A 57,793-nucleotide genomic window follows, 5' to 3' on the forward strand; every position below is an offset into this window, starting at 1 on the left:
TGTGCAGCGTGTAGTGACCAGAGGCCAGCCCCGGCTTGACTCTTCGCCCAGCTGCTGAAATGGAAACCGATCCGCGTGTCCACGTGTTTGTGTCATTTCCATGTAATTTGCATATGTAAACTGGCCTCGCCTATTGCTCCGCGGCTGCACCGAATGGACGAGGCGATTCGTCGGCAGGGGCCAGGCGCAGCGGCGAATGGGAGAGCCGCAGCGCGCCGGTCCCGCCCTCTCAGACACGTTGCTTCGGGAGAAGCAACACGGGGTTGATCACTGGCTGTGGCTCCTGCCTCACCGCTCACACGCCGCACACGTCCCTCACATCAGCTGCTCCTCTCTGCCCGACGCTCCTGCCGGATTCACAGCTTGAACAAAGGAGGAGAGGGGACACGACCGGCCGCCGCATCCCGGGAAGGTAGGTAGACCTCCACGTCTCACGCCTCGCCGGTCAGATTATCTCCGTATGAGCCGGCGAAACGCTCCTGTTGCCTGTTTTTAGAGAAAAAAAAATCGTCTGGAGGAATTTAACAGATATAATCACAAGAAATAAAGATCTACCTATTCGAGCTGAAAGTGGATTTTTGTTAATAGATTGATCAGTGTTGCTAATGCTCTTTTCTGATTGTGCCTTTATGTAATCTAACAGGGTGCTGCCAAATTTACTATGACCGATGAAGTCTATTGTGTCTCCTGATCTGATAGGCGGACAGCCCTGATCATTCACTTTATCTGATTTTTCTCCCCTTATGGTCAATGATTACAATGTTGTATCTCCTCTCGGTAATATTCTTACATAATGCGACTGTATGTCGGTAACTAATGAGCACCGTCTGTATGTATACATGTAGGGGCCCCATACCTGCCCAGGTGTGCACCATAATGGCTGTCTGATATTTCACATCTTTGACAAATTATACATTCTATCGTTTCTTAATCAAAATAAAAGAATTGCAGCCCTGGGTCGTGTTGAAGTGTTTTCAGAGGCCCAGGGTTAATCGATCTTTGTTAAAAGCCCGGCATGTTGTTTCATTACATAAGTAAATCAAGTCTGTGGTTTAACAAGTCCAGCTTGATGCTATAGTTTTTTGTTTGTTTTTTTTTTTAGACGTATCAAATGCTCAAGTCATTTGTTTTATGAAAGTAAAGTATAATTCCCTGATGAGACTTCATATCACATAAAGTATGGGATCTCTTAGTCAGCCCATGTTATAAAACAGAAGATTTTTATAGTGGACTCTATAAAGATTAGATAAAAAGATTTATACTAATCTGTTTGAACTGCCTTATGGGTTATTATATGTCACTTGCTTGCTATTATAATTTTATAACCACAGTCTGCTTTCTGTAATCTTTGATGCTCCTTTTTCAATCCGTGAAACAGATGCATGCAGCATTTTTTATTTTTTTTATTTTTTTTAGGCCTGTGTCGGGTTGTGTGAATGAGTGAACCCCCTCTGCTCCACCCTCGCTCTTTGACTATAAGACCAGAATCCTAAAACAAAGAAAGAGTGAGCCATTGCTCCTTCTAACCCTCAAATTTCACAGGAAACCCGAGACATGCCAGGCGTTAACAATCCAACCACTAAAGATAACCCTGTGCTGTTCTCACTTCCTTTTATCGCCAAGGAAACGCACTGAAGCCCATGCGAGCAATTAGGCGTCCGCGAGAAGCGCTTTGAGTTTGTTTGGGGGTTTTTTTTGTCCACGAGACATCCTTTAATAGCGAACCAGCAGAGAGCTGATGTTTTACAACGTCCCGGCCCTGGTCCCCTTTCTGAAGGAAGCTAACAATGTCCATGGATGAATGTAGCAACTGTTGGGGGGGAGGGAGGGGGGGCAGAATCAGATTTTACACAATGTTATGTAATCAATCTTATTTAAAAGAAATTAAAAGCCAGCAGTATATTTTTAATTTGAGTTTAGCAAAAATGAATATGTTTATTGCTCTTAATGTTGTACCTTTATGCTGCTTGCCTCTGTCTAGAGAAACACAGGTCTAACATGCTAATATTAGCAGACAGCCCATTTTTTTATTAGTTGGGCTGTCTGTCTTGTAACCAGCCTGCAGCCTGCTGCTTTACAAACTGCCAACGTTTTTTTTAAAACAGCTTTATCTCTGTAAGAGAGATTGAGGGATGCTTCTTCATTTTTAACACAATGACCTTATTATGCGTTTTTGAGACCTGAAGTATTACCGAACAGAGAGTGGGAAAAGTGTTAGCCTTTTTAGCCTGTTTTTAGCTAGCTGGTTGGAAATGTGGGTAAATAACTTGATTATCTATTCAGCAGATCAGTCTCGCTTTCTCAGGGAGTGCATTAAAAAAAAAAGAAAAAAAGATTTTCAGCCGTAGGAAAAATTTGACGAAACTGGTACCTGGCCCATGACTAATCTGTGCACAGCCTGGCATGTGTGAGAACTTCCTTTGTAAAGGTTTACAGTGACAAGAGTTTGGACACGTGTAGATCTGAGGCCTGCAGGGAGGTTTTCGTGTTTGATGGTGCTCGGTCTGTGTTTACTAGCTCAGGTGTTGCATCTGCAAAACAAACAGGTCATTGTGGTCTCACTGCCACCGTCTGCTCTGGCGCCGCTTTGTCCTTACTCACGTCTACTCACTTGGAGATGCTGTGTTTTCGGCAGACTGTTTATTACTGTTATTATTCCACCAAATCCTCGGTGCTCAGACAAGGACGCCCCAGTGGTTATTTTGACTCCAGCCTTGATTTGTTGATATTTTGGTCATGTGTCTCATCTCCACCCATGGCTGTCCTTAACGTGTTTGTTTTCCCTCACGAATCCCTGTCTCACCCCAGGTCAGTGATGGTCAGTGCTGGTTAGAGCCTGCAGCTGAGGATGTCTGCTACCGATTCGGACAACTCCATCGACTGGCTGGCCAGTGACACAGAAGGAAATGAGAGCGAGCAAGAGCCGGACTGCACCGCCAGGCACAGCCAGAGAGAGGCTCCCCTGTCTGAGAGCAGCAGCGAGCCGAGCGAGGACAACTGGTGCGAGGTCTCTGGTAGCAGGGGATCTCCTGGTGGCACTGCGAGATCGGACAGAGACTCCGGCAATGGACTGTGCAAATCGCAGCACGGAGAAAAGGCGAACGGCAAGAACACTCAACCGGTGAAAAGACCTCACAGCTCCACAGGAGAGCAGTGCAAGGAGCGGCAGCTAATATCCAACGCATTGGAGAAAGATCAAGTTTTTATCAACAAGGTGAGCACCTCTGTGACTGTTGTGTTTTGTTTCTCACTGGAGGTGGTTGACAGCGTCAACAAAACTAGGACATGCCCTATCACCCAGATCCACCCCCACACACCAACACACACACATACCCCCACCCCCCAACCCCCCACTGCTGCTTTTACTGACATTTCCAGTAAGGCTGTCCCTCCTCTGTAACTGCTTAAGGAGTGTTTGGCGTTTTGGTCTCAGAGAACTGTGTCATTTGATAAGAAAGCAAGCACGGCGAGTGAGTTATTTGACTTGTGCTACTCGATATGTATTTCAGATGTTTTAGCTCATGTTTAATCACCTGACTGTAAATCAATCTGTTATCATTCCCAGTGCATGGAGCTACAATGCTACATCCATCCGCTGTCATCAATCTTGAATGGCCTTCGTTCAGGGAGATACAAAGAAAGTAAGTCAGCCTTCCTGCGCATTTGTCCTGAACAAGTTTGCGTAATTAACTTGAATAGGACGAGCGCTGATGTTGCAACTGGAGATGCACCAATGAGGCTTTTCCTGGTTTAGGCTGACTATGACAGGCCCTGTTGTTCTTGTTTTATTCTGAGAACTGTGACACATGAAAGAGAAAAATGCAGATATTTTTAAATACAGTAAAACGAGGCAATTATTAGTGACTTGAAAGTGTCACTAATGGGGATGCATCACTGAGGATAAAAACTTATTGATGCATATATATATATATATATAACTTTTTTATGCTTTTCCATTCTATAATGGGAAAAAAGTGCTTTTTCAGTATTTGACCTGATGCACCAATCAGTGCTGATAAAGGAAAAACCGGCCACGTGGTTGGTACATCTATAATTGCAGCATTCCACATCTCACAAACCCGCATTTTCTCTGGCCTCAGCAGTAAATTGAAGCAGGGCTTGTTTGTGTGGAAACTAACTGACTAACCGGTGAAAAGGAGCATTTGGGTCCGTCAACATTTCTCCCAGAAAAAACAATGGAGGGAACAGACAACACGCAGACCTTTGTGGAAAAAACGTGTCCCTGAGATTTGAGAGTGTGATGTCTGAAAACATGTATTGTTGTTGGACTATCCAATAGCCACAAATATTCACGAACCCATCTCCGTGTGTTACGTAACAAAGATCATCTCGGGTGAAGGCTCGCTTAGCGACTCCGCCATTTCAACAGATAAAGAAAGCACTCAGTGATATTATTTAGCCTACCAACAGTAAGAAACTTTCTACGCTTCTTTGTGAACTTGGCAGAAGTGAGTGGGAACATACTGTACCATAGCTTTACCAGAGAAGCAGCTGCTGTTTGTGTTTTGGTCAGAGCAGCATTACATGTGCTTTACTGCAGATAATGGCCGTGTCCAGACAAGCTTAGATTTCGGGATCTTGGTCAGACCCGAACCTTATGTGACCCAGTGCTTGCTGCTCACAGAAGCAGGGGAGGCTGTTCCCTTGTACAAACATTTCACAGAGCCCATCTGCTGCACAGACTCCGGGCCTGCTGTTGATGTGCTTCACGCTGCAGCTTTTCTTTCTTTTCCAGGGCTCAGCAGTTTCCAGGAGAGTGTGGCTATGGACAGGATTCAAAGGATCATGGGTGTTCTGCAGAACCCCTTCATGGGGTGAGTTTGACCTACATACCTTGATCTTTGTTTCCCTTTAAATGCTGTATAAAGTGCCTTGAAAAACCTCTTGACTGCTTCAGATTTTGTCGCATTACAGCCACAAACTTCAGCGTATCTTGATTTTGTGTTCGAGATCAACACAACAGAACACTTAGTTGTGAAGTAGAAGACAAATGGTAGTTTTCAGGGGTTGTAAAAGCACTTCCTCGAAACCACCTGATGGTATTCAACCTCCTTTACTCTGATACCCGTCATTATAAACGATAAATCTTTTGCTTTAAGTAACCACCCGCCCCAGAGATCTACAGCTTAGTTGGCATGTGGTGTTGGATAATATTAGTTGTACAATCCACAAATCTGGCCTTGACGGGAGAGTGGCAAGGTTAGCCATTTTTAAAAGAAAGGCTAGCCGCTCTTTTAAAAATGTCTAAAAGAATGGCTCGTTTAATCTCTGCCACTAGCCTCTACTCAGATGAAATCAAAGACACAGTGTCTGGTGTTAAATTTGCGCCGCATAACACCCTGAACACACCGTCCCTACATTAAAACGTGCCTTGGAGATGGCTATTATCAGCTGGGGTCTGAAAAGCTGGTCAGAGATGATGGGAAGATGGATGGAGCTAAATACAATGAAAATCTGGATGAAAACCTTTTAGAAACTCTCAAAGACTTAAGACTTGGGCAGAGATTTCCCTTACAGCAGGACAGCAACCCTAAACATAAAGCCAGAGCTACGATGGATTGTTTTCAAATCGCCCAGTCAAAAGTCCAGACCTTTGTTCAAATTCAAATTCTGAATTCAAAGTTGTTTTTACAGAAGAAAAACAACCAAACCAACTGAAATTGAGCTGCAGTATTTTGTGAAAAGGGAATTTGTAAACTTTTCTCTTTCTAGACGTTCGGAGCGGTTAGAGACGGAGCCCAAATGATTTGCCACTGTGATATCTGTGGAAATACTCTGTAAAAGATTTAAAAATAAATAAATGAACCTGTAACTCTTGCATCACTTTACAACAAAGCTTTACTTTGTTTATCTGATCAAATAAAACCCTAATGTAACACGATGGAGTTTGTTGCTTTCAGCATGTCGTAATTTAAAAAGCTCCTGGCTGTACGAATACTTTTACAGAGCACTGTATGTACCTTCCTGCATTTTATCCTCTTTTTTTTTTTTTTTGTCTTTTGAACACACTGCAGCCTGGAAACCTGCACTGCCTAAATGTGTTTTTCCGCTGTAGCTTAAATCTGGTCGGGGATCTGAAGTGAAGCACATCCGGCTGCACGGAAATACTGTTTGCTTTCTAAGTGGTCTCCATTATGTCTGTGACACATGGCTCACAGCAGGTCGCTGCTACCCCCACACGCATTCGGGATAAATTTACTGCAGAGACGGCTGAGTCGCTCTTTAGCCGGCCGTCTCGTTAAAAATGTATCATGCTCCTCGGTGGGAGAGGGACGCTTGTGTCTGCTTGATTAGCTCTCCACCGACCATACAGGGTAATGGAGTATGATATTACCCCCATCTCCTCTGTAGAAAGGAGAAAGTCTGAGTCCTTGTAATATGATCATCTTTCATCTAATGAAACTGAAGCTTTGTTGAATTATGCCGGTAAAAATAAACATATAATTGTTTGGGGTTTTTTGGGCGGGGGGGCTCTCGGTTTTAAAAGCGACCTATTTTTTTTTCCGGGCAGTTCGCCGAAAACAAAAGCGGATTAATAATAAATGCACCCTTGATATTTAAGCACGGTTTCTATTGGGTGTATCAAGGTATGCTGCTGAGTCTGGCACAGACTAATCGAAGAGACCTCCCAGCAGCTGCTGCCTTCATATTTGAGACAAAGAGTGGGTGTGGCCGCCTCCCGCAGACAGCCTGGAAGGTGGGCTTAGCCCCTCCCACTATCCTTCAGTTTGCCCGCCCCTGCTTTCTGCTCTGTGCTACCAGCTGGCAGCCCCTCCAGCTCCACAAAAGCAGATAGGATCAAAGTGACCTTTTTTTTTTTTTTTGTTTAGCTAGCGGATAATCTTCCACATGAATTTTACATGTTTCGAAAATGAATATAACAAGAAGGTCCCGATCGTGTGACGGCGGTTAATCCCCTGCCCACCATCTGGTTTTGTCAGGACTCTTCTGAGCGCGCTCCCCTCCTTCCTCCTCCCACGACATCATCTAGTTTATTTCCACAATGACGCTGTTGGACACCGTTGTGGCTTTGGTGTTTATATTTAGACACAAGCAGAGCTATTACACGTCAAGCCACGTGTGAGCTCTAAACATGTGAGAAATGTACTCAAGACTGTTCCTCCACACGCACACATGCTTGCTCTTCAAGGCTGCATATTTCCTAGGTACGTCTGATTGGGGAGATAACAGTTCTCCGAAGCAGTTGGCGAGACTGTTTGTAGATCAAGATTCATGCACGATAGCAAAAGTAAACACTGTGTTTCTTCCTCTGTTTTCTCTCCTCCACCTCTGCTTCCGTTCCCTTCCTTTTTTCCCCAGAGAGAAATATGTTGATATCATTCTGAAAATGGAGGCGATGCTGAAGAGCTGGTTCCCTCATGTGAAACTCCAAGAACAACTCGCCGCCACACAGACAGAGGGACTTGTGCCCAGTAAAAGACTTAAGGTAAAGGTACAAAAAAAAAAAAAAAAAAAGCAACCCTGTTGTGTAAGAGCTCCTCAAGACGACACGAGCCTCTGCCAAGAGTGACAGCGTTGCGACGGGGGAGACAAAAATACCCATTGTTATTTAATCACAGCTCTGTGACAAGAAAAGAAGGATTTAAAGCTTTTTTTTTTTTTTTTTTTTACTGAGTCTCAGGTTCGCTTAGAACAATGACACAAGAGCAAAGATAAAACCGGAGGAGTGTCCCTCTCGGGCTTAGAAAGATCTGAATATACCTGGAAGAATCCTTTGCATTTAACTGGTGTGTATTTATCCCTGACGTTAATCTAATCCTCCCCCCAAAAAAACCAAAAAAAACAAAGACAGAGGTATCATGTTGCAGGTTTTTCTTGTCATTGCAAAGATGAAATGTTATTACAAGTTCACCTCACAAGCTGTCAGCATTGTTGTTTCAGCGACTACATTGAAAAAAGAAGAAGATAATCTGTTCTGTAAAAGACTTTGAGACTAGAGCAGAGATTCACCTTCCAGCAAACATACAGTACAGTCACAATAATGCAGTACTGATCTGGTGCATGTGGATCCTGATCTCAGCGCTGCTATGCTCACTTCTGGTTTGAACCTTAAAGCATGTGGCCGTACCTGTCCTTTCTTTTGTTTTTCTTTCACATCGGGCAATAAATTTAGATTTTAAATTGCTAATCCTCCCTTCTAAAGAAAAAGCATGGAGCATGTAATTATGATGTTGAAAGTTGTGTGACTCATTTCTAAATGGGCGACTTTTGAAAATTACACAATTATAGGTAATGACCTGTTTACAAGGTCAAAGTAGCACAAGACACGGAAGTTTATATATAGTCATGTTGCAAAATGTCCTGCAGTAATTTAAGTCTACCGTCATTTATCACCACAGGCTGGCCGAGATAGTATTATTACCAAAAAGCCCCAGTGATAAATGTGTTAGCCCCTTCTCCTGATCATTCCTTCCCTAAAGGTGTTGCTATTAATAGCAAACCGTCCCACAAATGATAAGGCTGAACAAGACTGTAATCATCCGATCATCTTTTATCTTCTAGTTATCCATAATTTACATGTTTCCAACAGGAGACCAATTAGAGTTATTTTTGCTTTGATCTCGGATTGTATTGTATCCTATTTCATAAGAGCTAACTGGCCTAAACAGGATTCAAACCCACAGTCAGTGGAAATGTTGTGTAATAGAAAACCCTCAGAAAGCAACAAACAGCTAGACTGGTTTACACATGAGATTTGAGAACGTTATATTTATCCATCTCCATAATTCCTTGAAATACTTGCCTACCTAGAAAAATAAACTCACACGTTATTTTTCGGGACATAGATACGGAATACTGTATTTTGCTGCTTTAACTTTCAAATGTTAAGACAGAAACGTCCCCCTGTCATATTTCTCTTTCGTTTTTAAAGATGAGCTCTGAAAACCATTCATTACCCGCAAGCTAATTTTTCCCATGTGTGGGCAAAGCTCTCTTTTACAGCAACGTATAATTACCGACCGCTGCGTCTCACATGCAGTCTCTTGAGTGTCATCCGCAGAAACAGACGAAACCTTCCGTGTGCTACCTGTTTGCAAAAAAAAAAAAAGAAGAAGCTTAAATCTCTTTTCAGCAACTGTGTTGGCTCACGTCTATTGTCGGGCAGAGTATTAGACTTACCTGAGCCAAAATGTCAACCGCCGATGCCAACTAACTTGGAGCAAGCAAGTTTCTCGAAGAGTCGTGTCAGTTGATTTGTGTTTCAGGTTAGACCGCCTGCCAGATTTACTGGCACAGCTGGTAAAGCCATGCAATAAGTCTTAAATAATAGGGTATTCACTGCAATGACATGATTTCATACATGTATATAAATTTCATCCCATGTTGATGCAACAATTATTGTCAACCCTTTCAATTCCTAAAAAAAAAAAAAAATACATACACAAGTAAAGTGCACATCAAAAAAACAAACATATATACTTTGAAGTTGATCAGAGAGTTATTAATCCATGACTCTTTTTTTTTTTTTTTTTGCTGGGGTGCAAAAAATTATGGGATAGATTTCCTTCAGCTGTACTGCAAAATGGAAAATAGAAGAGAACTATTATTTCAAAAAGGAAAACACGTGTCAGTCTTAATAAGTCATGCCTTATGTTATCCATCTGTACAGTTGCAGCAATAATTATAGTTTATTTGAAAAATTACTTTTTATAGGAGTTTTTACACATCTCGCATTTAGAGGTCTAAAGTAACAGTTTGTAGAACAACTTTACTTACAATGTTAATCTCCTTTTTTTTAAGTTAAGCAAACAAAATGATAATATAAACTATTAAAATATATTTGTATTCATTTGAATGCTTTCTGATTATGTCGTTGAAGAACTGAAGGTCTCCATGTTCCCTTACAGTTATCTCCAATGACGACATCTGCAGCTGGGAGCTCCGTCTTTCGCAGCGATCCTCCAACCGGCACCAAAGCTCTAAGGGTCACGGACCTGACTCCGCCCGAGGCCTACTCCGCCAACAACCTGAAGTGGCTCCACACGTCGCCTATCTGCTCCCCCACAGCCGAGGAGGCCCAGGCTGGTCCCAGGCACCCGCTGTTGCCCAGAGACAAAGACCTTACGCAAGACAGTGCTGTTTCCTCCAGCACAGACGGCCATGCTAAGACAGACTTTGTGCCCCGAGGCCCACCGCCAGGCAAAATCAACGCGCCCTGCCTGGAACGGCTCCTTAAATCCACAGACAGCATCATCACACGCAAGGAGACTGGGGGTTTGATGGGCAGCAGCTGGTCCTAGTCCAAACACAAGGGGGGCTGGGGCGTCTGGCCGCAACGTGGCGTTCGACCTAGCCTCGCCTTGCCCCCATCCTGCTCAGAGCCAGTCAGCCAGCTTCGCTCATTCCAACCTTCAGGATTGCGTTCAAAACAACAAACAAAAAAAAAGGGACGTCGCAGATTCCTCTTCAGCACGGAGCGGGTGTCGACGAACACGCTGCTGTCTCTGACACGACGAGCGTCCGCCTTCATTTCCCGTTTTCTGTTGACTTATCCTCGTTTCTCTAGTTTGCATTCTCGAGTTGTGTGTGTGTGTGTGTGTGTGTGTGGGTGCGCGCGCGCGTGTGTGTGTGTGTGTGTGTGAGCGTCCAAAGGCTAGTCGACACGTGCGCTGATAACCGAAGCAAGTATTGTCAGAACTGGAGTCTTCCCGCCGGCTCCCGGGTTCAGTGATACAGGTTTACACCAATCTGCTGTTTTGCTTGGAAGGGAAGATACGTCTTAGCTGGTAGGAAGGATTTTCACATATTCATACGTGGTCTACATATTGTGCTGAAAATGTGGCTGAAATGTGATGGTAGAGACCCCTCTTAGCCCCCTCCCGCCTCCCGCCCCGCCTCCCAGTGACTCCACTCTTAGGTTTATTGATGTGACTGTTACTCATTTCTACTCTTCATCGAGAAATCCTTTTTGGTACAACTGTTCTACCTCATCGAGCACCACGTCACGGCTAGTGAGTTGGGATGTGACCACTTTGCTCAGAGTCTGGACCCCCTGATCAGATCTGCGGTGAGCCAAACGGCCTCCGACGGCGAGGCCGTGCAGTACAAACAGAGGATGCTCTCTCTCTCCCTCTCTCTTTCTCTGGCTCTTTCTCTCCCTGTGGCCTGACTGGTGCCATTGTAAAGAATGTCAACTGAAGAGTTGTTTTTTCTGAGTCTCCCAGAAGAAGGCAAACAGTGCCTGCAAAGTCAAGCTGTGCCTGTGAGCTGGTTTGATTAAAAAAGAAAAAAAAGGAAAAGACGAATAGAGAAGCGTTTATATTACCTGCACCTCTGTGGGATGTGTGGAATCAGGAATTGTCACTCTCCTGCCATTTTCCTGTACGAGTAAATTATTGCCAACTACTAGCTGTGGTGGAGTAGAACAACTATCATTTTGTTTTGCCACAGAACTAGACGGTGTGTTAGACCACCTGAGAGGGACAAGCGACGTGTCTGTGTAAATCTTACTGCGAAGGTTGTCGATTTACCCTGAAAAGTGGCCTTTATAGTGTGAAATTTTATACTTTCTAAATAAATGTGGTTATATTTGTTTGATGCAAACTGCTTAAGATTATTATTTTTTCCCCCTGTGAATATTTTGTTGGATTTTTACTGTTTGATTTAATTGAAGAAACTTTACGGTTTTTGCCAGTCTACAAGTTTTCACTTCTTTTTTTTTTTTTTTGTTCAGCTGTCCTTAAATACTCGTCTCAAATTTTAAAACAAAGCCTCCTGCTTTGGCCTAAATTACCCTAATCCTACTTACTCTGTTCCGGCCCATATGGATTGACCCAGTGGGTTGGTTTAACACAACAGGGTTGAGTTGTGGCTTTCATCCACCTGAAACTGGTTTTAATGTGAATAATCTCTTAACATTGAAGATACCAAAGAGTGGGTTGGAAAACATAACTCACACCATGGATTACTAAACAACTAATTAAAAATATATATATAGTTTCACTGAAATTCTGCAATAAAAGATGGACAACATAATGTCTGACATTAACACTTTTACTGAGAAAGAAAGAAACTCGGATAACAAAATCAAATGCTGGGTGTTTAACATCATGTGGAATATTGCTCATCTCATCTTGACTTTACAAAAACATCGGTTGCTCAAAGTGAGAAAGTTTAATATAGCTAATAGCACATTACTTAGCAGGTAAACGACTTATTTGCATTTGGGTCGATGAGAACAGCATTATACCTAAGGGTCAGAGCATCCTAACTGCAAGGTGAGTTGTCTAATTGATGTGATATCTACCCACTTTTAGCAATACATGTAAGTAATAATGCATTTCTCCAATTCTATTTGATAAAACACAGACGAAACATGTTTATAAGTATGCCTTTTATGCTTGGATGGGAGCAATATCATAAAAAGTTATTTCATGTTTTAAAGTACAGAGCTACTACTAAACTATAATAATAATAAACCATACGCTATTTAATTATTTTTTTAATTACATTTGGCCATTTAAAAGAAGTATGGCCTTTTAAACCTCTTTCAGATATTTTATTCATTTGAGAAAACTACTTACATCTTAATAATGATGTAAATGTGGATCTTTTTTTTTTATTCAATCAGATAAAATCAAGGCTTAGCACACAGCCATCAGACATCACCTGATTAGAAAATAAACTGTTGTGTAATTTAGTATCAGTATATAATAGATAATAAATACAACTGCTAAATGATGACTTCAGACCACCCAGCATGACGAAGACCAAGGGACACCTGCAAGTATGTCGGGGCTAACGCTGTGGAGAAGTTTTAAGCGGCTTGTATCACGAGAATGTGAAAAAGTTAAGGCATATTAATGCTTTTTCAAGGCTCTGTTTGATATACAAGCACACATTTTCATATACAACAGTATCCAGTTCACTGATTATCTGAAGGAACAATATCTGAAGGAAGGAGTGGTGTGTGTGTGTGTGCGTGTGTGTTTGTTTTCAGACTTGAACTAGACTACAGACTGCACTTGACTGTAAAGAAAGGAAAGCTAAATATTAGCAATGAGGATTACAAAGACAACAAAAATGACAAACAGCAATGATTGTAAATCTGAATAACATTTCCAATCTTTGAAAAACGGATAGAAATTCAGCAGAGCCCTCCAACCTTGGGACTTTGTGCTACATCTGCTTTTTCTCACCCCAGCTCAATCGCATTAAAACATGGTGTATTTACAAAGTCATCAAAGCAGATTTATTTATTTTTTTTTTTTAAGGTACGGCGCTCATATCCCTTTGAGCTCCGCATAGTCATGTGTCACTTTTTCTAGCCTGAAAGGGGGTGATTGGATTGATTAACCACCCTGCATTGTTTTCAGCGACACTGTCCCAGATCCCGTCAACCAGGGCAAGGCTAATGGTCCGGACTCACGTGCATAGATGACCTGATAGTGTCCATGGCCAACCACAGCGGGCAAGGACTGTCTGGAAAAACTGAAGTATTAATGACCGGAGGCGCTGCATCAACAGAAAGGGCACCTTTCTAACTGCGTGGCAAAAAAGGGGGAACGCCAACAGACATCTTGTGATGCCCTCCAGAAATAAAACATTAGAAATATGAAGGGACACAGCTTTAGATGTTACACAAAATGTAGTGTAAATATTAATCTTCTTGTGTATACTGCAAAGTGTATACAGGAAGCTCTTTTAAAATGTTCATACAATAACAACCACAAACTTCAATAACCGAAACATACTTACATTATTCTGTCCTACTGTTGGCTTTTTGAAATTTGAAAGACAAAATCAGCAATAAAAACCCAAGTCATCGTTACTTTGCTCCTCGGTTTTTTTTTCCACGAGTGTTCGACAGCACAACGGCAGATTTTAATATGCAATATTCTCAGCCAGGATGTGAAATTGTATTGCTTTCCATTTTAAAGCTGCAGCATGTGTTTTTTTTTTTTTTTTTCCTTTAGAAAACCAATTGATGTCTGAGTTTCTTTTGTCCAGGCCACATTTTACGGGCAGAACTACAAAGACTGATCATTACTAGAGCAGCGCAAATGAGAGCCTTTTGTTAAAAACGTTCAAAAGGAGAGTGGGAGAGGGAAAAAAAAAAGGTTATGAGGACTGGTTCAAGGTTCCAGGTGCAAAAGGGTAGATGGAATATTAAATAGGGCCTCATTCACTCAAGCTGCTTTTTGCTAATTGGCCTTCACTTTGAGAGTAAAATGGGAACGGCATTATCTTGAATTACAGCCAGCATGATGGTGCCTCGCTATGCTACAGTTATTTAAGGCACTGCATCGCAGAAACGTGCAGACACTGTGTGAGTTCGCTCTCCTACACATACCCGATAATATAACTAATGGAGAGGTCTGTTGTGCAGCTTTTGTCCTATACAATAGATCCTATTTTTGGAAATAATTGCACCACTTTGTGCTGTTCACTTTTTTAAAAGTTGTCGGTAAAGTGCAGGTCAAATACTCCGGTCTATGTGCTCTGCTTTGCCAGTTTGTACCATGTTACAGTAACGCCAATAATGACAGAATTTTATATAAATCATCCCGAATGCCAATTTTGTTCACCGTCAGACTGTAACCCATGAGTCACAGCGACATGCGATGCAGCAGTGAGCAGAAGAATCCTCGCTGATTTCCTCTGTAATCTGTGAATTGTTAGAACGGTGGAATCTCTGCTCAAATCATTTTCCATGAGACCTCCACATGCTGGAATCCCATTCCCGCAAAGCAACGAATAGACTCATTATGTCATTACGAGCTGCAAGTGATTCATTCGCACTCCACGGAGATAATGGTCTCATCTGTCAGAGAACCAAGCACCTTTAATTAAGAGATGTGTGAACTGAAAATATCCCCCCTGCTCAATTATCAGAAAAGCAGGTTATACAAATAATTAAACAGTAGCAATAATCCAGAGCTGCTTCTGACTGTGGGGTCTTCAATTCGCCAGTCCCAGTCTGGTTTGAATAAACTGGTTAACGTCGTCTGGTTCTGTGTGGATGACTAAAAGCGGCGCTCTGGAAATCTTCTGAGCTCCAAGTGGCAAAAAAGCACCAAGTGCATCTGTGACTCAGGTAGGAAAGGGCCTCTGGCATTCAGAGAAGTGCAATCGATTTTGCTGGCTCCAATAGGTTACCCTTTTAAAGTGACAGAACAGGGCTGAAAGGGCCGCAACATCTTACAGCGAAGGCTTGCTAGGTTTTTGTCTTTTTTGAAAGTAGGTAAAAGACTTGTGTGTGCACAAGAAACTGAAAAACACGTCTTAGTGTTCAAATATTTTTCTCTTGTAAGATCTTTTTCCTGACGTGGTTGAGACTTTTTGATTCAATCTCTAAGCCGTGTTTGTCAATCTTCTTCAAATTTCAGACGTTCAGGGGATTATAACATTTTATCTCTTGGAGCTATATGTACTTATGTATAAATACACATAAATACCGTCACATCTATGCTTCATAGATGTGACTGGGTTTATTCATGCACAAAAGACGCTTGATTTGTTCACATTTAGACCTCGGTAAAAACATGTCTTTTGGCTTTGTCAACAGCTTTACATTTCTAATTTAGCTGCAATTGATGCACTGAATAAGCAGTCACTTAACTACCAAACCAAACATTCAGACCCACATGTAAACAACAGGTAACCCGGGGCAACAATTAACCAGTTGTTGTAATTTCTGCATAATATGTTTGGGAATGAGTCTCTCTGTTTCCAGGATATTTAATAGTTTAGAGACCACGGTAAAACAAATATGCTTGTATGGGGTGATTTTAAACAAGAATGACTGTTTTTTTTGTTTGTTTGTTTGTTTGCACCCAAATATGTGCTCTTACAAACAAACGCTGGTGTCAGCCATGTCTTCATTCACCAACTGGATGTTTTTCTCTGAAAACACACAGGGAATATGGTGCACTGACAGTTGTCCTTGTTGCCACAGATTCACAGCTTCAACTAGTGGCCCATCTCTCAAGTCACATATTTTGTCCTGAAAGGGAGCAGTAGTCACCCTCCATACAGTAATGAGCAATCCTTGTCACCTCCCTCGAGTCTAATTGCGCAGGTACCAGCGAGCCAGATCATAGGAGATGAAGCGCAGTGGGAAATGAGATCACTACCACAGAAATGCCACTCAGCGTTCAAGAGAACAGAAGACACTTCTTGCCCTCCCCTTCATTCGCCCACTCCCATTTTGTCTTATTTCCAAGAATAAGTAGGCAGACTGTGCTCTCGTAGGTATGAATAATGGAAGCAGCCTGCAGCAGGAGCTCATTTCCAGTGAGTGATCATCACACCGATGTAAGACCTAATGATCACACAGATAAAGAGAGAGGCTGGCATGCATGATTAACATGGTCAGGTCTGCCTCCAGAGCCACGTGGCCGCTGCTGTCGGATCCTCTGACCGCTCTGAGTGTACAGCATCAAAAGCATCCGGGAAAGTATGACTGATTGTGAATCACTGGACTCAGCACCCAGGGAGCAAATAACACAATCATTAACTCTAAATAAAATGTTATGAAATATTTACATTATCCAATATCTTTACAGGTAATTTACATAGATATGATCTGTACTGTTTTCTCTTTCTTGTGAATATGTCAAAAGAAAAGAATGATTTAGATTTTTTGCATGCATTTATTAAAATTTAATTTAAATAATACACAAAAATTGTTTATTTACTAAGTTGTGACACATTCGGCTCTTGGTCACTAGATGGCACTGTTGTACAAAAAAAAGAAAGCATCTAGAGAACGCTCCCTCTTCCTCATAATAAAGTCAAGCTAACGTTAAAGATACACGTCTCTCAAAAATAAATATGAAAACAGATATTTAAATTTATTTAAGGAGGTTCTGACAAAAATATTCACTGGTATATTTTCTCTCTTTTTTTGGCTCATTCTGAATTAGAGTCTCACGTTCACAGCGCCATTCTAACAGAGCGTAGAGTAGGTTTGACTCATGCTGAAAATAGGAGATAACGCAATCTGAGCCGATGACACAGCCGAGTCAAACTCTGCTCTAAAGACATCCTGAAGGACGTGGTTTTGAGTTGCACTGAGGTTTTTGATAGCACGCTTTATTTGTCTGCCGGAATAAGCCGTGCTTCCAGTCAGTCATATTGACATAAGTCTGCTGGAATCCCACAGAAGTGATCCCAGCACGCCAGCTGTGACTCCTGTTACCATGAGTTGCCTCGGACTGAACCGTAGCGGGGCTGACTGGAAGGCACGTCATCTGAATCTGACCCAGTGACAAAGACCTGAGCTCATGTATCACCGGGAGGAGAATGAAACATTTACATTAAGCTGTCTACTTCATCAGACCAGACTGGGGTACAGATGATAGGCCTGAGCATGCAACAAATGTTCTCTCTTATCTCATCTCATGCCAGTAAATTGCCGGCTGTCATTACAAAGTACCAGAACCTGCTAACAAACCAACACTATATCCAAGGCAGTCATTACAGAAAGGCTTTGGCTGCTTTTCATTTGGCACTGCAGGCGGATTCTTAAATCTACCCAAGAAACCAAATTAATACTTAGTTGTTTTATTCAGTTGGTAATAAATATTTAAACTAAAGCATAAAAATGTAAAAAAAAAAGTGTCGCTTTTTATGGTGAAATTTGTGCTAAAATAATTTCAAGGTTAATGGTTTCTTAAATGGTACCCATGGTTCTTTTGGATACTCAGCAGAATTTTATTTGGGACCTCATTAGTATATGATCCATTCCTAAATCATTCTGTGCTCTGCATTTAACACGTGTCTCAAAGTTGTGAGTCAACAATGAATTAAATTGGACAATGTTTTTTTTTATTATTATTAATAATAATTACTTTGAAAAGCCTTGATTTATTTGCGTTATAGACTAAAGCCTTTGTATACGTCGTCCCTGCCTCCTTGTCCACCATGTCACACGCAACAGGCTAAACAGATTCCATGTACTTCTCTGTACGGTGTATTGATTTCTTCACTGTCAGATCAAAGTGCCAGATTAAAAGTTTGTTTTGCTTTTTTTCCTTTTGAGAGAACCACAGCAGTAAAATCCGCTATAGAAACTCCTACAACAGAGAGTATGGAAAAAGCAAACAGGGGAAAAGATCAAGGCTAATTCTGAGCTCTGTGCAGAAATCCACAGGTGCTCTTGTGTAGAACTGCTTCAGTAAGTTTGTCGCAGTTAGTAAAGTGTCTGCTTTGAAGTATTACATGAAAAAAAAAATCATGTGACATATGAAAACAATGCCGTTTTTTATTTGCCTTTTCAGCCTGTTGTGATGAAGTTATATCTTCTTTCACTCAAGCCAGCTTGTTCAAATAAAACTCCTTCAACGCTTGGAGAAACTTCACCTCTCACAAATGCCAGAGATGAATTTATGATACTTGGAAAACTGGAAAAGGGAATCTTATATTTATGCCAGACTTCACAGATTTATGTTCACCTCTTTTTTTTAATCTTTCTTTAGCTTCTTGCTCATGCAGGCACATGCACGCATGCATGGGCTGTTGTCAGTAGCATTTCCTGCTGTTTTTCACTAGGTAAACATACGACTCCATAATATGTCTGAGTAGACCAACAATGCAGCAAGATTCTGAACAATTTCACAGTAAAACGACATGAAAGACTAATGAAGCCAAAACTGGCCACAGACTCTCAAGCTGACCCACTTGTTGGTTTCTCACTATTTGTACAAACTGGCCTACATTACGCCATCGCCAACTTGTATTTAGTTCAGGTCAATTTATCCGTTCAATCTCCTTCAACCCAGCTGAGCCCAAACACCCTCACTGATGTGACAATAAATAGTAGCTGGGAGAAAGTAAAAAAATAAATAAAGTAAAAAAAAGCAGGAGATATCATAAATAGGCAAATATTGCAGTGCTTTTGACCACACTTTTATGTAACGTCAAGAATGAAAGTATTCTTCAGTTTTATTACACAAAATATCAGTTCGTACAGGTATAGCATAAAATGTGTGTTTAAAACTACAAAAGCCCAGATGAAAGTTAAAGTAAACTTAAGACATTTGTTGGAGCTACAGAGCTTCTATTTACACCATAAATACATCACATTATGACCATAATTAAAACAGCAAAATTAGCTTCACATATTAAAGATTTATATGGCATCTTTATGTACACATAAGTAAAGAAAAGCGGATTTTATATGATCATTTACAAGTATACAGTAAACAGGTGGTTCTGTATACAGGCTCATGAGAATTATTGCCGAGCTTGCAAAATGTACAGGACAACAGTAAACACTATTTGCGCAGACGGGGCTGCATCTCTAAGCAGAAGAGCATGTAAACATTTGGTTACAAATTACAAAGATCTGCTATCGATTTGTGATGCTCTGGGGGGGCTAAAACTTTTAAATTCCAAATACTTCGGACAGCAGCACCAACATGTAACCAGTGAAAGAAAACAGCAAGAAAAAAAACAAAAACATGTGACTATCAATAGACAACAGCTGAAGCACTTTTTGAGGCTGCAGTCATGAGAGGAACCCCTCTGCATTATTGTGCAAGTGTGAATATTCACTAAGAGTTCCTGTCAACAGTATAGCTGATGCTGCTGCATATGTTCTTCTGCCAGAAAGCCGCTTCAGTTAAAAAGCGGCAGCAGTCCGTGTCACACGCAGCAGAATGTGTGCTCACTTTGTCAAAAACTAACCCAGACGTTGCCTTAAACAGCCGTAACTTGAACACATGCGGTTGCTGCACAACTGCTGTGTGCTTCAAAAAAAAAAAAAAAAAAAAAAGGTGCAGAGTCACTGTTTTACACCCGAAATAGGGTTTAACCAATACTCCTTCAGGAAGTACTGCTTCTCTTTCTGGTCTTGGGCCTCCTCTTGAGAATTTCCTCCTCTTGGTCACTTTCACAATCCCTCTGATTCAAATAAAAAGGAAAAAAAAAAGTTTGAGTCATTGATATTGTGACAGCAGCAGAGTGTAGAAATAAAAAATATGATCTTTTTAAAGTAAAATCCAGAGCTACAACTTGAACTATTGTATTCTAGTCCATCTCACAATGTTTCTGCATTACTGCTGCACATATATGCACATTTGAACCACAAAAAATATGTGGAATGTCCTAAGGTTTTTCCAAAGAAACATCTATAGTACATCTATAGGCACGTATATACTCGGATATAGACTAGTAAAGACGCATGTAAAGGAAGGAATTTCACCATCTGCTCCTAAGCATAACAAAATCTATCAAAGTACGTCTAATGTATCTGAAAAATATATTTTTCAAAAGTAAACTTTTCACAATTAAACAAACGTACAAAAGCTGTTGGGTATTTTTTTTATCCACTCCAGTTTAGTACCATTTCTCAAAATACAAATTCTTGCTCAAATATTTGTTTGTTTATATCTAATTATATACAAGCCACGTTTATCGGCAAGTGCCGATTTTTTGAGGTGGCAAGATAAATATGCTTGCTGCTTTAGTTTAAAACAAACATGTATTATCCAGAGTAGATTTTTTGGTTTTGTTTTGTTTAGTGTGAGATTCCACATCTTTATCACTACTGCAGACAAATTTGTCCTTGCCTAAATACAAAATCATAATTATGGATTGCTGATGTTAAATTAAAAGGGAAGGTGCTTCTAGACACATGTATGCAAGGTTAGGTAAACCACGCAACTCTGCTTCCGGTCTCTGTCAGAAGCAAAGCCCTTGCGGACGACTGGCTGTGAAATAGCAGCTCATATATGAGAGCAGCGGCAGTCTAAACTTGCATCAGCAAAGTCTGGAGGCAGTTGTCCTAAATTATTCCACCGCTTCAACTGCTGAATCCTGGCAACGTTCTCCTCACCTGATCCTCTGCAGGCAGCTTCTGACCCTTCTTCATGATCCTCGTTAAGTGGTTGCACAAAGCCACGATTCGAAAGGACAACTGAAAACGTCATAAAAAAAAAAGATATGCAATCACAAAATTAACCAAGTGCAACATTTTCCACAGACGATCTGAGTTGAATCCTCATCCTGCAATTTACCTTCCAGCGTCGTCTTGCATACTGCTTTTTAAAGTTCTCCAAGTTGACCACTGAGAGCCTCTTCACCATCGCCTGCCTGGAGTTAAGAGGCTAAGGACACACAACATGGGATGACATGATAAAGAAAATATGTGAATGTTAAATGTTTTATTCTCCTAGCATCACACTGCTCAGATTTTGACAACAAGCCTAAGACAGGTCAAGGTTCTTGCTAAAATTGCAGTTTAAAAAGTGAGTTAATAGTAAAAAAAACAAAAAAAAAAACATTTTATTTCACAGTTAGAAAAAAGAAGACACAAAATGTGAGGAAAAAAAAGATTTATTTGGAAAAGCAAATTAAAGTAGAATTAAAGAAATGTATTTATACACCAGAGGTCTTATAATGGGTGATGGATCTTTGTCATCTTCATGAAAGAAATACAAAACGTAAACAGTTTTAACACTGAGTAAAAGTGAAAATTTAAATAAATCAAAAGCAAAAATAACATCTTTTAACAAATCTTTAAGAAACAATAACTACCATCAAGTAAAATAAATAAATAAATAAAATAATAAAGAGAAAATTTAAATACTAACTTTCTGACATTGTTAAATTAAGAAAAGTGCTTGATTTTGTGCTCAGTGTGAAATACTTTCATTTTTAAAGAACCAACATAATTACAAAGTTTAAAAGTATTTCAGAAACAAACTGTAAATATAGTTTCATGATCTATAAGTAGACAGTAATTTTTTAAAAATGTCTGAGTTCAACCTGGAACCATTAGGAAATTAGATAAGTTTATTTTTGGACAGGCAGCTGAGCCTGTTAGTAGTTGGTGTGGGTTAGTGCCTGATGTGAGACAGACGAGCTTAGACAAGGAGTGATAACGAACTGAACCCATCAGTGAACAGAGAGAGAAAACCAAGCTACTTCTTCAACTGATAAATCAGTTTCCTAAACCTCACTTAACTTTGTATAAATACTCTATTTCTAACATTTTATGTTGTTACAAACATGAGATGAGCTGCAACTAGAATCACTGAATTAAACTTTCAATCGGAGTGGATTTGGAAAATAAGAAAACTTCTATACCTGCAAGACCAAATGATACAGAGAGTTGAACCAAATTATAAGAAGTTGTAGCTATAAATATTTTTTTTAGAATAGAGGAAACAGGAACATTTAAAATAGATGAGGCAAGACAGCCAAGTTATAAAATCTAAGTTGCTGCACAGATGCAGATGCAAACCTAAACTCACATCCAGCTGTGATGCAACCAGCTCCTCATGACGCTCCAGAAACATTCCGGTTAAAATCATTTCTATAGAACTTAACAGGATTTAAATATTTAAATAAATAGTGTAGGCAGGCAGTCTCTGTGCTACTTCCTGTGTGTCCATTTATATTCAAAGAAACTGAATGAGCAAACCATTTTCTCCTTAAGTTTATCATGAAAGCAAAATAAAAAAGAGACTTTTTCCACAAACATTTCCTGTATAAAATGTTTCTAACACATATTAACTAATCTTTGTACCTTCCTCTAGAACCATGGTTCTTAAACTCCAATACAAGTATCAACACCTGCATTCATTTTTCCGTCAGTGGAGATTTTGTCATCGATCATTTACAGCAGATTAACGGAGATGAACTCTGGGGTCTCTGCTTCAAACAGAAACAATAAAAAAAAAAATACGACCAGGTGCTGTTGGCTTTGTTCCATTTATACCAAACCCAACTTAACCATGTTCTAGGTATCAACTAGAGAGGCTGTGAGGTTTACCAGTTGCTAAGACCGACGTTTCCAAGCAATGTAACATCTTCACTATGTGTGTGAAAGATTTAGAGTTTTTTTTTACTCCTGCTCTTCTGACTGGATATGTTGGCGCTGGTGAGAAATCCCTTTTAGACTTGTACAGTAGTTTTGACATTAGGGAGCTTCTTGGTTAATTATTCTAATCTCAGTTTGGATTATGGTTAAAAAAATTGAACATGTGATTGAGCGGCATCCTTCATCTAAACAGGCACTGCCAGAAGATAAGACAGTTCTTTCTTCTTTAATGTTTGGCGTTAAAGATGTTTTGGTCGTTTCATGCCAGACTTCTTGGGAAACATCTGGGACAGTTAGCTTAGCAATTATTCCTACGTGCCAGGGAGAAGGTTTTGCAATAATTTTAAGGTTATTTTTTTATATATATAGTCCATTCATATTCTACCATTGGAAATGTGGTTATATGTTTAAAATCCATCAGCAGGAGCTTGCCTAAAGTTAAGTTTCACTAGACAACTGAAGATCAGAAATAAAAAGGTTTTGAAACTAATGTAAGGTGAGCTTAAGGCTTCGATAATTAATGAGCATATTGTAGAGACAAATAAGAGTATGCTTAATATAGATGGGATCTGGTCATCATGCATGCGATCAGCTCCAGAATCTGCTACACTCTAAGGAACTTTTTTCATTTAGTGAGTTTAAACAACATAAACATAAAAACATCTGAGAGGCATTTTTTTTTTATTTTTAATTGATGCTTTAGTCTGCTGAGTATGCCATGTTTTACTGCTGTTATCTTAGGTTAAAAACAACGTAAGATTTCCTGAGGTGGCACCTTATAAAATGTTTGAGGACAATTTGTCAAGAAAGAAAATCTGCAGGCATTCAGAAACTCAGATCCAAAAAAAAAAAAAAAACTTTAGCTTTTTAGTTCCCATAAGGATTTTTAAGAATAATAAAACTGACTCTGTTCCTACATTAGGCAGACTCTCATACGTGGTTTGGCCTCTGGACACAGTTCAGATCCGCAGGACTCCTGCGGCAGAGCCTGGTTTACTTCTGCACTCATACCGCCGTTCTGGATGCTCCATTAACTCCCTCAGGAGTTGACGGAGCTCCCAGTTCAGCTCCAGCCCCATGACGTCCAGTTGGCTCTGCCTGATGTTCTCCAGCGTCGCATTTATCGCCTTGACGTCCTCCTGCAACTGCCTCCATTTTACAAAATTCAAAGTGAGCCTGAGAGGGAAGTTTCCTCACAGCTTCGCTCTTCTGCCCCTTGTACTAGGCCTCCTTGTCGACGTAGATGGAGAACTGCTTCCACGCCGCATTGCAGCGTGCTGTGGAGACCCTGCACCTCCAACGGCCCCTTCTCCATGAAGCCGATGTGCCTCACCACACAAGCAAAGCACTCCACGTTAATGTACGTGTTGTTCTGAGGCAAGCTGCAGAGTGACTGGAGGCTGTACTCCTTCAGACGTTTGCTTTCCAGCTTTTCGGATTTCTTCTCAGCTCCAGACACATTGCCATCCTCCTCCGTTTGGCCGCAGGACTTAAGAAGGATTGAAGGAGGAAAGGGGGGAGGGAGGACACTGAGTGAGAGGCAGTCACACAGATCCGTCTTGAAAACACACTGTGGTGAAAATCCCAGTAGATGAGCCACAGCGGTGATTAGTGCATGAAGATGGTAAAAACACTGCAAACATTCTTGATGAGTGCGTAATGTTTCCTGGTTTCATGCTCTGATCCAAACAGGATGGTGGGACTTTACAGCAAAACAAAAAAAAAACACCTTTCGCATGCATTACAGCAACCATTGTGAGTGAACTTCCTCAACATCGCGGGCTGTTGCATTTCCTCGCCATCAAAACCTGTGATATTTTGTTTCGGTTCAGTCACATTTAGACAAAGAGACTTTTCACACACCCTCGGGGTCTATATGATGCCGTGGTGGGTGTAAGTTGTGAAGGCTGAAATAAATACCCCAGGTGGGAGTGAAGTCCAGAAACATCCACAAGCCAGCGGGTGCAGTCAGTCATCTTTGAACTTTTAATGATAAATCTACTTTTCCTACGAGTAGTGACTCTGTTACCCAGACACGGCATTTGACATTAGCAACCTCCCTTGCTTCATTTTCAATAAGACATGACTAGAACAACACCAAACACGCCACAGAGCAGTCTGAGTCCACCACATACCTTAATCCACGGGTGATTCAAGGCATCTTGGATAGTCATTCGTTTTCTGAAATTGACAGAAAAAGGGCAGCTGAGTAAACGAGTCTGACGCACACACACGGCGAGCTAGTCTGTCATGCATTACAATTAAACTCTCTGAGGAGTTCAGTCAGATGAAAAGGCTCGCAGGAATATCATGTTTCCTAAAGGGTTATTTAAATGAAAACAAATGTTAGAAATAAGAGGTCATGATGCCAATGAAGATAAGTATTATTTTGTCTATGATAGTTAGCTTATGTTTTAGCCATAGTTTGTTTTACTGATACTATACATAATATCATCATACACACAAAGTGCCTTACAGAACTGTGTGTACTACTTGAATTTCTTCATATTAATGTGACATTTTGAACTTATATATAAACATGTGCCATTGGAAATTAATGTGATCATTACAGGGTTACGCATGATTGGGAAGTGGAATATGAAGAATAGTTTTTTTGACAAATAAAAATCTGAAAAGTGTGATGTGCCATCAAATTCATTCTCACAGCATGATGCTGCCACCTATTCTCAGTGGAGAGTACATGTGTGGGCTCGGAATGGTACCGTCAAATTCCAGAGCGCTGTTTAGCTGATCATCTGTGGCAACACTTGAACATGTGTGTTTAAATATGCTTTTCATGCAGTCTGACTGATCTTGGGTTATTTTAGAAAATAAAAGAGGACACATTTCATTTATAGAAGCTCAAAGATGGTAGAGAGATAAATACCCTGCAATACATTCTGCTGTTCCTGCACTGAAACGTTGCTTCTTCAAAGTATTGACTCAAACAGGCTGAATATAAATGTGGGTTGCAGTTTTTGGATTTTTAATCGTTAAACACTTTTCACATGAAGCATTACTTTCCATGGCACAATCATGCACCACCTTGTGCCATGATAAAACACACTGAAGTTTGCAGTTGAATGTGAAATCGTTCAAATGCTATTAATGCTTTGGCAAAGGACGGTGTGCCACAAATCTGGACTGACTGATGTTTGACAACAGATCCCCTGTTACATGTTAGATTGTCCCTCAGCTGTTTTCCATTGTTTTACCTCGTGTCCTTTTCCAGTAGCTGCCTGATGAAGCTCTTGGCCAGCTCGCTGGTGTTACTGAAAAACTCTTCATCAAAGTCATAATCCACCGCCGAGACGTTTCCCAACGTTTCCTGCTTTGTTTCACCAAGGAAAGGCGAGATGCCGCTCAAACTGAAACAACAGCACAGAGATATTTACCCACACTGACCAGGACCTTCCCCACATAATCCCCTCCGACGCATTGAGATACCAACTCACAGTATGTAGGTGATGACTCCGATGCTCCTGTGAAAACAGCACAAGATTAATCCAAAGTTATGCACAGCGGCTCGCTGTGTGGAAGTCAGCAGGGTCGGACGTAATTAGAGGCTCTCACCACATGTCTGCCTCCAGTCCTAGCTGCTCATAGTTGACTATCTCCGGAGCTGAAAATAGACAGAGCAAACTTTACTTTGCGGACTACAAATGGTCAGACGACAAGCAATTTGAGTGCGAAAATATTCCAGAAGGTAAAAAAATAATTCTCTTACCCACAAATTCGGGTGTTCCAAAAATGTTTTTGAAATCTGCCCCAGGTTTTATTTTGTGTGCCAGTCCAAAGTCTATGACTTTAATGCGCGGTAGAAGGACGCTCCTGTCCAGCAGCATTATGTTTTCAGGCTGCAGGACAAGTACAGCAAAAGCAGACAATTTTTGAACAGATTTCTTTTGTTTGTTTGTTTTGTTTTGCTGCTAAGATTGGATAATGAGTGAACAGGTAGTCAACTCAGGTTACCTGGATAAAACTGCCTTTAAGTGTATGCATTAAAGAAAAGCAGGTATTTGTGTTAGTGCAAATTACAAGACACATTTTCAAAGGTTCTTGTATCTACCAGCTCACTGCAGTTTTGCGACAGAGCTTCATTTTATGATTTTATGCTTATCATAAGAGGGAATCATAATCATAAGGAAATCTTTGAGATGGAAACATTCAAATCACAAACTGGAAGGCGGTCTGTGGGCCTCTCGAATTTGCTGCTTTTTCCACACAGGATGCCAGCAAGCGTCGGTTGAGTAACGCGATACAATTTTGGTCAGATTCTGCAAATATTTCTCAATTCAAAAGCTGTTTACTCTGTGTGGCCTGTGTAAAAAATGTTTGTATTTAGCTCTGACACATGGGGGAGAAAAGTGACTCAGAGAAGCTCCATTTCAACAAAATAAAAAGAGAAATATTTGAACACCAGATATTTCAAACAAAACAACATCCAGTTTAATCATAATCCAATGAAGAATTAGAGAAAAATTTAGCTCAAGGAATCTTGGTTTTATTTATTTATTTATTTATTTTGGTGGAATTATCAAAGTTTAAAGATAAACTAATTTTGTCAATCCCGGCTGTATTTGGCAGAATGAGGGACAATGTGGAAGGTGAAAGGGCTTTTCCTGACTTCCTGAACAGAGCCTGCCAGCAGCTAGGCATCCTTTTCATCAAATACCCCTTAGCTACTGAAGCATATTGGCTAACAAGATGTATTTACAAAGAGCAAGCAGCGAATCACTGTGTTGCAAACTGAAAAGCCATTGTATGCAGCGATGCTTTTTCATAAGGGCGATACGGCTCAGAGCCTGTCAGCTGTTCCCCAAAGCAAGTTAACTGCTTCCTATTTGAATGAGCCCAAAACGATGCAAAGTCTAAGCACTGGAATGAAATATGACTTTATCCATTAAAGAGGATCAATATTGATTTGCAGCTTTTGAAAATATATAATGCTTAGAATGATGAACTGGTATGTGTGCATCAAATTTGGAAATGCAAAAAAAAATTGGGGGAAAAAAAATACATAACTACAAATCATCCCCTTTCCATCTTCCAAACATAATACACTTTAACATTGTTTTATTGGAAAATGAAGGACCAGCTGGATTTGTCATGACTAATAGATTGAGGCATAGGTTCAACGTACATTAGTACTCTCTCACTTTAAATGCAGAAAATAAAAAGAGTGAAAAGGAGAGAAAAAAAAAGGACAACAATTTTAACAAGCCTGCGTGGGCGACCTGACTCTCTGAGAGAGAAGAGATAACCTTGTGGAGTTGCTATCTGTCAGTCTAAATGCTTCCCACCTCAAAACAGGAAGGATATGTATATCAGAGTGGTGAGGCATTGCCTCAGAAACATTAACGACATGCTGGTTGAATTTCACACAAAGTTCTCAAAGCCCTAAACCCCATAAATCTTTTTGAGGGAAAGCATTTAATCATGGGTAAAATCTAACAGTGATGGAACATACCGTACCTTTAAATCGAAATGCGCAATCCCCTTCGAATGGAGGTACTGCACCCCGTCTAGTATCTGTTTAATAAACTGAGTGGCCTCCTCCTCACAGAGAGACTCTTTCTGAGCCAGGAAATCAAAGAGCTCCCCTCCGGAGACCCTGCGAACACACATGGACATGTACACATTTGCTTATTGTGGACTCAGATAATCAAGAGCAAGGGCCTCTGCACTCCTTTATCTAAAGTGTGCTCTCAGGAGCTGGATGCACAACTCCTGGATGCCTTAGATACAGAATATATGTTTGTTGCATCAACTTGGGAGACATTAACTCCACATATGAATCACTGTTTTCCCTCTATAAACCTAATGAAAAGGCTTATGGCGGTTTATACATAAACAGAGAACCATGTTGCAGCTAACAACCCGTTCAGTCTATCAGTCACTCAACAATAATTGGATTGGGTTTTCTCTGGTCCTAATTAGACCCTACATTTTCCCAGGCCCTCGTTGGACGCAAAGGGGAGCCTGCTGGGGCAAAGGCATTATTTTCTTTGTCAGACCATTTGGTTCTATCTCACACACATGATCCTTTCCAGCCAAAGGCTTTAAACAAACAACAGTTTCAGCAAACAGTTCATGTGAGCAGAAACACCAAAGTTCAAGGCCAGCGAGTTGCGCTGAGTTATTCAACTCAGGAATACATTTTTTAAGAGATTCCTCTGGCTCTAATAAACACTTGAATACTTCCACATTCTGTCCCATGACAACGTTCCCAGCATCGTTTTATTATGATTTTACATGACAGACCAACACAACACATTGCACAACTGTGAAATGTTAGGTCAGTAACCAACTTGCAAATAAAAATCTGCAAAGTGTGGCATTCAATTCAGCCCCCTTTACTCTGATACGTCTGAATGATTTTCAGTACAACGCATATCCTTCAGCAGCGACCTAATTAGAATATATAGTCCACCTGTTTGTCATTTAATCACAGTTTGATGGAGGGACAATCTTTCTCCAGGAAAACAATTGTCATTCAGTCCTGGAATCTCGACTTAATGGGAAAGTGATTGCTGAAAGATGGCTGTCAGAAATCGTGTTTAAAGTTTGCTGAGAGCAAAGCAAACATGTGGAAGAAGTTACTCTGGTCAGATGAGACCAAAATTCAGTTTCTTGCCACACATGGCAACACGCTGTACACATCACAATGAAACATGGAGGTGACACCATCATGTTGTGGGGATACGTTTTATCAACTGGGACAGGAAAGCTAGTCGGGACAATCCTGGGAGAAAACCTGCAAATGCTTGACTGAGGTGGCAGTTCACCTTTGATCAGGACAACGACCCTAAAAATACAACCAGAGCTACAGTGGTTTGGATTAAATTCAAGCAGTATTAGAACGGTCAGGTCAACCTTTGGATCTAAACTTAGGATCTGAATTACACTGCTCTCCATCCAGTCATGGTATTTTGTGCAAAACCTTCACACGCAAAGCTTTGTACACCTTTGTTTGCAAAGCTCTGGGAGGCAAACACAAAATCCCCTTGCATATTAATTTAAGGTGCTGCTCAACACATAAAAAACACACTAAAAAAAAACATAAGCTTTGTCTGTGTAATGTCAAAATGTGAAAAAAGCTGAGCATGTACATTTAAAACTAATTTGTTTTAACCAAAAATACAGACGCGTATAAGTCACAGTGGCTGACTGAATCGTGCAGTGACTCACAGTTCGAGGATGAGCACCACTTCTGCGCGATTCTCATACACGTCATGCAGCTCGACAATGTTTGGGTGTTGGATCTCCTGCAGGATGTCCACCTCTCTCTCAATCTCCTCTCTCTTCACGCCCCGTCTGCTGACTCGACTCTGGCGCTTCTTGATGAACTTGGCAGCGTACGCAGTGCCTGTGCTCTTCTCTTTACAGCGCCTGACAACCGCAAACTGCCCGCTGTGGAGACAAAGGGGGAAAAAAAAGCAAGATTATTCATAATTAGCATGATAAATATGTCCAGTCGTTTGGTATATAAGTTTGGAGCAGGTGCCATTTTATGACTACAGGACATAGCTAAACAAATACTAAGCAGGAACCTGTGTGTCAAAAACGTCTGAAATATTCTGGTGTAGTTCATTACTTCCTGTTTCCTGATGAGCCAGAGAACAATCAACCAGGCTGATTGTGTGGACAGAGTCTCTCACCTCCTACTTCATTCAACTTCCTGCCAAAGCTCTTCCTTCTGTTACAGCATCTAGTCCACTGAAAGAATCCCACAAACTCTGAATTTTTCATAACAGAGGTGCAGCTTTCAGACCATCCACAATTGGCTCATTGTGTTTTGGATGTGTTTTGCTACAGCCACTGAATTCTTGACCCTTGGTGGATGAGCTGACTGCTCCTTTTGTCTCCGCTAAACGTCTTCCTTTTGCTGTCATGTGCGTCCGACTTTTCAGTCAGAAATGGCCCACCGACATAATGAACTACACGTATGAAAACATTTTCCAACACAACATCCAGTTAACAATATATAGGAAGCCTATGACTTTGGTTTGAGGGGATTCTCAGACTAAAGTAATCCTGCTGACGCTCCTGCTGCTTCAGTCATTTCCTGCTGCTGTGGACTGACCGCCTGACTCTATACGTCCAGACTGGGAAAACAAACCTCTGGGTTACTCACCCATTATTGTTCGATCACGCAAAATATGAGTGGAGCACATGGGCATGTTTATGAAAAAAATGCTTGTATCTTTTGCAAATGTTGCACACACCTAATAAGGTCATTTTTTTGTTACTGATGTTCTAAATTACATATCTGCAAAAAGCTGAAGTATCAAATTTACATACTTGTTTACACAATATTTAAGAATAAAACATTTTCTTTTGAGCAATCTTACAGCAGGCAAAATAATGACTATCAGTCACAATACTGTAATCACAGTTCATGAGTCTTCACAGTTTTCTGTTTCCTCATGTGCTTCGTGTTATTTTATATTTTTTTAAATGAGGCTGATAATGACTTAGCCATCAGGTATTACTTAAACTGCTCCTCCACACTTGTAATTGTTCATTCTGAGTAACATGATTTTTTTACCTCATCAGATCAGCAGATTCTGCTGCCTGTGCTCTAGAAATACATTTGGAAACCCCCTTGTTGGCTGAACTTAAAGCCTCATATGTCACAGCTACACTGATGCCTATCATTTCCTATGATTTTGATATTCATAACGAACCTCCCGCGTAACAAGGGCTAGTTTTACATAACACTGTGGTTCTACTTGGAAGCAAAAGAATACTGGCTCCAGATTTACTCCATTTTGGAATAATAAACCTTGTTGTTTTGAGAGATAAATTTAAGTCCTTAATCTGTGGAAAAACGTTCCGCTTTCTAGTGGTTTGCTGGTATAACAAACCACAAGAAATTACTATTTCCTGTCTGAGCTGATGGAAGTCAAGGACTTGGTTTCCCATCACTTTTTAAATGTGTTTAGATCACGAGATGATGTGTTACTTGTGTCCCTCTGTTAACATGTCCTCTATCTGCTGCAGAGTGGGATGGGTTTGACAGGCAGGTAGGCTGAGAAGGTTTCTTACGCAGTAGCAGCTGTGGCTAAACTTTCTTGTGTACCTTTAATAAGTGCTTACACAGAGAACACTGGTGCATCTCAGAGGAAATGAATACAAGGCAAACATTGCGGTATAAAGTTACAGCGGATTCTTTGAGTCCTCTTCAACCACAATGTTGTGTGAGAGTTGAACCAATTGGTTGCTTTATCGACACACCCAATCCAGCTCTTACTCACTGCTGAAAAGCATCCTCTGTGAACCTCCCTCCTAGAAAATAACAAAATGCTAAACAGAATTACATAGGCACCTGACGGGAGCAGAATTGAAAGTTCACATTGTGCATCACAGAGTGAATGAAGCGTGACTGCAAACTAGACAGCTTACTAAATCCAAGATTTGAACAAGATCCACTCACGGTACTCTGGTGGCTCTTAGTGGCTAATTGCTACGTACAGCAATTAGTCACTCTGGCCATTACAATAAGTAGAATTTTCCAAAAGGATGACTTGTTCAAGCACATAGATTTTTCTTTTCAGCACAAACAAACACAGAAGTGCTCTGGGATGTGTTTCAAACATTTCCAGTGTAGAGAGAAACAGAGAGGGAGGAAAAACGATTATGCTGGGTTTCACTTATGTCAAACCCAAGTTGTTCCGTCTGAAAAAGTGGAAGACCATCAGGATATGCTAAATGTTGTGTGACTAGTAACCTACCTAACCACAATTTGACATACAAGCTAATAAAAGTGTACCTTGTTGCATTTTTCAGTATTCCTTCAAAATTTTGAGGCGTTATATTGGAGTTTTTACAAAGTTCCAATCAGCCACGCTGGATTATGAAGTTGAAATAGGGGCGAAACATCAGTCTTTCCCACCTGGAATTTCAATTTTACACACCCCCTTATTCCATTTTTTTCCATCTTTACCATGTGCATATTTACCATTGAGAACTGTTTGCACATTGCCTTTTGTTAATAACACAAAACTATGTTGTAAACCGATGAATGTTTACCTCAGAATACCAAACTGAAAACATCTAAGCCCTGTTGGGTTGCTGTTTTGTAATGTTCTGGGGAATCTTTAGAGATACTGATTTGGTATACCAAGGTTGAGAATGCCATTAGACAGGTAAAGACATTACTGGGTGTTCTACCTGTGAGTCTGTTGAAGAGGAATTTATTTGAACTGTCGTTTTGTGCTGCAGATTACTTTCAAGAAGCCTTTCTATTAAAGCCCTAAAGCCATGGGTTCTTTTGAAGGTTTGTATTCCATGTGAACATGTTTCAGCAGAGAGCACAAGGGAAAGTGAGGCTTTAACTTGCAACAATGCTCCAGAAACTGTTGCATATACATGCCTCATTGGAAAAATAACCACAGAGTGGGTGGATGGGGGCTAAAGCAGTTTGGAAACTCAAATACTCCCTCTGTATGATCTGTTCACAGACCATCTCCACCCCTGAGCCCTCCCTGAAAGGCTGACCCTGTTATTGAAGACCATCATTATGTGTGAACTGAGGAGGAGGGAAGTAGACCTAAAGAATTTCTTTTGCAAAAAAAACGAGCATCAAATGGCCTGAGGGGAGAAAGTGTCACATGGCGAGCAATCCTAGGAATCTCCTCTAAGTGTAAAAGCTTGAGATGATAGATGCCATTAAAATATGAGAAAGTGGCCGAACCAGGTGTCAGTGTACTGCCTTTGTTTAAAGTCTGGTTACAAAGTGTAGAGTAACAGCAGAGAGAGGAGCGATGGTGGCGGTGCTGTTTGTCTTCGTATTTCAGCCGGTCGGTTTGGCTGAAAGTGTCACGTTGCTCCAGAGTTTCCATTCCCAACAGCTGACGGGACCATTATCCGCAGACCAGGTGGAGAGAATGCTCGGACAAGCGGCGCCGACGAGATATCGAAATGCGCTTCTCAACTGAGTAACTGCTGGTTCTGCGTGACAAAGACAGTCAGAATGATAGCTGATTCACCATCCTAAACCGATCGTCTCCGTCATCTGCGCACCAAATGTTGAGGTGCTCATGGGGGGAAAGCACATGGATATCCTCTAATGGGCGTGAAAACACTAAATTAGACTAAACAAGACGCTTATTTGCTCTAAAAATGGCATCTTTTGATGTTCTACACCCTGAAAATGTTCAGAACGTCTTCAGAATGATTAATCATCAGAGGAGCTTCTGCATATGAATTGACCTGTGTCAAACAGGAACTTTAGGAATTCCAGAAAGTTCACCATGGAGTGTTTTTTTTTTTTTTTTACTCAAAAGCAGCAATGTCTGTATCCCAGAGCAAACTGCACACACTCTTTTCCTACTCCTCACATAAATACAAAAATACATGCCTGCTGTCTGGAGTAAAGATATATGGTGTGCAGTGTAGCTCTTTCACAACTATATGCGAGCTCTTGTTTATTCATAACATCTGAGTCTGAAATGCGTGTTGCTGCATCACAAGCGTCATTTGTTACTTCTTCAAACTGACACTGTTTCTCTAGTTAGTTTATTTTACAGGACCTTGTCTTGTGTGACAGGACAGACATACAGTTTCCTGTAAACATTCGTCTATCAGTTGCTTAAAAAATACATAGTTTGCATTTTATTAGTGTAACAATTGCAATTTGTGGTTTTGCATAGACAACGGCAAATAAAATAGTTATTCTTATTGTGGTATTTATCCACCGTATCACCAAACAAGTTTAGTATGCAATATGATCATGAAAAGAAAAACTCAAACATCCATATTTGTCTGAGGATGGAGTAAAGGAGAGAAAACTCACTCCAGATACTGTTTTCTGGAAAAATTCAGGGGGTTTGAAAACATAACTTTTAGCCCCCTTGCCTGGTCCGCACTAAATGTCACAGAATATATAATCAAAATAATGGAGGTTTAATTCCAGGAAAAGACATAATATTGTTATGAAAGATCGTCACTGACCAATATTTTCTTCAACAATTCTTTTATCATAAGAACAGCAAACATTAAGAAAAAATTACATCTATTTCTTGACTTTTAGAGGAAATAAAGGGACTGTTGTGAAGTGTTGCTAATGTGGTTTAATACATTTGACTTTTTCCCCAACAAATCTATTAGAAGAAATTTGTTCAGATAATATAATCTCTTACTGAATACCTCCTCAAGCGATCTCTTCTTAAGCATATAAAAAAAAACCACATTCACAGGATGGAGGGGCTCACAGAATTATCAAATTAGTAGAAAATGATGGGAATCAGATGCTGCAGCCTTCACAGTCACCAGATCTAGACCAAGTTGTGTACTTTGGAGAAGAGGTGACGAATAACAAACCCCGCAGAGGGAGTAATGTTGTTTGGACGAATGTTTTATCCCTCAAGATGCATTCCAGAGACTTGCAAAATCGCAGCTAAGCTGTGCTGACGTTGTTCTGGCAGAAAGTGGTGACCCAACACACTATTAGGAGGTGATTTATGGATGGTCCGCTACGGGTTAGCGTTTATGTCAGCTTGAATTATAAGAGTTGGGTCTGTAACATAAAAGAATGGTATAGCCATGTGTAGAATACCGCTTGTAAAAACCAATGCCAAACCTGTCAGGATGTTGTCAAAGAGCAATGGCCAAATTCTTAGTGACGTTAGTCAGGATTTCATCATGAACAGAACAGTTTAGACATATTTTCTTCCTGTTTAGGCATGCAAAGAGAAAGGGTGCTCCCTTTTTTTATGACAACAGCTTACCAAGTTTTTGTTGTCTCATCCAACCTTTTTCCTGATATAACAGCACAACTAGTTTCAGACGTATCGTTGCCAGTCATGGTTTTTGTTTTTCCCAATATCAATGCACACCAAGTGAATCACTTACTATTTCAAAGCTCATATGGTAATCTGTGATAATGTTTTAAAGATTTAAAGAGGGTTTAATAAGATGCCAGAGAAAGTGTCAGGGTGATCAGGGTTTCATCCAGCTGTAAGAACACAGGTAAATACAACAGTGCCCCTCCCCTAAAAGTGGTGAGTTGGCTGGGAATAAAGAGGCTGCTACACTTTCACTCCCTTACAAGCAGACATATTCAGCTTTCCAAACAAACAGTCATTCCGTGTAAAATAAAAGATCGCCACCCATCATTCTTACTAAGTTAATGCTATTTTAATGATAGAGACACACCAAAACAAAAACCTCCATAATCAGACAATCTTCAGCTGAAGTGGCTCAAACCAGTGATTGGGTGTTACTGGTTATTCAGATCAGTGATCACACTAAATTAAATGCAATCTCATAATATTGACCATTGAATATCGACGACACTGGCAATACTGAGGGACGAAGATTAAATTGTACATCTTAAATGTTCACACTTTCAGAATAGATAAAAATGAAACTGTGTGAATGTGATGTTGTTACGTAGATGACAAAACAGCGACAGTACCTCACATCTAACGACTTACGCCTTCAGGCTTGGGTTTGTTCAGGGGAAAGAACACAACTGTCCTCAGTGGTAACAAAACACCATTGACGGTAGGACAGAATGATGAATTATCAACCCACTAACAACTTGCTCAACATCTCCATGGAGCAGACAACCTACTGATCTCCCCAAAGTTTACCTTTTGGTGATCTCATTCAACCTTTCCAACACCTGAGGAACAGTTACTCAAGTGGAAAGCTATGAATCACTAAATGTACGCAGTTGCTGATTCATCTGTCTTGTTTGGAAAATTGTCACACCTGTGAGGTTTAAAACAGAGTTGGCGACTCGCTGTGTCTCTAAGTTTTTTTTTTGTTTTGTTTTGTTTTGTTTTCACTTTCTGTGGTTTTTCACCACAGGATTCCGGGTTCTCATGATTGTTCTTCAGAGCATGTCTCAAGATAAACTCAGAGCAGAATTTTCATGCTTCAACACAACCGATATTATCAGGATTTTCAAAACGCACGTCCTTTTTTTCAGCTGTTCTCAAAAGAAAACTTACTCTTGAAAAAGTGATCTATATTTATTCAATTATTTTAATTCAGTTACATGAATTTTAACAAAACTTGTAAGCTGAACTTTTTCACATTCTGCAACATAGAGGCCACAAACTTTACTTCTTTGGGGATTGATGGGGGGTATTTTATTTTATAGACAAAAACCAAAGTAGATCATAGTAATTGTGAAGTGACAGGAAAATGAAACACCAATGTCTCACCTGCACATGCATCTAGCTCCTCTTATCAATACTTGTTGAAACCACCTTTCTTCACCTCAGCAGAAGCAAAAGACATGGCTGGCACATTTCTAACAGTTTTGCACATCGGAGACTAACGTCCTTGTGCGTTCTTCTTTGAAAAATAGATCAAGCTCAGTCATCTTGGAACATCTTTTTTTTAAGTATTGCTGCAGATTCTGAAATGGATTTAGGTCTGGGCTTTGACTTAATTATTTTCAATGGGCTATTGAAAACTGGAATTAATTATTTTTATTACTGTTGATTACATCTGCACATTACGCTTTTCATAATTTAATTTGTAAAAAAAAAAAAAAAAGTTGTATCATTCACATTCAAATTCCAAAATTCCATTCTGCTCCACAAATATCCACCACTTTTTTGTTTGTCTAAAACTGGAAACAGGCTGAGGTTTGTGTTCGCCGCATAAAAAAAATGGAAGGAGTAGGAGTAATTTCTTGTTTTGCTGTAAATATTATCAGCTTTCAGTTATCTGTGGAAAATTCCAGAGATAAGTGATTGGGCAGTTATTCATAAATCATTGATTGCTTTCCGCACTTATTAATGACCTAAAGATGATCTTTAAACTATACATACCATGTTGGCATATAATGGGATGCTTTGTTTGACTTTCTTCTTCCTTTGGTGTAAACATACAACTGGTGCAGCCGAGACAAAGATGTTTTGGAGGAAACGGCCATGAGAAAGCGTTAGGACACAGTGTGTTTACTTGGATCAACAGCGAAAAGGTTAGAGGTCGCCATCCGTTTACATCCACTCTATCTGCTGCTGCACATGCCTAAGCCGGTAAGTACAAAATAGATATGTGGCTTCCTCAGTGAGTCTATATTGTTCTCTGAGAACTTCCTTAAATTCATTTCCCCAGGAGATAGTTAGGTTTTCTTCAAAAATATTTGTAAATGTTGTACCCAGAAATCAGCTCTGATAATAGTAGTTATAACAATAATAATTGATTATCCCAAACACATCCTGTTTGTCTGACTGTGTCTGCATGTCAGCCTTTATCTCATGCAGTAAACTCCAACCCCTTTAGTCACGGTGACGCTCCCCAGCTCAAGCTTAAACAGGCCAGCTGTGTGCATACTTTCATACGCTGCGCCGCGCAGCCCGCAGAGACCTCAACCACACACACAGAGTGACATTTAAAGAGCAGGGAGGAAATACCTTCCTCTTCACACAACTTTGAGGGATTCCTCACCTTCCCAGTTCTTCTCCAATATCATAGAAGTCCTCCACGTTCTCCTGCTTGAATACCGCCATGCCAGGTGTCCTCATTGATGTGGCGGTCTCCTGGACATGTGCTGCAGAAGCCTGTGGATCAGTCTCCACTGGAGCAGTCTTCCTATTTATCAACTCCACAGGTTCAACCCTGTTTGTGAATAAAGGGTGTTCATGCTGGTCTCTGACTGAAGGCATAGCATTTTTTTCCACCACATGTTCCAGCTTGCTGTAGCTGCACCTACTTTCACCTTACAGCAGAAAACGCTTCGATTTGACCGGCAAAGACAACGCAAAACGATAACAGCTACAAATGATCTATAACATAGGAGTGTTACCAGATGGACAAAATAGGAATGTTTAGTTCTTGTGATTATTAAAGGATTAGAGAGGAAAAGAGGATTTCTGCATAATTAGGGCAAGGCCTCTGCTGTGAAGCATTTTATCTGGCACAAACATAAACTGATTAAAATTACAAGGCCTTTCCGGGTGTTCTGATTGAAAATCTAGAGACAAACTGGAAACAAATGGTGTACCGTGGCTGTGAACAGATTGGTACAAGCAAATACGAACTGAAAAGCCACAAACTTCCTATCTAGTGAGTTTCACAAACTGCCATCAATCAAACTGAAGCTTGAAGTCGTACCTCGAGTCAGATGGAGAGAAGAGGATAAAACCTGCATCAGATCCCACGTCTCCTACAGCCGGTGCGGTCCTCTCACACAAACCTGGTCCTCTGGCTCCTCTGCTGCTCTCTGTCACCGACCCGCACGGCCCGTCAGGCTTTGTTTCTACACAAGTCCCTCCCCCCACAAACCCGTCTTTACTGATCTGTTATGAAAGTATAGCGTGCAGCAGAAAAGAGGCAGGCAATCAGCAACGATCACCGCATTTGTGCCGTTTGGTCTGACAGGGTTTTTGAGGAACTGAAAAAAAAAAAAAGTTTGTATCTACACCCCGGATGCAACTAAAACCAGATGCCTATGTCAGAACTTTTTTTTTATTGAATTGGTTTTACAAAAGCAAAGAGATACATAGACTTTTACAATTACCAGCTAAAACCTGACAGATTAAGACAGACTTACATATATAAAAAAAAGTTGAAGTGCCCTGTAATAGTCTGAGTTTTCTTAATGCGTTTGTGCAATACACTGCCAAAAAACATGAGAAAAAAAGAAAGAGGAAACACAGAAGCAGAGATAAGTTTTCAATGTAGCTTATTTAAACTTGCAACAGTTTGAAAGGGTTTTTCTACAGAGCAACAACTTATCTGATTACTATTTGTAAAAATGAATAAAAAAAATGTATCTAAATAATTGGGAAATGTTGATCTCATGAGAAACCAGCTCTCATAAACATGTTTGAGGACAGCAAAAAGAAAAATTCAAACATTTTTCAATGTTTTACATTTGATTTAAAACTGTAAACCAGGTCGGGTCCAGATACTGCAGCAGAGAACGGTGGCTGATCTCTGTAAACGGGTTCAAGTGAGTGAAAAGATTTAAACGACTGTAAATGATGCTTCCAAGAAACTTTCTCGTCTTCCTCACATTGGATACCATCTACCAAGATTTCACAGTTGATTAGCCAAACACACACACACACAAGTTCTAATTCCTAAACAAATGGTTGGGATATCAAGTTGTCCACAGCGATCAGCAATAAGGTCCTTCACATTCTGAAGCTACCTGAATGTGGATCAACATGCAAGAGTTTCCTCAGTTTTAAGGAAAAATGCTTCCCTTATTCATTGAGTCACAATTCAGTTTTTATAAAATCAGTACAAAGGCGGACTTTTTAAACTCTTTCAAATTATAAAATTTTTTCACCAGAGTATCTATAAAATTGAATGAAGACTTGAGAAACGTTGCACTGCCACTCGGTGGACAACAATAGCAAATACAACAGCATTTTTTCCCTGAGGTTAAGCTCAGAGTAAAGAAATGCAGAAAAAAAAAATAAAAGGAAGTTTCTGCAAAGTAAGGATATTTCACTAAAAAATACAGACAAAGCTGTAAAAGTTGAAAACAATATCCAATTTTTTTTTATGTAAAAGAGGGATGCAAGCTTTTTGATGCAACTTTAAAAGAATTGCTTACGGTTTTTTAAAATAATTAGATGATACAAATATTGAACATCAATATTAATAGACTGATTAATGAGACAACACTGGCTCTCAGTCATAAACATTAATTCTACTTGCCATTTATGCAGCTGAAAACAGAAAAAATATTTTGTTTTCAGCTCATCCGTTCATTTCGTCATTTTAGATTCGAGCAAATTGCTGGAATGAGACTTTAAAAACTAAGTAACGTTTCAGCAAACTCTCAGTTACAGCATGAATAATTCAAGTGCATCATACGATAAAAAGACAAAGAATCCTTTACAAGAAATAAAAATAAAGATTATCAATCAAACAAACAAAGGAAACAAAGCACAGAACAAAAATAGAGATTTCTTTTGTGTAAATGTGAGCACAAAAAAAGAAAAAAGGAATTCCTTCAAAAAGGTATAAAAATGCTTGAAAATACTGTTTCGGACTGCATGGTTTGGCAATACAGGAAAGTAAACTATTGGCAACGAACAACATGAACATAGACAGCAAAAATACTTTACACAGGGAAAAAAAATGGCAGGAATACTGATATAATGCGTTTTATCCTTTGATTTCAGTTCATTATTCCATTTTTGATGCAGAGACCAACTCCGACGCCTAAACTGGGAAAATTAAACCCTTCAGCAGCTGTAAAGCGTCGCCCCTCTGTGGAGAAGCTCCCTTTGTCTTCATTCTTAAAGCGACACAGCCTGGAAATAAAAAAGCTCAGTTATCCTCCTCATCGTCGCTGACGAAGCTCCGTCGATCCAGACTCGTCTCCCTCTCCTTCAGGAATGTCTGTCTGATGGCCTCCAGCTCCGTCAGCTCCAGGCGAACCTTCTCCAGGTGAAAGGAGCGGCGGTTCTGGATTTGCCTCATAGGGAACGGGTTCATGTCCACGAAAGCAATGTTCATCAGCTTCCTGGAAAACAAAACAAAAAAATGACTTCTTATTAAAGTATTTTAAACTGCAGATAACATTACCCTCTTAGTTTTTGGGTGCTTCTCTAAATTGCAAGCCTGGATGTGAACTGTCTTATCGCAGCTAAATGAATTTAAATCGTGTGCCTACAGCACCCCCTGCTGGTGAGCGTCACTGTTTTCCAACGATCTCACAAGCAGCTGGATTTTTTTTCTAATTCCCTCAAGTAGAATGAAGATGAACTCTTGCAATTTGAGACAGAAGTGAAAATTGTTTATGAGATTGTGGAAAATTATACTTATTTAACATTTCAATCAATGCTGCACACTTAAAAAATACCTCTTTTTGTTGTTCATGCACAGAAAGGAGACCTGGGTTATCATTTCCTTCCTTACTGCTGCAGAAACATTGTTCTGAACAACGCAAAACCTCCCTGATATCAAAGTGACCTGACCTTGAGTCCAGGATTGTGCGCGTGAAGTATCGAAGGTATTTAAAGATGGCCGTCGTGTCCTGCAGCTTTAAAAACTCTTCTTCTTGGTACTTGAAGAGGGCGAGAGCAAATCGAAATATGATCTGTAGAAGGAAAAACTTATATAAAAACAAACATAACATCGTACGACTTTCTGTTTGCACCTCTGTGTGTAAAAAAAAAAAAAAAAAAAGCTGTTAAACTGTCCACAAGCTAAAAGACGACAAACTCTCTCTACGGTGAATGAATCACAAGTTTCACACAAAGTCTTCACAGACTCTCAGTAATTAAAAGGTGTTAGTCTAACTGTGATGTTTCCTTTACTCCTTTAGCAGGGCTCTACAGCGCTATGACCATGGTTAAAACAAGTTTACGGTTTTCCTCGTCTCACCTTTGGCCCCTCGAATAGGAAGGCATCCCAGATCTTGAACAGGATGTCGCTCACCACGCTGTCCACAAACACCACCAGGAACCAGTTGAAGGTGATGAGGGAGAAATCCACTTTGTGCTGCTCAAAGTGGGCGTGAAGGCGCGGCAACTTCTCACTCATCAGGTCTTTGAACACACGCTGGTCGACCTACAGGAAGCAGACGGTCACATTTTACAGAAGTTGGAGGTCGAATCTAAGAGAGGAAACTAATCAGGCGTCAGGTAAATATGAAAGCACTTAAAAAACTAAAAATATAATTAGGGCTCAAAAGATTAATCAGATTAATCGATTATTGAAATGCTCGCCAACTGACTTAGTAACAGATTCATCGTTAACAGGAGCATACAGTCTCTAAGAAAGACCATTTGCTGAAAGTGCAGCATGCTCAGAGGAGCAATTCACCCAAAACTGTAAATATACAGCATATATTTTGCATTTGAGATGAAAAAAATAATACTTTGTCTGTACATATGTTCCACCCAAAACTCCTCAAGTGGCAGTTTTAGCTTCACCTAGGTTCAATTCGTAAAAAAAAATAAATAAATAAAAATAAATCTCCTATTAATCACCATTTGTTTCCCACTTAATTAGTTAATCCAAAAAAATAATCAACATACAGTGTATTGGGATTGCGTTGATTAGAAACTAAACATCAATACATGGGAGCTTTTCGCATGTTGACATTAGAAGTATATTATTAACTGGAGATGCACCTTTGCTACAAATGATCAAATGTTTACTAATGGAATAATAGATTATTGAATTTTAGGAGATAAAATGTATATTTTCTTATTTGTAGAGGAATTGACTTACTCATTTATTTACATTTTTTTAATGCATTTCTGATACGGGACCAAAAGTAAAAAGACTTGAATGAAAAATCTGCAGAATGTCCCAATATTGTTATCTGATTAATCGTCAGAATAATCAATAATTGAAATGGCCATTAGCAACCCGACGATAAAACTCTTAACATAAATAAGCCAAGTTACCTGAGAGCCCAGCAGAGTCTTTGTGTAATAATCTCTTGGCATGAAGACCTCAACGATGGCTACAAGAGTCCAAAAGGCATCTTCCTGGTCTAGATAAAGCAAGGCGATTGCTGCTAGCCTAAAGAAAACACGCATTAATTAGAAATCATAAAAAAAAGTCGGCAAATAATAGAAGCCCAGAGGTGCCAGATGTGGTCAGATACCTGTTGAGACCCTGACAGTAGCCGATGTCTGGATTCCTCCAGGAGAAGGCCACCAGGACGTTCCGCAGCTTGTTGATCCCGCCCGCGCTCGGCGAGGCATAGTGCTTGTTGTTGGGCAATGTCCGGAGCAAGTCCAGCTCGATCTGCTTGGACGCCGGGTTGGGCCGATCCCGCGCCACGTTCAGCAGCGTCTCGTAATAATCCGGGGCCAAGTGGTCGCGGAACTTCTTGACGTGGAAGGTGACGCACCAGCGCCACACGATGGAGCGGTGCTCGTGCGGCACGCCGCAGCGGATCAGGGCCTTGAGCTCGGGAGAATGCACCAGGTCTCTGTTCATGGTGCTGGCCAGAAAGTTCTCCCACTTCACCCCGACTGAAACCTCCTGGTCGGTCATGGACAGGGACTTCAGCTCCAAGGCCCTCAACTTTGCAACCAGCTTCTCCTCTTCCTCCTCTTCCTCTGGGACTGTTTTGAAGCCGTACACATCGTATTCACTGACGGAGAGAGAAAATAAAATTAAACACCTTCAATCTGCAAACAGATAAAAGAAAAAGAGCAGCTCAAAGGTAGAAACTAAGTTTCTTAGGGTTGCTTCGGATATATAATAATACATTTGCACCATGACAACATGCCTGAGCTTGTCTGGAAGTAACGGCAAATAATGACGGAAAAACACCAAGCAGCAGACGGAGTTTTTCCAGTCACGAATATTAGCATGCAGCTATAAATTAAAGTAGAACAGGTCCTGGGGCTGCACAAACCTCGCCTTTGAGAAACAGATTTCTTCCTCATTGATTTCAGGTGAAACACAAACAAAATCAGACAAGCTCTGGTCAGAGTTTCCCTCTCAAATCTTTTCACACTTTGCCACATTAAAACCACCAGGTTCTGTGTGTTTCAGTGGGATATTATGTGATTAAAAAAAAAACACATAGCACATAACTTGGAAGTGGAAGAATAATGACACTTTTGTTTTTTCCTCAAAAAAATCTTAAAAGTACGGTGGGTATTTTCTTTCATCCAACTTCAGACAATACTTTAAAGAAGCAACTCTAGCTGTAATTGCAGCTCCAAGTATTTTGAGGAAAGGCTCATCATTGCACTTTTCCATAAAGCTCAGATTTATCAACTGCACTTCTAATAGATTAGAAGTCTGCAGAATCTCCCAACTGAGCTGAGGATCTCTGCAGCTCCTCCATAGTTGCCATAGTTACCACGGCTCTTATGGCTGCTCCTTTGCTTAATACTCTCCTTGCCCAGCATGTCATTTTGAAGCTGAAAGGAAGAACTCAATTCTAGCAAACAATTAATACCTGACTGAATTTGGTTTGAAGATTTGGTGTTCGTTCTGGTCGGGGCTCTCCGCCTGCAGGGCGTCCTCCAGTAATCTGGAAATGACTTCCCGGGCCGGGTCCTGCTCCGACGAACAGACCGGCTTTCTCACCTCCTGAAGCAGCACCAAATATTTACTCTCCACTTGACAGAGTTTGGCCTCCAGAGCTGTGCACTGCGACAAGGGTGGGAATAATGGTTTTAATTTCTCACACATTCAGATTTGTGAAGATCGAGTTGAACTTATGCAAGTTTACAGTTTGTTTTTTTTTGTTGTTTTTTTACCTTTGCTTCTAAAGCCTTTTCCCGAATCTCTGCGTTCCTGCGCAGGACAGTCAACTCCAGGATCTCTTTGTTCAGAAACTTGTTTTGGGATTTGTAGCCTTGAAGACTGTCCTAATATTGAAAATAAAAGAAGCAAACAAGTTTAAAATCTTTAAAAGTTTTTAAAACATCTTTAAAATAAAGATGTTTTAAAATAACTCCCCACCCCATCTATACTGGCTAGTTTAAGAATTGTCTTCTGCACCTTCAGGATGCTCAGCTCCTGCTGAGGTGGCGGAGAACCAGCGTCGATCGCATTCCCGCTCTGCTCAGAGTTTTCCTGCGACAGCTTCACGATGACCTGATCTTTGGCCTGGATGGTTTCCATCAGCATCCCCAGCTGGTCATTAATTTCCCCCACCTTGATTTTCAGGCCCTTCAGCTCCTGCTGCAGGCTCTCCTTCTCCAGAGAGAGACGCTCCATGTGTCCACATAGCGACTGGATCTGTACGTCTCGCTCCTGGAGGACCGCCTCCAGCTGGGCGACGTCCTCCTGGGTCACGGCCGGACTGGGAGCCTGGTCCGGAGCCGCGGACGGATCCGGAGCTGCTCGCCATACGCTGGGCCTCTCGAACTGGGAGGTTCTGAGAGTCTGTTGCAGGAGCCTCACCAGCTCCTACAGGGGCAAGAGGAGATCTTTTCAGAATTAACAAAACCTGAAGCTTAAACTGTGAAAACATCGAAGCTATGGCAAGCAATCAACTACATTTATTTTGGTGGGTTAAAAATATAGAGAAAGTCACAGCTTATGGATAAGCTGTGATAATTTTCATGCTCTGACTTTCTCCTGTAGTTGTAGCCATCTTTGTTTCTATTAGGCTGGCATTCTAAGACATAACATAAAATATTATTACCACCTTGTTTGGAATCATCAGTAAATGAAAGCATCCTACCTTATTAATACATCACAACATCAAGTCCTACAATATGTGTCGAACTCAAGGTCCATGGGCCAAATCTGGACAGCCAAAACTATTTATGTGAATATTTGAACAGTTTGTAACGGGTAGTTTTATCAGCGCATTCAGTCACAACCGGACCTTTGAGGACATTTGTGATCTTAATGTGACCTGAAATGAAACTGAGTTTGACATCTGTGTCTACAAGGTCAAAATATGTGTTCAAATCCCGCTCAGTTAACACGAGAAATGAGGCATCTGAAGTGCATCAAGGTGTAAAATTCTTTTGGATATTATAACGAGGGTTCCTACAGATTTTTCAATTAAAAATGTACAATTATTTTCATAACCTATACACTTTGGTAGCATAGCGCCATTTAGCTGCTTTTTGTGGCAACTGAACTTACTTGAGTCAGCTCTACCTTTAAATCTATAACTCTCTCAAGAAAATAATTGAGCATCCCACAATAAATACAAACTCTTTGAAACAGTTTGTAAACTTTGGTACATTTACTTCATTTCCTAAAGTTAAAAAAATAATAATTAAAAAATAAAAACATTTAGTGTCTTTGCCATCTTAACCAGGCCATGTGACAGACAGACTGTTCATCTTAAACAAGCAAAGTGATTCTTAATGCTACAAGATACAAAGTTACTGACCACAAGGGAAAACGTTTCCGTCGATGTTCCAGCCCTCACTTACAACCAAACAAGAAAACAGGACAGGAAGAGCAGGATCTCAAATACAAGCAGCAGGTTTACAGCCTGGGAGAACTCACAGTAGAGTTCCTGCTTATTTTTTTTTTCAAAGAACCAGTTCAGCTAGTTAAGAATCCTGTTCTTAACTAGTTCAACTGTCCTGAAGAGAGGCTTTCCAAATGTATCAGATCTCTCTGCCGGCTTGGAAACGTTCATTGTGACTTTTGCTCCTTATAAACTTTTATTGCTCAATATAATCTTTGTGCATGTATTTTTATTTATTTACTTTTTTAAATAAAAACTGTTTTGAAAGTAGTAATGCAACACATAAAAAGAAAATGAACAACATTGTGGCTGTAAGTGTGTGGAGGGGAAAAAACAATTCACTGCATCAGCTCTGAAAGGGTTAACCTGAGGGAATGTGATGTCTCCTTTAATAGGACTCACTTTTAGCTGAAGCAACCAATCAGCTATGGAGAAATAAAAAAAAAAAAAAAAAAGGAGAACAGGAAGAAATGGGGAGAAATGCACCAGCTGTGATTGTTTTCGACAGAAATGCCGTTTCCTTGTTTCAGACTAAAGCATGACTAATCACTCCCTGTCTTCCTGCATCAGTGAGAGCTGAGAAATGACACCCAACCTCTTAGTCTGACATGGCAAGACAGGACGTGGGAAAGCACAATGCAAACTTTGAATTAAAAGAAGTCTGTAAAAAGTTTGTATTATAAAATAAAACATCATAAAGTTTGATAAAGTATAAAGAGGAATAAGCTCACCTTCTGGCTGGCCAGCTCCTCCCGGAGTTTGATTTGCTCCTGCTGCATCTGGTTCATCTCATCCTGCTGGTTCTGGAGGCGGAGCTGCATCTCCAAAGATTTGCTGCCGTTGCATTCCCCTGTCGGACTCCCAGAACCGCGTCTCTCCACGCCGCGTCCGAACTTCCCTGGTCCCCGCACGTCTCGGAGCAAGAGCCTCTGAGGTCGTTGGCGGTTTCGCACGAAATCGAAGGTGAACGCCGAGCCAAAAGAATCTGAGCAAGAAGAGGAGCAGACGCGGAGAGGAATGCTAGAGTAGAATTCATCTCCAAGCAGTCGTGGGTGACCGAGAGTGGACTCACGTCTCTGTGTGTCCAGATGAGGTTTCTGTTCGGTGAAGTCCTTAGGGGGAGCGTCCACCATCTCCCACTCCTCTGAGCTGCTGTTGTGGTTGCCGGTGTAAAACACGCTGCGTCTGTTCTCCACTCGGCCTGGCCGCAGATTGGACATGGAGTTCCTTTAAAAGAGGAGAGACTGGTTTAAACTCGACTGTCCGCAACTTTGTGAAAGTTGCTAGTCGAAGTTCCTAAAAGTCAGCCGAGGAAAACAAAGCTGCAAAAAAATAACACAGATCCCTTAGAAACAATCCAACTAAATGATGACTTCATTCCCTAGTGTAAAACAATACAGAGGACCTCAATGAAATATTTATGCACTCTCAGCTTATTCGCATTTAGTCAAGTTCCAAACAAAAACTTTATTTCTTCAGATTTTATATGACAGACCAACTCAAAGTAACTGAAAAGGAAAATAAATCTCAAAAGAATATATTTGACATTCAAGCAACTTTACTCTGATCTATGCAAATAAAAATCGAATGCTACCAACTGCCTTTAGAAATAATTTAGTCAATAAATAGAGTACTTTTATCTAGAACATTCTCTAGATAAAAAAAAAATCTGTTCTATGATGATTAAAGCAACAGCAGGTAACAAAATAACCTTAGTTTTGAATCTCATATAGCACTGTTCAATGTACCGTGGGAAAACATAAAAGCACGATAGATGAACTCCAAACTCATCAAGACATGGTCAGCAAAAACTGTCAGGCCAGGAAATAATAATTTGGTGACAGAATAATTAGTCACCAAATGTTTCAAATATGGCATTTGTGGGAGAGCAATGAGAAAAAAAAAAAAACTGCTATTGAAAAATATTATGAGAAAAACCGACATGTTGTGCAGTGCTAGTAGAGACATACTGAAAAAGACTTACAAACTGAAAGATAAGCAGAAAGATATAGGTACTTAAGTTTTTATTTATTTTGTATTGACAAAAGTACAATAATTACAAATGAAAACCATATACTTTAGATTTTTATGAGTAAACAAAATCTGAAAACATTCATGGGCTGCTCTGTGTTAACACAATTATGCGTTTGATGATGTGAAAAACATGTTGAAAAGTTCAAGATTACCTCAGTAGGGAACTTCCTATTCATCATCATACTGAGTTTAGTAAGAAATTCAACACTAGCAGCATTTGATTCTGAGGTACAAACACTTTGTCACAACATGAAAATGTAATACATGCTGTACATCTGTTTCGGGATCAAATCTTTTGAGCAAATATGTCTACATGCTAGAAAGAGGAACTCTTGATTGTTGAATAGTTGATAAATTAGTGAACTACAGATGTGACCACTTCCTCTACTACCGTTGGCCTCAAGCAGAACCAAAGCGATTTTCTTCTCTCATTTAGAGACGCAAACCAGACAAAGCCTGCAATAATTTGGCAGCAAGCCTACAAAAAACCCTGAACTTTGTAATAAAACAGCTGGAGGTACAAATCACGCTTTGAAGAGCCCTCACTAGGCTTTCAGTCTTACCTGAGCTCTGTACCAAAGTTTTTGAGGGAGAAGGGCCCTCTGGCTGACTGGATTCCCACCATCCCTCCTGCATCCATTTCTGTGTCCATAGCAAAGTCGCTGCGGACTTTCTCCATGCTGTCACTTAGCTTCTCAACAAATAAGGCATCTGAAAATCATAACAGAGTTTGTTAGAATCAACTAATAAGTGCAATAGTCCAACTGCTTCATCTCAAGACAATATACTTGATAAACGTAGCCGGTAAAAGGATGCAATAAGTTTGAGTTAAATAAGGAAAGCTAATTATGTTTCAATTTTCTGATATCCTGCAGAACGACTCAAATCAGATATTCTTTTCTTTCGTGTATGGAAACATTTCATGAAGGATCAAGGACTTATAGCAAAAAAAGAGGGAAAAAAGCAGAAGAACAAAGTTGTTTGATAAAATTATCTTGAAACTGTGAAATCTCAGTCTGCTTAAATGTTCAAACTAAGTCAACTACTAAACAGCCCTGTTTCGTTTTACATTTCAAAGTCCGATATGTAATCAATAACATTTGTTGATCTAACAAAAATGTTGACCTTTCACTCAAACCAAGATGCGAGGAAATACAACAGGCCTAACAGTCGTTCTGGTAAGCAGCTTCACACACATTTCAACACAGTTAAGAAAAAAAGAAGTGTACTTGTGTCAAAATTGAGAGAACACAGGATATGATGATGCAAATCTATCGCTTCGCAGACTGAGAAACATGCCCAGCTTTGAATCGAACCGCAATGAACCGCAAGCAACAAACAACAAATATCTCTTTAAAATATTAGTGGGTGTGTGATTAAGTGCAACAAATGCTCTATTCCAGGATACGTGTGATTTTAATATTAATCATCAAAAGCATTCACAGTTCTCTGCAGCTGTAACCAAAGTTGCACTTAACTCCAACGTGCACTGATCAGCTCCACGAAGCGACAGTTGCTGGTCCACAAAGTCTTCAGTAACCATTGCTTGATTTTCACTTTTTTTTTATTATTGCATCTATAGTAAAAACATTCAGATAAAGAGCAACAGTTTGTTACTCCACGGTTGGCCACATTTTATGATCGCCTGTGGTTAAAGGCAGTAAAGACAGATCAAGGTTAACTTGCACCCCACATCCTCAGCAGGCTTAGTTTAACTGAGCTGCCAATACCAGAACCGTCACCCCCACCTTGATTGGATATATCCAAAATATTAAGGCATCCGTTACCCAGATTTGTTTTTTGAAAACTAATTTAAATGCAAGACATCCCAATAAAACACCCACTGCCAATTGACTGAACATGCAAATATGCAGCAAAACTCAGAGAGAGCACAACTATTCTATTTTTTTCTTAAGCTGAAATCGTAGATGAACAACAACACAAACAATATCAAAAAACACTAGAAAAGAGATCATGCCAAAATGATGAATGCAGTAACCTTATAATTATTTCAGCTTTTCCATTATTTATACTGATAGCAATTAGTAGTGCACTAATCGATTGGCCGGCCGGCCCCAGTTTCCTTAATCTTGGGTGATCGGCAATCAATACATATACGTGAAACCAATCTTATCCATCTCCGCAAAGGTCTGAAAAGAAGGAAACAGGCCCATAGTCTAACCTAATATGCAAGTTTTGTTTGTTTTTATAATGTGACAAATACTAAGTGAACAGATTATTTTTAGTCTAATTAATTTAGTAGTTTGGAGAGCAATGCTTTTCATTTATATTTGAGAGCACTACCTCATGTGCGGATAGAACAAGTTTGTATTGTTTCACAGGTATCGTTAGATATTTTTCAATAAAACTGGAATGTTGAAGGTGTATTGTGACCTTATAGGACCTCAAAGTGTCAGTTCTTAAAAGACAAAAAAAAGAAAAAGAATTGGCCTGTTAGCCTTTATAAAGATCGGTGATTGGTCAGAAAACTAAAGGTAAAGGTTTAAGATAAAATAACACTGTTGGGTATGTCAACATGCTAAGTGCATCAAGAATGAGCAGATATGTGTAGAAACAAACTTCTCTGTGAACACACCTACACATATACAGATTTTTAAGGCAGGACCTACAACAGTTTTAGCTCTGACAATCTCACTTTTTTTTACAATTATTATTAGACGCACTGTAAATGAAAGAACATTTGCAACACTTACACACTGGAACACTACTGTGAAAATGTTTTTGCCCTTTTACATACAGTATTCCTTCTATTTTTGCTATACTGTTACCCTGTCAAAGAAGTTTTAATATCAAATAACTCGAGTTAATACAAAAAGTTTTACATTTATTATTTCATTAGTTAAACCAGTCTGACCTCTGCGAAAAAAATACTTTTGTATTTACACTGACAGTGTTTTGACAATGACATTTGTTTTAAACATATATACATGTTGTACTTTCCTCACAACATTGCAGGAAGTGGTAACCAATGCTGATTGAAGCTGATCAACTCCCTAAAATGCCAATTATTATTATTGGTGTGTGCTAATAAAAAAAAAAGTCCCTTCTTTTATGTGTTTAGTATTAAAATGAATGAATTATTCTCAAAAAACATATTTTTAAAAATATAGTATAGAGTTATATCATCCACTAAATATTTAGCAACTATTCTTAAATAAAGTCAAAACTCTTGGCAGAGATATCCCTTCATCTCAGAAAAAAAATGACTTCAGAAGTTTTGACCTGCAGCAAACTCAATTCATGTCCAACATGCTAGTCTAAATACCCTTACACAGACCCAGATGAGGAAAGATAACTCAGGTATTTGAACATTTTTGAAGACAAAGATAAGAACAGGGAACACTCTAGAAAGGAGAAAACATGAGTTGTTTGCATAGAAACAGGAAAGAAGGCAGGATTCATAGTACAGATCACTCAGCTGAATGACAAAATACCCCCCCCATGTATAAATACATGGTGCTTAAGCAAAAACAAATAAGACTCTGTAGGTCAAAGAATAATTTTAAGCCCATTTTCGTCCATAGGTGTCAAGTACAGTCAATATTTTTTTCACGCTCAGGCAGTTTAGTGTAACTCAAATATTTTATTTCAAAGTAACGACAAAGTATACTCTGCTACAAAAAAGTTAACTTGTAAAGCTAAACAGAAATAATGAATGTGCACAAGAATTTGCCTTAAATACATTATCATGATCTGTTTTTGGAAGATCAGCAACATGGTCCTATTCGTCATAATCTACCTTTTTCATGTCACGAATTATTAGAAAAATCTCAAATAATAGTTAGCATAAAGCTAAGTTAACTCAATTATCTTTCTAGTAAATTCTAGAAGAACTGCAGAACATAAAAACATTATGATTTGTAGAGGTCAAATCCACATAGTTTTGATAATCGAATTCAGAGATGACCCGGTCAGGGACCAGAAGCAAATAATTTTACTATTGACTAGCTCTGATCGGTCAGCCACTCAGAAGCTAAAAATTCAATAAACCCACCACCTGTTACCAGGTCATTCTGACCGCAACACTCTTCGGTGTAGAAGTTAAAACTGCAGGAAGAAATCTAAAAAGTAAGCCATTTAAAATGAAAGCAGAGGAATAACTACCTGTAAGAAGCTTCCAGGAAGCAAGCTGCGTTTGAATTTGATGACATGAAACATCAGTAACTCCACCCAGGTAAAATGTCAATATAGTCATTAAGCAAAAATCCAGCTCTAATATCACTGATGTCAATTCACTTTCTCTCTCTTAGATTCTAATTTTTTAAGAGCCTCACATTCCAACACACCGTTTCCAGAGAAACACAAAGACCCTGAAACCAAATGTTTCCGATAGTTCCGTTTGCACCAGAAAGTAAATATTAATCTGCTGCCTACAGGAGGTCACAGTCGCCTGATGTGTGAGAATGGTGGGGCCGTTGCTGAATGTGTGTGTTCTTGCCTACCGCTGTCCTTGCCCACGAGGCCGGTGGGAGGGTAGGCCTGCGTGGGAGAACTCCAGCTGTCTCTCTTCCCCGTGCCTCTGGTGTTACTGTACTCCCAACGCTTCTGCTGCAACTCCTGGAGCCAGTAATGCATCACCTGTCTGCTGGGGGCCTGGAAACAAGTGCACACACCCAGTTGTTCACATGTATGGGATAAAAAGAAACTTCCTCTGTCAAAGGTTGCAGTGGAGCATTTTAAATAGGCATAGGGAAGTTTCCAGCATCAACTGAAAACCTTTGTTCTATTTTCAAAGTCAGATTCAAAAGAACTAAAATTTGTCTTAGAAAGTTTTGGCCAGCTGCTTGGCACGAGAAAGAGTGATGTTTCCTCCCCCACCTGTTGCTGCAAACAAATGGTGGCTCCTATCGTTTTGCCTTGCTTGCAAGAAACACAAGGTCACCTGATTGAAAAGCTGTGGTAGAAAACCTGATGTAGTGTCACTAAGCATTTTTAGTAAAGTACCAAAATTTAAAGAGTATTATCTGGAAAAAAAAACCCTCCAAGGAAGCTTATTTTATCATTATTAAGCTACTGACTGGAAAGTTCAACCCCCCCGCAAGATAAAGAACGAATGCATGGAACTATCAGTAGCAATTCTATGGAAGAGCCAATATAGCTGAGATATTCTTTCTTAATTTTGTATTTAGGAGCAATAATTAACACCTCCATTTTGTCAGGACTTAGCTGGAGAAAATTATAATCTAATTTTTGTTAGTACTTGATTAAACGAGACGACTCATGGAGCTCAGATGCCCCAGCAAAAGGGTAAAGTTGGAGGTCATCTGCATAGATAATAATCACATTTACAAGAAACCACACTGAAATGTATTCTCCTGAAAAGAGGAGTTGTTTTGCTACAACGTTTCCCAGAATTTCGACTCAGGCATTGTGCGTACTGCTGCAGGAAGGATAGCCGGAGCGATTGTTATTCTGTTCACACTGCCCATCAAAAGCGTAACGTTGTCCTAGTTTGAAATGGTAAGATATGAAGTTCTGGCCCGTTTAGCCATGAAATTCAATAAGTTACAGCCAACGGACTTTGAACTTGGTAGCTTTAAGTAAACAGTTAAAATTGTGGATATTTTAACTGATCCAGATGAGTTAATAAAAGTAATAGTCGGGTTTCTATTAGCTTTCTACACTGAGAAAGCAAAAAATTATTGTATGCAAGAGGAAAGAGTAGATAGTTTATTTCGATCCAGTTGACGAGCAGTGCACAGCAATAGATAGGGGCGGGGCAGTGCAACATTATACATTTCGTAGCTAAAGGAAACTATTGTGCAAGTAATGTGTTCTCTGATCGCACATTAAGAGGACAATAAAACTGAATTTTGACCAGCAGTAAGCCTTTAGAGTCTTGACACACCTTATTCAACTTAAAATGAAAGCAGTGAGATCAAGTTTATGATACCACAAGAATCTCAAATGAGTCCATATCCAATTTTAAAAATACAATGTTTCCACTCTGCAGTTACAATGATTTAAAATATAAATTGTGCATTTACAGTCCAGGAGCTCTACAAATAACTGGTTACTCTTTGGCTCAGTCATGTGAAAAAGCAGAGAGGCTGGTTTCAGTCTCAGTTCCAGCCTCTAGCTGTACAATCTGTTTGGTATTAGCCAGTCAGACCATCTGCTGAAAAGGAAACTGACTTTAGACAGTGGGAGCCAGGCCACCTGTTTTACTCACAGTCATATGACGGCAGAGAAGACTGAGACAGCATCACATGAAGTGCTGTAACTAGTGAGCCCAACAGTGAGTGGGTTAACACTCACTGCTTTAACACTAACAAATACCAGAACCCCCTTTTTCAAAGCTGCTGCTTTTACTCCAGTTGGTTATAGATACTCGCTGTATGATCCCCTTATAACAGCTTTTCGTTTGATTATGAAGATCACAGTTTCACAAATTTCTAAAGGCAAAAGTAAATTAAGCCAAGAAAAGAGTAGATTTCATCAAATATAGACAATATACTAGAGTCAGGATTTAGCTCCAAGGTTTCATTTGGAGAAGAATGCAAGTTGAATGCTTCTTTATTTTAAAGAATGAAGCATGTCTTTTGGTTGAACAAAAGGGCTGTCACAAGTGAATTATCTGAGTTTTATTTTTGCTAACGAGCAGAACATTTACCAAACATAATTTTTTCTCTGAATATTTCCCTACATTATCTAAAAGAGAGAGAGAAAAAAAAGGGTCAATTATTTTAAGCACTGAAACTTTATTGCATACATTTTGATGAATAATTATGTCAATTTTGACACACAAATTTTTTTTAAACAGTCAAAAAAAAAGTTCTGGTTGAAACCTTTGTATTTGCACATTACTGGTACCACCGTATCTCTGACGCACAAGCCACAAATACAAGCAATAGATGACAACGCAGCACATACTGTAGACTATATTCTGCTTAAAAAAAGACCAGATGAGACAGCAGAAAAATACAATAGTGCACAAGTTGAGCATGCAGTAAGGAGTTGGTCTTTTTGTCCTGGAGCCGATAAAAACTGTTTAATTTAGCATCAGGACGAGTTTTCAAATTTAAAATGTTGCTCATTTTGTTGATCTAAAATGTTACTCTACTTTTGTAAGTATAATTTTGCATAGCAACATTTTACATATTTTAGTGAAAACGGAAGGGGAAATTATTCATTAATTTCATTTTTCAAAATGCTGCAGTTGTCTTTAGTTATCTTTTATATCCTACATACAATGCCTTGTCATCATCTAAAAGTTCTGTGAGTGCCTTTTCAGATTAATTTGTTTGCTTTGATAAAGATTGGATATTTTCGTATTGTGCCAAGTCTCAGGATGTAGTTATTAAAAAAAAAAAGTAAAGCAAAGACTGATGTGGATGTCAGCGAAAAACATTGATTCACCTCAACTAATTCATTGTTTTCTTGCTAGTTAACTTTAATGCAAAACATCATAGTTAATTTTTCATTGCCAAATGTAAAAATTAACAAGAAAACGGGGAGGTCTGTGGAAATGTGGAGGATGACGGCCGTCAAATTAAATTCTGCTCAGGGCCTCATTCAATTTTTGGTCGGCTCTGAACACACACACACACATGCACACACCCAAACCCACACACACACAATCAGCTGGTGAAGTCTCGGCCTGTGGTAGGTTATTTTCAACACAACTTCTCTAAAAAATCTCTGCCACTCGACATATTTCCACGGGTGTTTTAAAAGTAAAAAGCAAAACAATTTGTTAGAAAGGGTGTGTCTGTCGCCTTTCCTGAGACAGAAAGGAAGCGACACATGACAAAAACAATTATCTACCGAGTGTTGTGATAGAACTGTTGAAATAAGTTTCTACCTTCAAGAGAAATTCTTTCCCAGCTGTACGGATCTCGAACTGTCCCTCTTCCCCCTCCACGTCGTACATGAAGCAGGCATCGCCTATATCAATGTGTCCGAGAGGCAGGGCATCTTGGGGAGTCTTGAAATAATACAAGTAACATTTCCTCGGGTCGTACACGAACCACCTCAGTTTGTAGCCCCTGAGAGGCCCCTTGCCGGAGAGTTTGTTCAAGTAGCCGCACAGCTTGGAGGCCTGCTCCTTCGCTCCCTCCACCTCGGCCACATCGAGAGACTTGAAGGACTGCAGCCGTGAAACTGTGCAGGAGCTCTCCCCGCTCCCATCCTCCTCTTCGTGCATCTTTCCTAGAAGTTTCTTCTTCTTCTTCTTCTTGCAGCCCCGCAGATGGCAACTCCTGGGTCCATCCGCATGACTGCTTTCCCCAGGAAGGGGGTGCTGGGAAATGTAGTTTGAGGTAATTGTGACGTGTATGAGAGGCATCCGCTCGCTGAGGGCTGTGCTACCGAGAGGCGCCACAGGGAGATGCTGTTTTATAAGGCAAGGAAAATAAAGCGACAGACCGGAAGCAGAGGGTAAACACTTCTCTACTTTTTGTGAGAGATTAAATTAGGAAATTAAAATTGCTCTTTTATTTTAAAATATGAGATATAGTGTGTAGGGTTTAAAACAAAATATAAATTGTTTTGAGCTTAGCTTGTTATGTCCTCCAAATTTAGAAGAAATGTTAAACTACAGCTTTTAGAGATCCATCACACCTAAGAAATATCTTGAATTGACTTTTGCAGCTGATTGTAAAAGTGGGTAATTCCTATTAGGTACATCTACATCCAACTGGAGGCTCCTTTATCTGAATATTTTAATAGCCCTCCTACCAAGTACGTGTCAGAGTCACCTGTTGCTTAAGTTGCATTCACCATTAGCCTCACTGCCTACATTTATCTAATACTTTAACTGTGTAGCTTTCAACACTATTTTATCATTTTGTATTTAGGTGTTTTTATTAGTCAGGTGAATGAATGGATGTTGAATTAATGTTTGACAGCTTATGTCTGGTGAATAAACTTGATAATAGTTTTCACAATACCCAAGATATGAATTAGTTGTTGAATCTTTCAAATTCAGACTGTGAAGAAGGTCAACTGAATGACTGACAGGATGATTTAGAAACATGCTCCGTGTGTGAGCCAGATCTAGAGTAACAACACATAAATGTGATGAGCTGATGCTGCAAGTAGGTTAAGATAAGAGTTATCTTTTGAGGGGGGGG

The 57,793-nt window shown here is 39.9% G+C and overlaps 3 protein-coding genes across 3 annotated transcripts; 1 reads left to right on the forward strand and 2 right to left on the reverse strand.

Annotated features, from left to right (window-relative positions):
- The first annotated feature begins 267 nt into the window (after window positions 1-267).
- On the forward strand, window positions 268-11,586 carry ciartb (circadian associated repressor of transcription b). The gene is made up of 6 exons (XM_015001932.2): window positions 268-412; window positions 2,809-3,214; window positions 3,566-3,641; window positions 4,757-4,835; window positions 7,342-7,468; window positions 9,891-11,586. Exons 2-6 carry the CDS (start codon window positions 2,849-2,851, stop codon window positions 10,281-10,283), a joined length of 1,041 nt encoding a protein of 346 aa, XP_014857418.1. The 5' UTR covers window positions 268-412; window positions 2,809-2,848; the 3' UTR covers window positions 10,284-11,586.
- A 7,326-nt stretch (window positions 11,587-18,912) lies between these two features.
- Window positions 18,913-39,100, reverse strand: dapk2b (death-associated protein kinase 2b). Its single transcript, XM_015001940.2, has 12 exons — window positions 38,897-39,100; window positions 38,231-38,401; window positions 30,005-30,226; window positions 28,289-28,427; window positions 26,541-26,670; window positions 26,387-26,435; window positions 26,269-26,295; window positions 26,029-26,181; window positions 24,949-24,994; window positions 21,006-21,095; window positions 20,825-20,905; window positions 18,913-19,890 (listed from the first exon to the last, which is right to left on the reverse strand). Exons 2-12 carry the CDS (start codon window positions 38,305-38,307, stop codon window positions 19,813-19,815), a joined length of 1,092 nt encoding a protein of 363 aa, XP_014857426.1. The 5' UTR covers window positions 38,308-38,401; window positions 38,897-39,100; the 3' UTR covers window positions 18,913-19,812.
- A 132-nt stretch (window positions 39,101-39,232) lies between these two features.
- On the reverse strand, window positions 39,233-56,960 carry tbc1d2b (TBC1 domain family, member 2B). Its single transcript, XM_015001931.2, has 13 exons — window positions 56,524-56,960; window positions 53,162-53,312; window positions 49,262-49,409; window positions 47,737-47,891; window positions 47,396-47,649; window positions 45,227-45,637; window positions 44,983-45,093; window positions 44,679-44,872; window positions 43,365-43,859; window positions 43,162-43,279; window positions 42,131-42,316; window positions 41,722-41,843; window positions 39,233-41,267 (listed from the first exon to the last, which is right to left on the reverse strand). The coding sequence occupies exons 1-13, from the start codon at window positions 56,863-56,865 to the stop codon at window positions 41,072-41,074; spliced, it is 2,883 nt and encodes a 960-aa protein (XP_014857417.2). The 5' UTR covers window positions 56,866-56,960; the 3' UTR covers window positions 39,233-41,071.
- Window positions 56,961-57,793: the final 833 nt, after the last annotated feature.

Source organism: Poecilia mexicana, unplaced genomic scaffold, assembly GCF_051168715.1.
Source record: "Poecilia mexicana isolate PSO_F unplaced genomic scaffold, ASM5116871v1 scaffold_6, whole genome shotgun sequence".
In the NCBI taxonomy this organism is placed as follows: Eukaryota; Metazoa; Chordata; class Actinopteri; order Cyprinodontiformes; family Poeciliidae; genus Poecilia; species Poecilia mexicana.

Excerpts from the sequence above, each read along its gene's own strand:
- dapk2b (XM_015001940.2), bottom strand. The coding sequence starts at position 38,307 with ATGAGGACACCTGGCATGGCGGTATTCAAGCAGGAGAACGTGGAGGAC. Across the intron at positions 24,995-26,028 it reads CTACTGGAAAAGGACACGAG|AAAACGAATGACTATCCAAG; the intron begins GTAAAACAATGG and ends TGTCAATTTCAG. Across the intron at positions 19,891-20,824 it reads AGCTGCCTGCAGAGGATCAG|AGGGATTGTGAAAGTGACCA; the intron begins GTGAGGAGAACG and ends TATTTGAATCAG.
- ciartb (XM_015001932.2), top strand. The coding sequence starts at position 2,849 with ATGTCTGCTACCGATTCGGACAACTCCATCGACTGGCTGGCCAGTGAC. Across the intron at positions 4,836-7,341 it reads CTGCAGAACCCCTTCATGGG|AGAGAAATATGTTGATATCA; the intron begins GTGAGTTTGACC and ends TTTTTTCCCCAG. Across the intron at positions 7,469-9,890 it reads TGCCCAGTAAAAGACTTAAG|TTATCTCCAATGACGACATC; the intron begins GTAAAGGTACAA and ends GTTCCCTTACAG.
- tbc1d2b (XM_015001931.2), bottom strand. The coding sequence starts at position 56,865 with ATGCACGAAGAGGAGGATGGGAGCGGGGAGAGCTCCTGCACAGTTTCA. Across the intron at positions 47,892-49,261 it reads AACTTTGGTACAGAGCTCAG|GAACTCCATGTCCAATCTGC; the intron begins GTAAGACTGAAA and ends CCTCTTTTAAAG. Across the intron at positions 44,873-44,982 it reads AAAAGGCTTTAGAAGCAAAG|TGCACAGCTCTGGAGGCCAA; the intron begins GTAAAAAAACAA and ends CCCTTGTCGCAG.